At 37.1% G+C, this 72,089-nt stretch overlaps 1 protein-coding gene across 1 annotated transcript; it reads right to left on the reverse strand.

Moving 5' to 3' along the window:
• Nucleotides 1-10,026: 10,026 nt before the first annotated feature.
• Nucleotides 10,027-38,515, reverse strand: FBXO47 (F-box protein 47). The gene is made up of 10 exons (XM_006889473.1): nt 38,307-38,515; nt 37,785-37,955; nt 32,235-32,311; nt 27,741-27,818; nt 25,211-25,319; nt 19,051-19,227; nt 18,175-18,321; nt 16,574-16,716; nt 11,129-11,288; nt 10,027-10,139 (listed from the first exon to the last, which is right to left on the reverse strand). The coding sequence occupies exons 1-10, from the start codon at nt 38,485-38,487 to the stop codon at nt 10,027-10,029; spliced, it is 1,356 nt and encodes a 451-aa protein (XP_006889535.1). The 5' UTR covers nt 38,488-38,515.
• Between the last annotated feature and the right edge of the window lie 33,574 nt (nt 38,516-72,089).

Below are 72,089 nucleotides of genomic sequence, written 5' to 3' on the forward strand. Positions count from 1 at the left end.
GGAGATTTAGGGAAGTTGCAATTATAGTATGTGTGTTGGGTGACAGCTCGTGTGTTGTTGTTATGTGCCATCGAGTTGCCTGTGACTCATAGAGACCCTATGTGCAACAGCCCTAAACCCTGCTCTATCCTGTGCCAATCTCACTGTCTGTGACACACCTACCCCCATTACCCTAGTCATTGAATCAGTCCATCTCCTCGAGGGTCTTCCTCTCCTGAGCTGTTCTTCCACCCTCCCAAGCATGATGTCTCTGCAAGTACTGGTCCTGCCTTGCAACATGTCCAAAGTATGTCAGACGAAACTTCAGATAGCTGTTACAGGATTAAAAAAAAAGTTAGTTTCTTCCCCAGGGATACCAACTGGGACTCACATGAGATCTTTGTCCTTTCCCCCCCACATAAAGTGACCTTGGCTGCCGTTAGCTGCTCATGATGATCACCACATCAGGTTGAAACGTTGCCTGGTCCTTAATCATTGTGGATACACCGAGTACTCTGTTTTGGCTGCTATTTTGCTCGCCCTGCAACCTAGGGGGCGTTGTATAGTGTTCTGTTGTGCTCTGTAGGATGTTTACTGACTAATTGTCAAAGATCTCAGGCCTTTCTTCCTAGGCTGCCTTCATCTCAAAATGTCTCTGAAACCTGTGCACCATGAAAGACCCTGCAGGAACCACCAGTGTTAGTCTTAAACATGCAATGTTCAAGCCACCACAGTGTTACAAGTCTACAGACAGGTGGTGGAAAGTAACCTTTAGAACTTTCTCGTGGCCCATCGAATACCCACTGTTCCTATTCTGTAGCCAGAGTGGCCAAAGGAAAAAAAGAAGCAGAGCGACATTTAAGGGAATTCATTCCAAGATCTGGCTAGAGATCCTGTCTGCTCCTACATCCATACGATGCGATACAAAGCGGCGGAGCAAGGTTCCTGGGTAGAATTTGAACCTGTCCAATTCTCCTGGCTCTAAATCTAGTTGCTCCTCGGTTACCCACCCCGGGGCTTTGTGATTGGTTGATTGTAGGTGGATGAGGAGGGAGGAGGAGGCTGCTGCTGGAGCTGCGGCATCCCTTCGTCTCTGGCCTCCGGAGGGGGAGGGGAAAGAAGGAAGGGTGGGCAGTGAAGGCAGGAGGGAGCCATTTCTTTCTGACTGCAACCTTCGTGCGCACAGCTCACATTTCCCCGAAATCCAGAGGCCACACCGGGCAAGGGCTCCGCGATGCTGGATATTTTCATCCTGATGTTCTTTGCCATCATAGGCCTGGTCATTTTGTCCTACATTATCTATCTGCTCTAGTGGCCTGGAACCTGCGGCTTGGAGCCCACAGCACAGCCAGCCGCTCGCAGGGATGGAGCTACACGCTAGGATGGAGCCTCACGGCCGAGCAGCCCGCTTGCTGACGTCCCGGCGGATTTATGCTTCTGGTCATTATTCCGGGTACTGACTCAAAAAAGCAAAACTAAAAGAGACCTTGCTTTTTAATTTTTTTAAATTCTCTTCTCCCTCTCAAATGCACTGATAAGTATTTCTTAGGCCACTTGGAAAAGAATAACAATTAAAGAAATCTGGAACTTAATTTAAAATGTGACTTTTAAAAAAAAGTTAAAAATAAAGCCCTTAATTCAGGGGGTTTTTATTGAGGTGACTGGGCAATGTTGTGCATGGACCATTATTCAAAGTGGGTGCTCAAACGACATGTAGTCCTTTCCCTCCATAGTTAAAGGCAAAATACCTCTTTTCCAGGCCTGCAGAGTGGATTTGTATCTTGAGCTTACATTATTAATAACGCATTCTCACTGGAATAGGAGATAGCAAATGGGGATAGGTTTTGAAGTGTGGGAATCATCCATTCTCTTTTGTGGGGTTTGGCGGAAAGGGAGGACAAGTTTCTGATTCTTTTCCTGGGAGTGAGCCGCCCCTTGGAGCAGATACCTGTCATGCTATTCCCATCTGAGCCTTTTTTGTTTGTGGGTTTCCCCACAGCTCCTGGTCTCCAGTCCAACCGCGTATGGACAGCTGCCCAGAGGACTTCTTTCCAGAGCCTTGTGGATGTGATTAACCCCCGGCAAGCAAGGGCTGTATGAGTTCAGAGGCAGAAGCACAGGACCCGGATTTCAGGAGTTCATGGACAAGGCTGGCTCAAGCTGCATGCGTTTCAGGTGTAGACAGAGCACAGAAAGTTGCAATGTAGGCTCATTAAAGTTACCATGGAGAACTCACAAATTCATTTTGATAGCCTTTCCTTAGGTCTAAGTGCGACCACATGTGATGTTAAGATACAGTCTTTCATTGCTCATAGACAGGGATTCTTTGCAAATACCCGGAGCACACAACCTCTGTGTTCATCTGTGTAGTATTCATAGATGCACAGATTGCACAATGTGAGGTCGTGCGGTTTCCCTTGTCTCGTTCTTTAGCCAGAAGGAACTTGCCGTCTGAGTTTTTAAGATTTATCATATTTCTTCCCCTATCTCATTCTATGGTTGTTCGCTTTTTATTTAAAGAGAAAGAATATTGTATAGTACTCAGTCTTTATGCCCAACTGAAAGGTAAATTATTGAAATGTTATTTTATTATTTAGGAACACTCTCTGAAAATTATGTCAATATATTTCTGTAGTTGGTTGAAGAAACAATTTGAAGTCTCGAATAGCTTTTAGTCTTTCGAAATGTCTACATTTATTTTCCTCCTCTAGGATGAAACCCCCCCCCAAAAACAACAACAAACCAACAAAAAACAAAACCAAGGAGATGAAATAGTTGTGGTTTTGTTTTTGAAGAAAAAAAATAGTATTTATTTGCAATATAAACAAAGTCTTGTTGTTGTTTCAGGATATATGTATGTATGTATGAAATAGTTTTTATTATCAGTAGTTTTGTGTTCATAAAACATGTCTCAATTGACGTAGAAATCTTTCATTTTGAAATTCTGATCAAGAAAACATAGTTCTGGAAACTTTGCCTAGGTAACACATTATGTCAGCCTTATGCTTTAGGACTTCAGTTGATTCTGTCAAATGAAAGGGACTAGACGGTTCGAATCCACCAGATGCTCTGCCGAGGAAGGAGGAACAATCTCCTCCTGTACCAGTCAGATCTGATTTGACGGTACACGCACACACACAAATAATAAAATAAAAAAAATAATTTAAAAAAAAAAGAAAGGGACTAGAAAATTGTCACTATTCCTTTCCATTTTAACAAACAAGAATTCTAGAATGCATGTGTTTTTTTTTAAACTACATTTTTAAGCAGAATTCGGTTGGAATTGTCAGGTACCCCTTTCCCACTCACTTTCTCTTATTATTTTATAATAAAGTGCACTTTATAATAAAAACTCTAGCTCTTTTTTGGCACAACAGCCACATTATGATGATAAAATGACAACATATATGTTTGTGATAATTTTAGTGATTTGTTTAGTGAATATTAGTAAGTATAATACTATATGGTGGTATATGATGACTGAGAAGTAATCTGGTAGATATAAAGCAGGGAGCATGAATTTGAAAGCAGTCCATTCAGGATGAGCATCTGTAGCTCCTTGGTGTGACATTTCCCACTAAAATATTCCTGAGTCTTGGGATAACCTTCCATTGTCCAATTTAAGCAAAAATAACAGCTCTGTGCCCTTATCCAAATAATTTCAGCCAAACAAGTATTTTGATGTGGTTCTTGTTACTTAGTTGACAACTGAAATGGAATTGAACAGGCAGAGATTATAGCATGGCAGAGGATATGGCAAAGTTTTGTTGTTCATAGGGTCACTGTAAATTGTCATCAACTTGATGACACCTAACAACAAACATAATTATGATGGCGTAGAACATATGAGAAAGCTCTAAGTAACAAAGCTCAATTTGACATCTTCAAAAGAATAAATTATGTCTTGGAGAAAGTGCAACCGGGATGCTCCCTGGAAGCGAGAATGGTGAAGCTTTGTCTCACATACTTGGGGTATGTCGTTAGGAGGGGCAGTCCTTGGAAAAGGACCTGTTCGAAAAAGTAGAGGGTCAGCGAAAGAGAGGAGGACCCTCAGAGGGTGGACTGACATAAGGACTGTAACAATAGGCTCAAGCATATCAGAGATGGGAGGCAGCATAAAGCAAGGTTCAGATCTGTTGTTCATAGGATAACTATAAGTCATATTCCACCAGAGGGAACCTAACAGCAACAACATCAATGAAGCCAAGGCTCTTTAGCCTATTGCCGTGCAATGTTGAAATAACTAATAAAAGCAGTAATAAAAACTAAATAAAGCAGTGAACAAAATCAACCAATTTTAGTTATATATCAATTATATATACTGCTGGTTTTGAGTACAACATAAGCAGAAAGATACTTGTGGAATATCATGATTTTAAAAGTTAATTATATTTTGAAAGAAAATCTTTATGATTTTATAGCTATATCCATTCCTTAATAATGCATTTGATAATTTTTATGGTGTTGATAATTTGTTTTGAATTTAACATTTAAATTATATATTAGAATCCTAAAGCATATTTTTAAAGTTACATGTATAATATAAAAGTTTGTATACATTTTTTTTTTAATAAGAATCCTGATGGAGTAGTGGTTGAGCAGTCAGCTGCTAACTGAAAGATTGGTGGTTCAAACTCCCCAGCCACAGATAGCCACTCTGGGTTTGGTAAAAATTTACAGCCTTGGAAACCTTATTACTTTTCCCTATGGGGTTGCTATGAATTGGAATCCACCTGATGACATGCTGTTGGCTTGTTATATACATGTTACAAAATTTGTATCTTAGGGCTTTCAGGTCTCCTAAAATAGGAATAGTACTTGGTTTAAGAATATGTTTGAATGATTACAAATTGCTTAAAAATTAGTGTGACATGATGATAACAATGATTAGAGGAATGCTTGCCTTTTTAAAAAATACTTGCTTTTTTTGATGAAATATATATAGAAAAGTGGTATTTCAGAAGAAATAATTACAAAAAGCATCTGTTTTGGAAAGAGTAAGTATTACGAGTTAGAACCACTAGAGACTCGTTGTTTTGAGTATGTGGAATTAAACACAAACTTCTTGTGTTTAAAACCTGACCTAACATGGCTTACTGAATTTCAGAAAAGGTGTTTTCTTTCCAAAGACTTATATTTAGTATTGATAAGACTTTCAAAGCCCTTTAAATAGTATTTTAACTTTAAATTACTCAAAGTCAACAAAATTGTAATTCTCTAATAAAGTATGGATGTATAATTGAAGTAGAAAATAGTCTTTGCAAATGATACTTTGGCTTTATCAAACTCCAAATATTTAATAAATCTAGGATGGTCCCTTCTGAGTTAGTTTTGTTCCATCTACTTTAAATATTAACATGAAATTATATGTAAAGAAAGAGGCAGAGATCATTGACACAACTTCAGTTATAAAATCAAACAAGCAAAATCAAACAAGCAAAGGAAGATACATTTAGAAGTATTTAAGAACAATTTTTTTAGAAAAATACTAAAAAATCTTGTAGTCATGGGAAATTGCTGGTAGCTCACAATAATTTCAAATTAACTGGGTTTTTTTAATTGATCTTTTTATATTAACTGGATTCTTGAATTTATTTTAAAGTAAGAAAATAGTAGCATTTACAATTTAGCAATAATTGCTTGGGAATTTGACCTCCAAATGAAACAGCAGAATACAAATTAGTGTCCTACTTAAAGCTTACTGTTCAGTTTATGAATTATTGCTTGTAGATGGCTTCCAGTTTTATATAATATTAAACATATACTTAACTGTGTGGGTAACTGTAACCTGTTACATGAAAAAAAAATTCCTTTTTTTGACCATGCACAACTATAATTACAGCTTATATGTAAATAAGTTCTTCGATAAATAAAAGAGTTGTACATTCAGTGACTTTCATAACAAAAAACTCAGGACAAATTAAAACTTTTTTCTGATTTTAATTTTATTAGTATAAATAACAAATAAAATTAGAAAATATTCAATATTTAACCATTAAAGACATTTAGTTTACTATACATATATAAACCTTTTTAAATAATAAAGTATTTTTTTAGTTTTATGCAGCTTTAAGAAAGCAGTATTATTAGAATGTCTACAAATATTAACCTTTTTAAAAATTTGAGCCTCTCTTCCTCTCCCCACTCCCCTAAAATTTGTCTTTTAAGTGCTAAACAGTTTATTTAAAAAGATCTCCAGTCACTTGAGATATTTTCTGTAGTTATATTTTCTTTCTTGGTGAAAAAAAAAGTACTTAGTCCTTTAACATATTTCCCCTTAAGCCTGGAGGATATTGTCCATGGAGATCTTTCAGGTCATCTTTCTTAGCTTAGTGATGTTCAGTAAACCATAAGCATGTGTCCATGCCTTCATTTTTCACAGCCACTTGCTAGTGGAATTGCTAAAGAAGTCACATTGCCAGTAAAGTGTCCAATAACCAAACAGGCTTTGGTGGTAGCTTTGTTTTTCCTTCCACAATTATTTATCAACATAAAAATCTGCTATCATATATTGAATGCTGTTTACATAATGAGGTTAACTCTTGAATAATAATCAAATGAAAATATAAACATTTGTTTTTCATTGTCATCAGATGATTGCACTTTTGCTGGGCACCTCATAATTGCATTAGTCTAAGATGAACAAATTATTCTGGCAATAAAACCTTTGTTAATAACAGAAGAACTGGAAGCATGAAGTAAGTCATCATAAAACACAATAATGCCATCACAAAACAGATGCCTATTGCTCATGTTATTAGAACATCCTGGTTAAATAACAGCTAGGATTAAGTCCTAATCATAATAATTTACTGACTGTGTTATGAATATGATGAAGTTGGGGAGGGGAGAAGGGCATGGGAAGAATCATTTAAAGTATTAAAGGTATTCTATGGTTTTATAAGTACAACAGAGTACTCATCATAAGACATACAGTTTCTGAGTAGCATCATTAGTTTTTTAGGGCTATTAATATGTATTATATCCGTAGAAACCATAATGATTAATATAATGATGTACTGTTAAAGTTGCCTTTTAGTAGAAGTAGAAATCATCTTATAAACTGAAGTCAAAGAAAACTGAGAAATTAAAAAACAAAAATAAAAACAAATTATATGTTAGTTTACATATGTTATTATTACTGTTGTAGAGTTAGACATGTCCTGGTGTCTTCAGAGTATACATTTTATAAATGCTCATTTTTGTGTGTGTGGCAAAATGCCCATCTATTCCATCACTTTAACATCAATACTAATGCAAGTTAACCTCCCACTTTCAAATTTTATTTCACACTTTATTTCTGATGACAAATATACTTAGTGAAGTACTGAACTCCTGAATTGAGGAAGCGGCACATTTGATTTAAAATGTCATTCTTAGCTATTGAATAAAAACTTTGTTAGCTTACTTTTTGTTGGTAGCAAAATTATTTATCTACTGTTCTCAAAGAATGAATCAAATTCCTTATGCTTTAAATTTCCAGAGGGTCAAATAATAATCTCATTATTATTATGAATAATAATAAGTTAAAAGATTTATAGCAGCTATCTTATCAATTCAACTGTGTAATGAGAGTTAAGATCCAAATTTATAAAAAAATGTTAAAATTAAAGTATACTTCTTCAGAGCTCTGGTGGCCTAGTAGCAAGAAGCTGCACTGCAATCCCAGAGGTATGTGGTTCGAATCCACCAGATGCTCTTCTGGAGAAGGAGGGACAATCTCCTCCTGTACCAGTCAGATCCAATTTGACGGTATACACACGCAAAATAATAAAATTAAAGAAAGGAAGTATACTTCTTTTGTACATTTGCTGAAAATAACCGCTGAACACTTAGAAAAATTTAAATTATAGTTCAGGAGGCCTCACAATATCAAATTTCTTTCTCGAAGAGAATGATACTTGACATCTCTTTAGTAAACTATTAAAACATTCATATTTATATAAGAATATGTAATTTTTTCCCTCTATATACTCTCATCTGCATATTCTCAATTGAAATCTAAATCAACTAGGCTTTCTGAGGCATATTTGGGAGAAAAAAGAGAAAGTGAGAGAAAAAGATAAAGAAGGGTGACCAGGAAGAGAGAGCAGGAAGAAAATGGGAAGGAGGAGTGAGAAACAGGAGAACAAGGAAAGATCTGAGGAAGATATTATTTTGTACCTTGGTATCTGCCAACTTTTTCTTCTTTTTTAAAATTCCTTAATTTTTATTTTATTATTATTTTTTGCATGTACCATCAAATCAGATCTGACTGGTACAGGAGGAGATTGTCCCTCCTTCTCCAGCCAAGTATTTGGTGGATTTGAACCACATATCTCTGGGATTGCAGTAGAGCTTCTTGCCACTAGGTCACCAGAGCTCCCTGGTATCTGCCAACTTTTAAACTTTATAATTTAGTTGTGACGGCATAATTAAATTGACAAGAAAATAAGAACCAAGATAAAAGCAAGAACTTTGATTATGCATAAAAAATGCAAATGCTAAAACTATGGAAGAAAAAAAATTCTGCTACCAGTGAATAGAATTATAGTAGGACAATAACTTTTCTCTCTTTCAAACACTCTAGGACACTTTTGGGCCAGCTTTTCATCAATGAACAACAGTTAATTTTTTACCTTCCTAAAGTGAAAGTAATTGCATTTAGTACTGAAATATTGAAAATCACGTTAGCACAATTTATATTTTCTTCACAATTTTCACACTTCCTCAAATTAAATTTCTCACTTTCTTAACAAATCGAGGCCTTCTTGCCAAACGCTTAAGAATTTCCCATAATTTACACTCCATTTCTGTTGGTAATTTTCCTATCTTCAAATGTGTCTTCCTTTCACCAGCTCCAGAGATGAGTTAAAGCAAAAGCTTGAGAATAAAGTCAGCTTCTGAGAAGTTCAGTAGGAAAGGGTGTGTTTTAGCTGGAACAAGGCAATCAAAACCAAGAAAATATGAGATCAAGGAGGGCTCCAGAACAAGGTCAGTCCCTTGAAGCAGTGGCATTCTTTATTCTTCCTATTTAGTATCGGTAAAAATTCTGGGGGATGATGGTAGCCAGGCAGAAAGTTTTAGACCTTCTTAAGTCCATTTAATTTAGTTAATTTACGGTGCTTTCTCTCCTAGGTTGCTTGCCCTAAGCATTCATGCTTCCAGTTCCTTCAATAAGTCCTACTTTCCAGTTCCTTCAATAAGTCCTACTTTCAGCAAGAACACCTTTTAGAAGAATTGCAAATTATTTATGAAGAGTATTTGGACTACAGAATAGGTTTTTTTTTTTTATTCATTATATAAATTTGTGACACTTTAAAACTCAGGAAAGTATAAAAGAGTATTTTCTTATATTCAGATAATATATACCTCCCTCTATTTATTGACTTTGTATGATACATTCTGAAGGATAAGGATAATGTGTGTGTATATATATGTCTAAGTCTATATTGAAGTACAGATATAGACATGTATACACACACAATCCAGATATATATGTACACACATACACACACCCTTCCATTTTTGAGCTATTCATGAAAATATGAGCAAAATACAATGTTCTTTGTAATCATACATCAAGAAGGTAGCAAACAATATAGGAAAAAAGATTTATATGCTATATACTCCAAAGCACCATACTGCAAATCTTTACAAAACACTTTAGGCAATGTTTACAGAACCTATGCAAAGTTAACAGACACATACTATTTAGTGAATTTGAGTCTGGTGTAACTTTAAAATAGAATTTTCTCTTGCTCCAACAAGTCACACAAAACATGTTAGGTTGGTCACAGATGATTTGACAGCTAATATTCCATTTCAGTTCAGTGTTAGGTTTATCAAAAGAGAGACAACTTATTGCCAGAAAATGTCAACACATTCTTGAATATGTCTATTATTTTTACATTAATGATGGTATAGGTAGTTGCTTATAAAAGTCTATTTTTAGGTTACTTAGAGGGTAAAAGCCCCAAACATGCTATTTTTGGGGTATGAAAAAGTAGCATTCTTCTAATTGTTAGTTCAGTAAGGCATTCTTTTAAGACAAAGCTTTCTGAGCATTTAAGCTGAGAAAGTATTCATGGTCAGACAGAGGACTTCTTTATGGAAGCTAGCTTGTGCTTGCACGAGATGGAACAAATTAATAAAGTTTCTGTTGTCTTCATCACGTTCACCTATATGTGCCGGACACAGAAATAGACAGTAGAGAAAAGAAAGTGACAGTTATATTTTTACATATTTATCTACCTAGAGACTAATCAGTGACTTTTACTAGATTTTTCTAAGTCAGATGTAGATCACTGAAATAACAGAATATTACCAGAATTCCTAGAATACTGGATGAGAAAGCAGAATAGGCAGCTAGCTCTAATTTTATTACCCTGAGCATATTTAATCTTTTTTTAATGTAATAATTATGTTTATTATTTGTACAAACATATCATAATACATTTATGAGCATTAACTTGGGTGATTTTTTTTCAATATACTTTTACTTTTTTTCCCCTTTTTATTTTTCTTCTTCTTAAGTTTTATTTTTTTAATAATTTTAATGACATTTTTAAACTGTTTTCACCTATATAGATTTCTTCAAATACTATTACATATAAATCTGTGTATATATCAAATATGTATTATTTCTCCAAATAATAAAATCTAGTTTTGACTCTTTTTGCCCTTGAAAAAAAATAATTTTAATGAGCATTTACAGAGATTTTGGATTTCCATTCATTCATTGCTGCACTTCTCTCCCTAGATAATCTTTTAAAATCTTAGTTTTTAATCTATAAAACAAGAATAGTTACCATGCTGGATGCTTAATAAAACAGTAATGTCTGTAAAAGTATCCTGGAAGTGCACACATTTATGGCATTGTTATGATGATTAATTATGATAGTTATAAATGAGCAAGTTAGCTCTTCTATGCAAAACTGAAATTAAGTCTTCTCAAAGTAGACTCTTATATTTTACATTTTCCATGAAAATCAGGACAAGATATTTTTAAGTGACAAAACCTAGGAACTAAGTATATCATGAAAGGCAAAAAAGAGGTATCTGCTTCTTCTATTGTTAGTTTGGAAAGAAAAGTCTAATTAGCTGTCTTAAGTAGAGACTATAATGTATTTTCAACTCTCACCCGTGCACCATTTACATGAGTACTCACCAGACATAATTGACTGCATCATCTCCACTATAACACATGCAAATGCATGTGGCACACTCTGCAGGAAGTTATTTCTTTCCACTGGAGTGCTAAAGACTTTACAGACTTTTTGCATCATTTTAACTGCCCAATCCATACAGTATAGTTCCTTCTCACATACCTAATTTGGACATAAGAAGCATTATTGTAAACTTGCACGTAAATAAAGTGTTAAAACGTGAAAATAGTATTGACAGTGATAGTATGTCTTCACATAATTTATTGTTCTTATGTGTCACTGAGTCATGTGTGACTCATAGAGATCCTATGCACAACAGCTCAGAACACTGCCCTAGTGAAAACTGTAAGTGTGAAATTTCTTATATCTAATATTCCTTTGGGAGCTCTGGTGGCCTAGTGGCAAGAAGCTGCTCTGAAATCCTGAAGGCATGTGATGCATGTCTACCAGCTGCTTTGTGGGAGAAGCATGGGCAATTTCCTGCATGTGATTAACTGCCCCTGAAAACCTGGCAGAGGGTCAGCTATGGGTCGGTTCAGCTATGGGTTGGTTCTAACTCAATGGTACACAACAATAGGCAACAACAATATTCCTTTGTTTTCAAATAGTGTCATTTTAATGGGAATATGTGGGGTATAAATGTTAATTGAATTTATGGTGATCTTATTATTTATTAATATAAGAAATATTTAAAACCATTATTGAGCATAGGAAAAAGAAGACTTCTGCTTATTATTCTATAACTATATCTGTAGTATGTTAAGCACCTGCAAAGAGTGGGAGGTACAATGATGAACCATAAAAACATGGGCTTTATTCTCAAGGATTAAGTGAAAGTGATCCACAAATAGGCAATCTCAACAGGCAGGAGAACTCTATATTACCAACTTCTCTCTTCAATTTTAAAGGATATTTGAATCTCTGTTATTTAAAAGGTAAATACTTTTTATTTTTTCAAGGGCTTATATTGCAAATATTAAGCTAAATATGTGCCTTAATCCTATGGGACCCAATTCACATATTTAGGAAGGAAAAAAGCAAACTGTGATCCATGTACATACATCACATTATAGAGTTTTTTTAAAGATTTTTAAAATTTTGATTACTTTGTGTGTGTGTACTATCAAATTGGATCTGACTAGTGTAAGAGGAGATTGCCCCTCCTTCTCCAGCAGAGTATCTGGTGGATTTGAACTGCATACCTCTGGGATTATAGTGCAGCTTCTTGCCACTAAGCCACCAGAGCTCCCTACATTACATAATGTTTTAAAATTTCTACAACTTAGAATTCAAATGTCACAGTTATTCTAGATCCTTCTAGATATCCCACAGTGTCTGTGCTTTTCTTTATTTTTTAAATTAATTTTAATGAAAGCTTACAGAGACTTAGTGTTTCCATTCATTCACTGTTGTACTTTTCTCCCTGCCCAACCTCCCTTGCAATTCGCTCTTCTCTTTGAAAAGTCTGTCATTGTTATACAATCCCTCCCCCCAAGTCCACTCCACTTGCAGCCTTCATTCTGGGCTTCTGTCATGACAATAATACATAATCACATATCCCTTTTGAACAGTTCTCTCCCTCATCTGTTTAAATGCAGTATATATCTTCCCTCAACCTTGATGTTTTACAACAGTGGCACTATGCAGTATTAGTCCTTTTGTGACTGAGATATTTCACCACTCAACATAATATCCTCCAGGGTCACCCATTTTGAATAATATTTCATGAGTTCCTTGTTTTTCAATGCTGCATAGTATTCCATTGTGTGAATATACTAGAACTGCTTTATCCATTTGTTTGTTGATGGACACTTGGGTTGTTTCCAATTCTTTGCTATTGTGAACAAAGCCACAATAAACATGGGTGTGGCTTTTCTTTATTTTTTTAATTTCACTGAAGATAATTTATTCATGTGCACTGTGTTCTATACAGGCTTTAATTTACGTTGTGTTTCATACAATAATTAATATACATTGTACTTTATGTAATTATTATTGATCTATGCCTATTATTAGTATTATGATTAATATTTCGGGTCCCTATTGACTCTTTCCTAATCCTTCACTCCCCTATCCACCCACTACACTGCTCACCTAGTTCCCAGCTTTCCCTTTATTCTGCCCTCTTCCCTCTTTCCTCTCCCCTTAGTGTCTGCACTTCTCTTGAGTTGGGCAATCTCATCATCATTTAGCTTCTAGTTGATAACATTGGTTATTTCTCAAGCCTTAGAATATGTGGGTGGCTCAAAAATATGGAATGCTTTATGAGTTTGTGTGTCATCCTTGTTCCTTGTGGGTCATTCTAATCTCCTCTGTATTGTTCTAATTTTACTATACATGTTGCTGAAGCGAGCACAAAAGGTAAAGATTAAAGCAAAGATTGTATGTGCATGACTAAAACTGAAAAGTCAAAAGCTGATTTATTCACATTCTAAATGACCAATTAAGGGGAGCTCTGGTGGCCTAGTGGCAAGAAGCTGCGCTGCAATCCCAAAGGCATGCAGTTTGAATCCATCAGATGCTCTGCTGGAGAAGGAGGGGCAATCTCCTCCTGTGCCAGTTAGATCTGATTTGATGGAATACAACAAAATTTTTTTTAAAAAATGGTAAATGACCAATTGAAAACACACAGTCAAACAAATAATGTACAACATGAAAAGAAACTATATAGTAATATAACTAAGCATCAACCTGAAAAGAAAAGTCATTGAATACCCATTATGTGTAAAGCACTGTACCTGGAATAATGAAAGAAATTATGCAGTCCACAAAAACAACATGAAACCTATACCTAAAACAAGAAGCTGTTATATAAGCAGAGCAAGGGAATATACAATGGATTAAAATAAAGGAAGATGTGCATTAACACTTTATCCTTTCCTCAAGTGTATTCAGTCTATATGCTAAACAAATCATTCAAGAAGTTAGACTATGGGGAGCTCTGGTGGCCCAGTGGCAAGGAGCTGCAACTACAATCCCAGAGGCGCACAGTTCGAATCCACCAGATGCGCTGCCGAGGAAGGAGGGACAATCTCCTCCTGTACCAGTCAGATCTGATTTGACGGTACACGCACGCAAAAATAATAAAATAAAAATAAATATAAAAAAAAGAAGTTAGACTATATGAAGAAACATGTAGCATCAGAATAGGAGATTGGGGAAACAGAGGAATGCTCCCAGATGGGCGTTTTTGGATGGTGAGAGCCAATGAGAATGCTTGATTATGGAGGACTGTGGAATGATAGAGCTCATGGAGTTTGAAACTTGCCTTGGTTCTTAAATTTGGGTTTTTCTTTCATAGGGTTGCTATGAGTCGTCTATGACTCAATGGCACTTAACAACCACCACCCCTGGATTTAAAAGAACCTGAAATCTATTTTGAGAGATGCACACATACAGTAACTTAAGAACACTAACAGTGGGAGCTCTGGTGGCCTAGTGGCAAGGAGCTGCAACTATAATCCCAGAGGCAAACGGTTTGAATCCACCAGATGCTCTGCCAGGGAAGGAGGGACAATCTCCTCCTGTACCAGTCAGATCTGATTTGACGGTACACGCACACAAAAATAATAAAATAAAAATTAAAAAAAAGAACACTAACAGTAAATGAAGAGAAGACATATTTGTGGCAAATTAGAGAAAATCAGTGTTCAGAGTTGAGACGTTAAGTAGAGAAGGGTATCTAGAAAAGGCTTTTCCCTTTCTAGTCGCTTTTGCTCTATTTCATTTGCTATACTTCCACCAAAGTGACCTTCTCAAACAAAAATATATTTCATCTTTTTTTAACTTTTCAATATATCTCTCTTAACAAGATAGATTTAAGCTCTCTCCAAAAACTTGCTTATAAGACCTTTCTTTACCTAGTTTCTCCCTCCTTACCTACCCTCATCTCCCACAACTCTTCTGAATAATTTATCCCTCAGAAATAATACTGAGTTGCTTACAGACCTTTGAATAGATCAATTCTGTTCCATTTCTCAGGTTCTTGCACATGCTTTTCCTGCTGTCTTGAATAATTTGCCATCTGCCTAGTGATCTTGTTCATTTTTAGAAATCCATATTACTGGAATTTGATATGCTCTTTCTGTGCTCTTTCCCCACCCTAGTTATTTCTCCTTTCTGCTCTACCTTATTTTTTTAAAAAATATATAATTTTGTATTTATCTCCCTAAATTTCAACTGAGTTATACATACTTTGATAGCTCTTAAAAGAGTGTAAGCAACTTGTGGTCAGACACTGTGTACTATTAGTTCCCATAGTCCTAGAATCCTGGTAGGTGAAGGGGTTGTGCTGCCAACTCAAGTCAGGCAGTTTGAAACCACCAGATAAGGGAGAAAAACAGGCAAGCTCTTCCTTTGTGATTTCCAGCCTTTAAAAACCTGCAGAATGATCAGCTATGATCATCTGACTCACTGCAATGAGGAATTTTTTAAAAATAAGAATCCTACACAGTTCCACAGCCAATATTTATTTGAATATTTCAGGAAAGGGTCAATATTTCATCTCATTTCCTAAAAAGGGTGATCCAATAGACTGTGGAAATTATCAAACAATATCACAGGCAAGTAAAATCTTGTTGAAGACTATTTTTAAAATGACTAGTACATTGACAGACATTGCCAGAAATTCAAGTTGAGTTTAGAAGAGGCCATGGCACCAGGGATATCATTATTGATGTCAGATGGATCCTGGCTGAAAGTAGAGAATACCAGAATACCTATTTGTGTTTTATGCAGAAGTATTTGACTATGTGCATCATAACAAATTATGGCTAACACTGAGAAGAAAGGGAATTCCAGAACAGTGGTTTTTCAGAGCCATTAAATCACACAGGAGATGGCCATTGCCCAACTCTCTCATGTAGAACAGCTGATAGATTTGAACCATGTGCCTTTGGGTTGGCAGCATAACCCCTTACCTCTAAGCCACCAGGGCTCCCTTTGTGGCTTATAGTAAGCATTCAATACATTTGTGTTAAATGAATGAATATGAAATATATTTTTAACTTTTTATTTTAAAAAATTAATTATATGAAATAGAGACTAATATAATGAATACCTAGTGCCAATGCTCCTAGCCAATAGACAATTTAGCTTCAACAATAGCCAATCCTGTTGTAGCTCTGTCCTCCTTCATTTCTACATCCCTTCCACTTGATTATTTTAAAACAAATAGAAAGTAGTTTTTAAATGGAAATTTTTAAAAACTATAAAATCAGCATAGTTGTATAATTACAATCTAGACATATGGTACAGAGAGAATAATATAAAGAATGCTTCCAATGAATAAAACTTATTGTACACATTTTAATATTTTTAAGCAACATTAAAATTTAAACTTAATACTTAACTCTTTCAAAGATTTTGTTGCAAGGAGACTCCCTGGTAGTTGACTGTTATGTTAAATAACATACCAGAAAAAAAAGAAAAACCTTACTTTTTCTTACCAAAGCCAAAAAGACTATCAGCCTTGCCAGTTCAACGGTTCTTCCATTCACTGCTTTACTAGCCATGAAAGTGAAACAGATGTTGTTCCCACTCAGGATTAGGAGGCGTGCGTTATTCTCTAGAAGCCACTCCCGGGGAACCACTTTTATCAGAGGAAGAATAATTATTCAATGAGAACTTACACTATAGCTAGAGTAAAAATTATTAAATATATGCCATGCAATCTTATATTTCTACAGTTAATGCCAAGGGTAAGTTCAGAATAAAACATATCTATATATACATGAGGGATCTCTAGTGGCCTAATGGTAATAATTTGCACTGCCAATCCAAAGACAGGTGGTTCTAATCCACTAGCTCTTCTGTGGGAGAGAGAGATGGGTAATCTTTTCCAGTGTGATTTACTGTCTCTAAAAACCCACTGAAAGGCCAGGTATGGGTCTGTTCCAACTCGACCACATGTAACAACAATACACACACATAGAAATAAAAAAGTTTGGTGGCATGTACTATAGGGAGTTGTGCTGCTAACCCCAAAGTCAAACCTCTTTGGTAGTTCGAACCCATCAGATGGGCAATCTCCTCCCATGTGATTTATAGCTTTGGAAACTCAATGGAGAGTCTGTTATGGGTTGATTCTAACTCAATGACAGATATATATCTATATCTAGATCTATATATATATCTATATATAAATCTATATCTATATATATCCCAAAATATATAAATATATATTTTATATATAATACATCTGTTTTAACACACATATACATATATAAATACATACATATATACACACACATATATACATATACATACACACACACATATATATATATATATATATATATATCCCACTACCTTTCTGGTTTATGATGACTCTCTATTGGATATATAAATAAAACCCACTATCTATTCTGGTTCATGACTCTCTATTGGATTTCCAAAACTGTAAATCTTAACAGGAAGAAACCACTTCTTTTCCCCTCAAAGTGACTGGCAGGTTTGAACTGCTGACTTTCTAGTCAGCAGCCTATCATTTAACCTGCTACACTGTCAGGACTCCTTTGCTAGAAATATAGTCAAAGAACTTCTTCTGCCTACAGATCAGAAGGTAAGGAAACCTTAAACTTTATCATCTAAAGGATATTCTGGAAACAGGAAAATCATTGACACAGGAAAGAACTTTCTTACATAACCTTGGAAGCTGAGAATTTGCAAAAGCTTGTTAAGCTAATTAATATATGAAGCTGTCAAATAGTAGTAATATAGAATTATATAAATTTGGTAATTATAAAAATGTAAGTTGATTGTAAGGTCTCTAGGTCATGCAAATATGCCCAAAGACAGGCCTGTGACCTACTTTTGCAAGGAAAGAACTATGGAGCAATTCTACTCTGTATACATGTGACAAACAACAAGAATAAACTGATTACCTGCAATCTCTTCAAACATAAAGTCACATTTTTCAAATATCTTAGAGGATTTAGTAATTTCCAGTAGGCAATTAATTTGTGACCTGTAGCATTATCATTACAATTTTATAGCTCTATTTTAATTAAAAGCTTCTACCTTGCTATATTGGCAAGGATACTCTTACCTGATAGTTCATCTACAAGACTGATGATGTCATCTGCTGACCACTCGCTAGAGCCTGTTTCATAGAGTAACTTAAAGGCCTCAGCCAAACCTTTCAGACTGGATTCATCTGTTGGTCCTTCTATCATTTTCTGCCAAACCAACTGTCCTGAGTAATAATTGAAATAAAAAGTAGGCTATGACAGGATAGCTGACTTTGTGACAAAGACTTCAAGTACTATTTTAAAAAAAGAGAATTGGATTAAAAAATGGAATTCCATTACCTATATAGGTTAATTTTAACTTTTATAATAGAAAGCCAATTCTGAGTACATTTTAATGTCTCTAATTCATGCAATGAAGTACATACAGCCACAGAAGCAAAGTGAAATAAAGAAAAGGTAACTGTACCAAGCATAACAGCACTAGTTCAGAGAGTATCTAGTTCAAAGAGAATGCTGTTCTCATAACAGAGACTGGAATAAACAGTTGATATAATCTAATAAATGAACATTTACTGATAACCTTCCTGGGAACATAATACATTTGTGGTCCCCATCCCATTTTCTACCCCTCATCTGTAACAGATTATCTCTGTCTATTACATGGAATCAAGTTTTAATCCTAGGTTGGCTGCCTGGTGCTATTGGCTGCCTCAGAATAAAGCAAAATATTAATTATGTAAAATTTAGAACAACAGCAGAGATGGTAAGAATAAATTTGGTAATGGCCTACAGTTTAGCTTTGCAGTTTAAGTAATACACAAGTTAAGGTAGCACACATCTATGAAATCATGAAACACAGTTTGATCATTTGGGATGATAAAACTGAGCAAGTACAAAAAAAGATATATTAATTATTTATATATAACACACATCCCTTAAAAATAAGTACGCACCATCTTGAGGAGATATTGGCCCAAAGATGATATACAGTAATCTTGCCTGATTCACCATAGGCCATGGTTTTAATATGCGAGTTAACCAAAAAGCAGAATCACTTTGATGTAGCCAATGATCAAGCAGGACTCTCCTACAGAATAGCCTGATGCGTAATTCCAGTTTCCGGGCACTTCCTATGAAGACAGAGGTGTAAGTTCATCGGATCAAAAGGATTGATACACATTGAATAATAATCAGAGCAACTGATTTTAAGTACTGTGGTTTGTGATATTCAATGAGAAATAAGGAAAAAGAGTATACATTTTTATACTGTCTTAACTTCACTGTTTGGACTGTCTACTGAACCTTATTTTTCTGACTTCTATTTGATCTCTAAATAATAGGTTAAAAAAGACATGCTTATTTATCAGACTCTCCCAAGATATTGGATTTTAAAAGAAATCAATGCAGAAAAAGATGAAAGACATACATCAGCAATGTAACTTTTTTTCTCCCAAGTTTTTAATGTAATCTACACCAAAAATGTACAGAGAACATTATTAGTTTACCATTGAACAACTTATACATATTTTTGTGTGGATGTATATTTTTTCTGTTAGGTGCCATCTATTTGACTATCCTATGAACAACAGATTTGAACCCTGTCCTACTGGTGCCATCCTCATAATTTCTGACACACTTGAACTCTCCAGATTACCAGGGAGCAATGATGTCAGTTTGAAGACTAAAGTGCAATGGGTTCAGGCCATGATCTTTTCAGTCACTTAGTAAGCATCTGAAAGCTGGGTAACGAATAAGGATGACAGAAGAAGAGTTGATGCCTTTAAGCTGTAGTGTTGGAGGAGAGTACTGAATATTCCATGGACTGCCAAAAGAACAAACAGATATGTCCTGGAGAAGGTGCTGCCAGAAGGCAACTTGGTGCCAGGGATGACAAAGCTTTATTTCAATACTTTGGGTAGGAAAAGCTATTTCTTGGAGAAGGACATCATGCTTGGAAAGGTGGAAAGACAGCAAAAGAGAGGAAGACCATTGATAGAATGTTGTTGTTGTTAAGTGTCATTGAGTCAAGCACAACTCATAGTGACCCTATGAACAAAAGACCTGTTCTATAACTATTGTCATTTCTCTAAGTTCATAGTTTTCAGAGGCATGCTGTTTAGGAATTGGATGCCACTCCTGCTTCCAAGCCTGTCTTTATCTGAGAGCTCCACCAAACACCATCCATGGTAACCATTTTGGCATTTGACACACCAGTGGTACAGCATGCTACATCAGCAACCTTAAGTTACTTCAGTATAGCAAATTGACAGACTGGTGCTGTTCCACTTAGAAGAATTTTCATCTCAAACACAATTAACATGGCCCTCAGGCCCAACCACCTTTTAAATACAAGGCTTGCCCACCAGGTTCTGGCTGACTTTAAACGAGAGGCTTCCAGCCCACAACTCAGTTATCTAAACCCAGGATATCCAATCAGATCACATCCAATTGTGAATGAAAAAAACCCAACCAGTCCACACCTGACCCTCACCAAAATAAGAGAACCCACTTTGCAGAATCTAGCTGCTTCACACATGAGTCTCCAAACTGGAATCTTAATTAGGGACCGAGCCACCTTTTAAATACAAGGCCTGCCTTGTAGGTCCTGGTTGACTTAAATATTAATGTTGATGTTAATATTACAGGTTAAAAAAATTAACTAAGATCCTATGGCTTCCAAATATTTATTTAAAGACATTCTCATTTTCTCTATACCAAATGTTATCTGTGCACAAAAATAAAGTCAATGTCACTTTCAGTTTTCACATCAGAGATCAACCTCTTTTGAGACTTCCCTAATACAACTATTTGCTGGCAGACTGAAAGGTAAGAAGTTTATGTCCACCATGGTGCCTCAGAAGAAAGACCTGGTGATTTACTTCTTAAGAATCAGCCACTGAAACTTTTGCCTCTATTCTGACAAACATGGAGTAACCATGAATTAGAAATGGTTCAACAGCAACTGTTCAAAAATTTTAAAAAAATTCATCTGCAACATTACTTATTCCAAGATTAAGCTGTGAAGTAGTGGCTCACCATTATTATGTTTTATATAGAAAGTTACTTAATTTTTCTCTGGAAAAAAAATTGAATTCTCTGGAGTCTATTTAATAAACATTAATTGAACTTACCTTTTTAAAATTTTTTAAATTATTTTTTTGTGTGTACTGTCAAATTGGATCTGACTGGTACAGGAGATTATCCCTCCTTTTCTAGCAGAGCATCTGTTGCATTTGAAATGCGTGCCTCTGGAATTGCAGTGAAGCTTCTTGCCACTAGGCCACCAGAGTCCCCTCTAATTGAATTCTCTTATTGTTTTCATGCAATCATTCGTGTGTCCCTTTATCCAATTTGTACCCACTAGCCAGAGAAGTCTTGTAAAATGCAAATTTGGATCCATCTTGTTTTTCAGAAGTAGGGTAAAATCTCAACCATGGTGATCTTTCATTACTCACCACACCCTTCCTCTGTCTCTGCCACCCAGGTCTATGGAACCCTGGCTGAAACATTCAGCTGATAATAAAAAAAAAATAGGCCTTTTGAACCCACCAGAGAAAGATGCACCCATTTGCTTTTGTAAAGATTAGCTTAGGAAACCCTATGAGGCAGACAGTTCTAATCTGTCCTATTGGGTTGCTATAGGTTGGAATCAGCTTGACTGCAACAAGTTTGGTTGGTTTTTTGTCGAGTCTTGGAGTCTTTGTACTTACGTACTTATGTCTGGAACTTTGTACTTGAGCTTTTAAATGGCTGGATGATTCTTAGACTTCAGGGAGTAGTTTAAATGTCACTTCCTTAGAAAGATCTTACTTATAATCCTAGTTAAGTCAGTTCTTCAGTATGTTTTTATCTAAAGGGGACTTTACTTCCTCACCACACAACCTGTAATTATTTTGATTTTTTCCTCCAATTAGAATACAAGTTTCATGAAGAAAGATTCTAGATCTGTCTTAATTCACTTAGTAGATTTTAGGAAATCTTTGTTGAATGAACAAAATATGTTAAATTCTATTACGTCAAATATTATTTAGGAAAATGAAGATTACTAAACTCTCTTCATTGAATCAGTTATAAAGATGTATAAATCAAAGTTATTTTTTCAAAGAATGTACAGTTTTGTTAGATGGATAAGTATAAATAAAAATCTAATAATGATGTAAAGCCATATATAAGTATCCCCTGTTGTGTTAAACCATGGGACACAAAATTCTGTAAGGAAGATTAGTCATAGGTGAGATCAGACCAGGTTCTGAGGAGGCAGCCAAGCACACTGGATATTAAAAGATGAGAAGAGATGATATTTCAGGAAACAGAGATAGAAGGAAAAAAAGTACTAGGGTAAAAATGTGTATTGGGTGTTTGAGATACAGTGAATAGAGCAATATCATAGACTGTATCATACCAATAATGAAGTTGACAATGAGTTTGAAAAAGTAGGCAGGACCCAGAATGTGAAGGTCAGTATAAGTACTTCTTAAAAATTTTATCTTAGGGGAGCTCTGGTGGCCTAGTGGCAAGGAGCTGCAACTATAATCCCAGAGGTGAACGGTTCAAATCCACCAGATGCTCTTCCGGGGAAGGAGGGACAATCTCTTCCTGTACCAGTCAGATCTGATTTGACGGTACACGCACACAAAAATAATAATATAAAAAACAACAACAAAATTAAAAAAATTTTATCTTGAAGGCAACAAGGAGTTAGTAAAAGTTTTTATGAGTGAGAGACAATAAATTACTTTTGTTACTGTTTCACTGGACTTCTACAGCTGCATATTTAATCCATAATTTATTTTATAATGAAATATTTTAAGAAGACATAAAAGTTGATACACTAAAACAAATACTGTATATTTATAACTTACCTCTGTCAAAACTTTACTTCTTGCTTTACTTGTTTTACATTTTTAAAAATAAATAAAACATTATGATAGAATTAAAGCTCCTATGTATCTTTTCCCAACTTCATTCTCCTCCCAGAAGTAATTACCACACAAAATTTGGGGTTTTCACTCTCAATTATTTTATGGACATGTAATCATAAAGACTATAAAATATTGTTTTGTTTGTTTTTAACAGGTATATAATGTTATACTGAAAGTATCCTTCAACAACCTTTTATCCTCAACATTAACTTTTGAGAATTACCATGTTAATATATGTGACACTGATTTTTGGGGTTTTTTTGTGGGGAGAGGTAAGGATATCTGTGGCTTAGCTCTCAGCCTTGATGCTCCCCACTATGACATACAGTTTTAATTGTATGACTATGCCACAAATAATTTATCTGGTTTCCTGACAATAAGCATTGAGGCTGTTTGATGCTTTCATAATCACCGATAATTCTGCAATGATCATTCTTGTACACAGCTACTTGTGGACACTAGCTGTTTCTCAGAGTGAAAGTGATAAGTTATAGAGTGTCATAATTTTAAGAATTTAGGTATTTGGGGATTTCAGGTATAGAGATTATCCAAAAATTACTAAAACAGCACATCAACAGAGAACTACCAGAAGTGTAGGCTGGGTTTAGAAGGGGTCGTGGTACTAGGGATATTGTACCTAATGTTAGATGGATTTTGGCTGTAAGCAGGGAGTACCAGAGGAATGTCTGTGTTTCATTGATTATGTAAAGGTGTTTAACTCTATCGATCACAACAAACTGTGGCTAACTCTGAGAAGAATAGGAATCCCAGAACACTTGATCATGCTAATGCAAGACCTATACTTGGACCAGGAGGCAATCGTCAGAACAAAGCAGGGTTACACTGCATAGTTCAAAATTGGGAAGGGTGTACACCAGGGATGTATCCTATCTCCATACCTTTTCAATTTTTATGCAGAACAGATTATCCAGGAGGCTGGACTCTATGAGGAGAAATGTGGCATCAGGATTGGAGGAAGACTCATCAAGGAAATTAAAAGACGTATTACAATGGGAAAGTCTGCAGTTAGAGACCTCTCTAAAGTACTGAAGAGCAACGATGTCAGTCAGGAGACTAAGGTGAGCCTGATAAATGCCATGCTCTATTCAATCACTTGCATGCATCAGAGAGCTGGACAATGACTAGGGATGATAGAAGGAGAATTGATGCCTTTGAGCTATGGTGTTAAAGAAGAATATTGAGTTTATAATGGACTGCTAAGAGAACAAACAGGTTTGTCCTGAGAGGGTAAAGCCAGGATGCTTCTTGGAAGTGAAGATTCTAAAGCTTCATCTGACATACTGTGGACATGTTTCAAGGAGGGACCAGTCGTTGGAGAGGGCATCATGCTTGGGAGGGTGGAGGGACAGCGCAGGAGAGGAAGACCGTCGATGAGATGGATTGCAGTTGCAGGTGACTCGACGGCATATAATGATAACAATAACAGGTTTAAAGAAGACTATCATTAACATGAAGTCTAATAAAAAAAACCCAAAAAACAAAAAAGGGAGCTCTGGTGGCCTAGTGGCAAGAAGCTGTGCTGTAATACTAAATCCACCAGATGCGCTGCTGGAGAAGGAGGGGCAATTTCCTGTGCCAGTTGGATCTGATTTGATGGTACACAACAATAAAACAAAAACCCCCAAATAACAAAACAACATGAAGTCTAAAGGTTTAAAGATTACTATCATGAAGCTTCTTCTGACATACTCTGGGCATGTTGCAAGAAGGGACCGACAGTCCTTGGAGAGAGATATCATGCTTTGGAGAGTGAAGGGACAGCACAAGAAAGACCTTTGATGAGATGGATCGATTTTGTCACTGGTGTGGAGGGAGTAGATGTGTCAGAGACAGTAAGTTTGGCACAGGATAGAGCAGGGTTTAGGGCTGTTGTACATAGGGTCCCTAAGAGTCGCAAATGACTCAACAGCACATAACAACAACAACATCATGAACACCTTAGTACTCATCATCCAGTTTAAGTAGTAAAATAATACTAAAACAGTTGAAGGCCTCTGAACACTTTTCTTTCCTTGATTATCTTTTTGTTCCCATATCCAATTTCATTCTCTTACATTTCTGTATCCTTTTACTTAACGAGCATGCCATCATTTGTTTTAAAATACACTTTTAAACTTTTTTTCCTCCATATTTTAATCTCTGGGTGCTTCCGTGAATTGTAGTTCTTTACCTGGTTTGCTGCAGACAACACTCTGCATCTTACGGGAGAGATTGGTCAGCTCACATAAGAAGTTAAAAACACGATGGCACTCGAGTTCATCCCAACCTGCTGTTAAGGTCTAAGGATAAGAATAAAATAAACATTACAGTTGTTCACACCATCAAATTGAAATATAAGTCATTATGGAGGGATAGCACAAGAAAAGCATCCAGGGAAGACCCTGGATGAAATTCATTGACTCAGTGACTGGGGTAATGAGGGAGGTGTGTTGGAGACAACAGAATTGGCTCAAGATAGAGCAGGTTTAGAGCCATTGTACACATGGTTGTTATGAGTTGCAAGCGACTTGATGGCACTATAACAACAACATGGCTTTATGAGTGTAACTTCACACATGATCAAGATCACATGCAATTTTCATCCACCATGGAACTCTTTAATAAGAAACAAGGAGTATCTTTAAATAAATAAGAAGTAGAAATGCCCCCAAATCCAGTTTACTTTTAGTTGGAAATGGAGTCTATTTTCAGAGCACTTCTAACTAGTACTGAATCCTGAACTCTAACAGTTTTTTAAAAAACCCCAAATCTAAGTATGGTCAAAGCCTAGAATACAGCTTTAGACATCTGGCTCACAACCTTACTCTGGCTTAATATATTTTTTGAAAAAAAATCTTATTGGGATTGTAATGAAAGTTTACAGAAAGGCTGGGTTGATTCATTCATTGTTGCCCATTTTCCTCCCTCTCTGTCCCTTCCTGCGCTCCCAGTCCACTTTGAAATGAACCTCTTGTTCCAGATTGTTGTCTCTGGCTTAATTTTAAAGAACCAGTGACTACAGTAGAACTCCTTTAACTCCTTCTAGCTATCATTTATGATATTGTTTATAAATTATAATGATATAATTTTAATATGGCAATTTTTAGTACTTACTTAGGACATTTGGATGTGAACAAGCCAATATATTTTTTAAGCCAATACATTTTTACCAGATAAAAATTTAATAATTTTTGATCAAACTTAAATGGCAGTCAATGACACTTAGGAAAAGGAGACTAAAATGGTAAACCACTATCAGATTTTAAAAGTTAGTAGTCACATAAATTCTCCTTAAAATAGTTAAATTTTTTAAAAAATAGTTAAATTTGATGCTATCAGTTTAAAAATTAATCTTATTCTCTTTACAAGGGTACATAAGAAACTGGTAACAGTAGTTACTTCTGGTGAAAGGAAAGAACTCAGTGGACAAGGGAGAGGTCTGGGAGGGAGGTTAACTTCTCACTTTATATTGTTGTTGTTGTTGTGTACCACAGAGTTGGAACTGACCCATAGCTGACCCTCTGGCAGGTTTTCAGAGGCAGTTAAATACACAGGAGAACACTGCCCATCCTTCTGCGGAGCAGCTGATGGTCTCAAACCATATGCCTTCAAGATTGCAGCACAGCTTCTTGCCAATAGGCCACCAGATCTCCCTTAACTTTATACTTTTTTAACACTTTTTAACATAATTTTGAATTTTGAACAAATAAAAGTACATTTGTCACCTGTCCCCCCCAAAAAAAAACCCACAAAAAATAATACCAAAATATCATTTGGAATAATAGGATAATGGAGGGCCAAGGCTCTTCAAATCTGGACCTATAGGAGATAACAGTTGACAGGCTGGGCTAGAGTCAAACCATCCCTTTTGCAGGGCTTGATTAGGCAGATACAAAACACTCTGGTGCTGAAAAAATCACAAAAAGGCTGGTCATTGGAGGACGGGCAACTACAGACTCACAGAATCCACAATCTTTGAGAATCTAAGGGCAAATATTCCCTACCCCACAAACTATAATTTTCCTCTTATTTATAAACAACTTTAAAAATATGTCCTTAAGTATAGTGCCTATATATACATAGAATTTTTAACTATGACAGTGTGGTATGTAGTTAAAAGTGTTGATGCTGGTGTTTTACTTCTTACTTTATTGACTGTTGTTGCTGTTGTTAAGTACCATTGAGTTATAAATTACTCATAGCAACCCTATGAACGAAAGACCTGAACACTTGTATAACTGTCATCGTTTCTCCAAGTTCACAGAGTTTCTGGAGGCAAGTTATTTCAGAAGTGGATGCCACTCCTGCTTCCAAGCTCTAACCATTACTGCATTTGATGCATCAGTGTCACAGTGTTTAGCATCCAAGCAACCAGGAGTTATCTCTGTAATCTTGGGTAAATTACTTTACCTGCAATTTGTAAAAAAAAAAAAAGATAACAACTACCTACATCATAAAGGTGTCATCAATGTTAAATTAATTACTACACATAAACTGCTTAGAATGTGTCTAGGACATTTTGCTAGTGAGAAATCCAAAAGGAAAATTCAGGGTAGCAAATACAATGATAGATTTTTATATTTAAATATTTTTTAAAAATGGATTTTATCTCATTAAGATTATTATTGCTTGTATTAGCCTACAGAAAGACAATTTTATGTTCTCTGCTTATTAACAGTTAAAAAAGCATTCCTCTTCTTCTTGCATTAAAAAAAATGTACCTGTAAAAACATGCCGTAACACGGTAATCCTAAACACTGTAAAGGAACTGCACAGCCATTGAACTTAAAACACGAAACCTGTAAAGAGAATAACTGTCAATTCTTCTTTCTCAGAGGAATTGTACAATGATTTGACATTCAAATGTAATGGTAATAAGTAAGATTTTCTTCTCCCAGTATGTATTGTGATTAGCTTTATGTTACATTAGACTGGATAACAAAAGAAATAGAAAACAAAATTCCTGTCCTCAAGGAGTTAAAAACTTATTTAGGAAGTTAGTATACATGTGAAATCATTATAATAATTGAATTAGCACATATAGAAATGCTAAAATGACTGAATAGAAATTATGGCATTGTATGCAAACAAAAAAGATAAATTTGGAAATAATCATGAAAGATTATGAAGAATATGAGACAACAAATGTCTTAAAGTATAAGGAAGATTCAGATAAAATTAACAGAAAATATTATTTAAGGAAACAATAACTTAATATAGAGATAGAAAGAAAGTTTACAGAACTGACTCATAGCTGATTCCACCAGAGGATTTTTAGAAGCAGTAAACTGCATGAGAGGAGACTGCTCATCTTTCTCCAATAGAGTAGGTAACATTACCAGGGAGCTCTAAATGCTATAAAGGTACGTCTTGTCTTGTTGAAAGTAAGCAGCTGCTGAAATATTTTTAAGCATGAAAGTTACCCTGAGGAAAGTGATGCTTTAAAAATAACCATCTTGATTTAGAGTCTGAAATGACTCGAGAAAGGAAGAAATGGATGGCAGAAAAACCAGCTGGGAGCCTACCACAAAACGATAGAACTGAACTTAATGCAAATATAGATATGGAAAAAAGTTAGTGCACAGAAATAGTTTGCATATTATCAAGTGCAGAACTGAACCATCAGAGTTGGATGTCTGGGTTTGTACAGTGAAATTTATAGTGAGATTATTGGTATACTTTTCAAAATTTAGTACCATAAAAGATTTGGTAATTTTATTTATTAAAATATTTTTATACATTTAAACAAAAAGTTTTCAACATTAACTTTCTACATTTTAATAAAAGATTAAACACTACCTTAAAACTTCTAAAAAAACCCCAAAAAACAACCCACAGCATCAAACTTCTACAGGATTCTCATGTGGGGTAAAAATACCTTTATATCGGGGGAGAAGAAAGAACTGGGGAGGAGGGTAGAGAAAACAGTGCAACAATGAATGAATGAATGAGAACCCAAAATCTCTGTAAATGTTCATTAAAACTAATAAAATTTAATAATAATTAAAAAAACCCTTTATATCTTGAAAAATCTAGTACATTTGAATGAATACTTATTTGCATAAAATGTGTTTAATTATAAGACTACTATACTGTATTTAAGGAGCACTGTGGCACAGCACAGAGTGTAAGGAGTACAGTGGTGCAGTAAGGCGCTCTGGTGGCAGAGCATGTTACATGTTGGGGTGCTATCTGAAGCACTGTAGGTTTTAATCCCCCAAGTGCACTGTGGGAAAAATATGAGAAGGCCCCTCCCATTAAGATTCACAGCCTCAAAACCCTGATGGAGGAATCCACTCAATGGCAGTGGGTTTTCTGATTTATATCAAAGTCTTTGAGTTGCAATACTAAGAGATAATATGGAAAAATCTTGAATGTTCCAGGAACCATCAAAAGAAGAGAGAAGGAATACACAGAGTCACTGTGTCAAAAAGAATTGGTTGGTACTGAAAAATTTCAGGAAATACCATATGAGCAAGAGCCAATGGTAATCAAGCTGCATTGAAGGCACTGGCAAAATAATAACGCCCCAGGAATTGATGCAATACTAATCAACATGTTTCAACTAACAGATGCAACCCAGGATATACTCATTTGTTTATGCCAGGATATTTGAAGGACAGCTGCCTGGCCAACTGACTGGAAGAGATCCATATTTGTTCCCATTCCCAAGAAAGATGATCCAACAGAATGTGGAAATTATCAAACAATATCATTAATACCACATGCAAGCAAAATATTACTGAAAATAATTCAAAGCTTTCTAGAACAGTACACAGGAAACTGTCAGAATTTCAAGCTGGGTTAAGAAGAGGCTGTGTACCAAGAATTCCTTGCTGGTATCAGATGGATCCTGGCTGAAAGCAAAGATTACTAGAACAATGTCAGTGTTTTATCAACTATGCAAAGACATGTGACTGTGTGGATCATGACAAATTATGGCCACCATGGAGAACTGGTATCCCAGAACTACTGTCTGAACAGAGCAAGGGAACACTGTATGGTGTAAGACAAGGGAAGGTGTGTGCCAGTTTTGTATCCTTTCTCCACATTTATTCAATCTGTATGCTGAGAAAATCATTCGAGAAGCTAGACTTCATGAAAAATATGGACTCGGAATTGGCAGAAGACTCATCAACAAACTGCATTATGCACATGATACAACCTTGCTTTCTGAAAGTGAGGAGGATCTGAAATGCTGCTGCACACAAAGACTACAAACTTCAATATGGCTTGTATCTCAACATCAAGAAGACAAAAATTCTCACAGTTGGAATGATAAGCAACATCATGATAGGTGGAGAAAAATTGACATTATTAATGATTTTATCTAACTTGCATCCACAATCAACATCCTTGATCAGGAGATCAGGGAGCATACTGCATTGGATAGTTTGTTGTAAGGGACCTCTTCAAATTACTGAGGGACAATGATGTCAGTTTGAAGACTTAGGTGTCCCTGACTCAGGCCATGGTCTTTTCAATCACTTGCTCAATCTGAGACCAGGACAATGAATAAGGATGACAGAAGAGTTGATGCCTTTGAGCTATGGTATCAGAGAAGAGTATTAAATATTCTAAGGACTGTCAAAAGAATAGTTGTGTTGGAGAAGGTACAGCCAGAATGCTCCTTGGAAGCAAGGATGACAAAGTTTTGTCTCACATATTTTGGGTATGTTGTTAGAAGAGGCTATTCCTCGGAGGGGGAAATCATATTTGGAAGGGTGATGGGTCATAGAAAGACAAGAAGACCCTCTGGATTGACACAGTGAGTGCAGCAATGGGCTCAAGTGTGTCAGAGATGATGATTGTGGCACAGAATGAGACAGGGTTCAGATCTGTTATTCACAAGGTTGCTATGAGTCATACTTGACTCAACGGCATTTAACCACACTCACCAACTGCTATCAAGTGAACTCCAGCTTATATTGATCCTCCATGGGTTTTCAAGACTGTAAATCTTAACAGGAAGAGACTGCCCATCTTTCTCCCAGGGAACAGTTCGTGGAGTCATTCAAACTACTGACTTTTTGGTTTGCAGAGCAACATGAAACACATACACACTAGCTATCAGAGGACTTATATATTCTCTAAATATGAGGAAAAGATATTGTTGTTATGTGCCGGCGAGTTGCTTGCAACTCATAGCGACCCTAAGTACAACAGCTCTAAACTCTGCTCTGTCCTGTGCCAATCTCATTGCCTCCGACACTGCTTGAACCAAGAGGCAGTTGTCAGAACAGAGCAAGGAAACACTGCATGGTTCAAAATTGGGAAGGGCATACGCCAGGGATGTGTCCTGTCTCCATACCTTTTCAAACTGTATGCAGAACAGAACATCCGGGAGGCTGGGCTCTATGAGAAGTTTGGCATCAGGATTGGTGGAAGATCCATAAACAATCTGCATTATGCAGATGACACAACCCTGCTTGCTGAAACTGAGGAGGACCTGAAGCGCTTGCTGCTGAGGGTCAGGGACTGCAGCCTTCAATATGGATTGAGGCTCAATGTCAAGAAGACAAAGATTCTCATCACTGGACCAATTGGCAGCATCAGGATGGATGGTGAAGAGATTGAGATTGTTCACAGCTTTAGTTTGCTTGGCTCCACAATCAACACTCTTGGCACCAGCAGCCAGGAAATTAAAAGACGTATTGCCATGGGAAAGTCTGCTGTTAGGGACCTCTCCAAAGTATTCAAGAGCGACAGTGTGTCTCTGGAGACAAAAGTGCGTCTGGTACAGGCCATGGTCTTTGCAATCACTTGTTATACATCAGAGAGCTGGACAATGACCAAGGAGAATAGAAGGAGAATTTATGCTTTTGAGCTTTGGTGTTGGAGAAGAGTGCTGAAGGTGCCATGGACTGCTAAGAGAACAAACAGATTCATCCTAGAGAGGGTTAAACCAGGCTGCTCCTTGGAGGCAAGGATTCTGAGTCTTCGTCTAACATACTTTGGTCATGTTGTAAGGAGAGACCGGTCCTTGGAGAAGGACATCATGCTTGGGAGGGTGGAGGGCAGGCGCAGGACGAGAAGGCCCTCTGGGAGATGGATTGATTCGGTGACTGGGGCAATTGGGATGAGTGTGTCGAAAATATATTGCCATTAGTTAATTATTTAATACTAATTAATAAGATTATATTAATTAAAATCGATTTAAAATTAATCTAATATCTTAATAACTACTAGAAATCAAGTTTGAAATATGATCTTACTTCTGCAAGTGTCTTGTGAATGTATTTTAGTCTTTCCTTTGTGGGTAGCAGTAATGTGCATCTTTTAAACAGGAGACCTGAAAAAGTAAAGACATACGTGAAAAAAAAAATGACAATGCAATACATTTAATATTTAAACACAGCCAAACTTTTCCTAAGAGTCAAGTATGGGAATATTATAGTGGGCACTAGCTAATTGGTTGGTATATATTAGTTTTGGGGAGCTCTGGTGGTCTAGTGGCAAGAAGCTGCAATCCTGAACACATGAAGTTCGAGGCCACCAGCTTCTCGCAGAAGGATGGGCAATCGCCTCCTGTGCAATTAACTGCCTCTGAAAACCTGCAGAGGGTCAGCTATGGGTCAGTTCCGACTCAATGGTATACAACAATAACATAATAATTTAAATTGTGGCAGAAGTGTTATAATAAAATTACCATTTCAAACATTATTCCATGTATAATTCAGTGATATTAATTATGCTCCTCATATTGTACAACCATCACCATTATCTATTTCCAGTATTTTCTGTCATCTTTAACAAAACCTCAGTATCTTCTATTACTTGTTAACAAGCCATTTCCTTCTGCCACCTGCTCCTGGTAACCACTAATAGACTCTATGCATTTGCCTAGTGTAGTTATTTTCGGTAAGGGGGAATGTACAGTATTTGTTCTTATGTGTCTTCCATTTCACTCAGTATTTTATGGATTTTATAATGTATATGTATTTTACAATGTAGATCTTTTTGGTCTGTTTTTCTTTTTAAAAAATTTTTCTTTCATATTAGTTTGCTTACAAAGTCCATATACATTGTGCTTCACACTATCCTTCATTCATACTGTATTGCATAAAATCATTCCCATTCATTATGCTTCATAAAATTAATTGCCACTGCACCTTGTCTTCCATTACTCTGTCTTTCCAGATCCCTGTCAGATCTTTCCCATTTCCTTTACCTTCCCTCCCTCCACCCACCAAACTGTGCAACCTATGATCGATCAGTATAATATTTTAAGGCTCATTCATGTGATAGCATATACTAGAACGTCATTTTTCTTTATGGCTGAATAATAGCTGATGTAGTTTGTATAAAGGAAAGTTTATAAGGAAGAATGCAAAGTTCTTGTAAAATATGAAGTATATTAAGTGATGCTAATGTCCATCTAAGAGGCATTGGCACAGAACTTTGTAAAAAATGTAAAACTGATACAATAGGGCAGATGTAAAAAATACGTAAATTTTAAAAGATAATAAAACATAAAAATATACTAGGAAAACTTGATTTTTTTTTATTCAAAGAAAACAAATTCTAATATCCCTTGAAATTAACCTCATATCCATAAAGAAAATGTTTTTTTGTTTTTGTTTTGTTTTGTTTTGAAATTTTTGTGTGTGTGTACTGTCAAATCAGATCTGACTGGTACAGGAGAAGATTGTCCCTCCTTCCCCGGCAGAGCATCTGGTGGATTCGAACCGTGCACTTCTGGGATTGTAGTTGCAGCTCCTTGCCACTAGGCCACCAGAGCTCCCCCAAAGAAAATGTTTTAATAGTTATTAATATAAAATATGACAAGAATGAGGAAGATTTTGTATTCCTTTTTACCAAATAAAAAAATATGAGGTCATAAATACTTAAATTTTCATAAGTTTGAAGCAATTTTTATTTATAGAAAGTACCCAATGTAGATTAAATATCTATCTCTTCCTTCAAAAACAACCTTTTATGGAGCTTTCATGTTAAGAATGTATAAGACTATTTAAGTATTAAATTTTTTTTAAAAAAATTCTCTATTTCTCAGTGAAATATGTAACTTGAACTACAGTGACAGGAAGTGTATGATTACTTTTCTCTGACTCTAAGTGGTCTATTTTCCTAAAATGGTAATACATTGCTAGCATTCCTATTAGATGTCCTTAAATTTAAAGTAAGATATAGTTTAAGAAACATCTGAACATTATTACTTCAGTTTTTATCTTTTCTGCATTTTACATAATATATTACTTTACATAATTCTGTAGAATCTGTAGGAATCAAATTAGTTTTAGAAGTTGCTATGTTTGGGTAACATATGACCAGAACTGAGTTTTAAACATAAATCCTCTTTATTTTTGTTCATAAAAAGACATGTTCAGTGTTTGGTTTTTAGGCAGTCAAGTTCTTTTCCTTTCATACTTTGTTATCCATTCCCACATCATACCATAGCTGAGGAGTGTAAAGCTATAATTGTTGTATTGGTTACCTTTCTGATGTAAAACTCCTATTTTGAAGAGTTGCAATTACTATACAAACCAGTACTGAATGCCTTCTTTTTCTTTTTTTAACACAGGTGCTTTGATATACCCTTTAGAGATCAACTTCTTTGATTTCTTCTCCACAAAAATAGAGTCAGATGTAATGTTCTCTCCACACTGGCCATCTGCTCTGCTTTATATGAAGAAGCAAATTATAATTTATAATCTTCAGAGTGCAAGATTCTGAAAATGTTATTTTATTGTCTGAAAACAAAGCCAGATCAGACAGGAATGGCAATATGATAGAATGATATGTACATCAAATATTTATGTGAAGAGTCAGTGACAAACCTGATGTCCATAAAAAATGAAAAGCAAGGTTTAAGGCATTGCATTAATAAAACCATAGAAGGACGAGTTTAAAAAACAAAACAAAACAAACCTTAGCCACCCAAGCAGATATATGCATACCCATATTTATTGCGACTTTGTTCACAATAGCAAAGAGCTGGAAACAACCCAAGTGCCCAGCAACAAATGAATGGAGAAGCTCTGGTATATTCACACAATGGAATACTATGCAGCATTGAAAAACAAGAGACTCAAAGTAGGTGACTCTGGAGGACATGCTGAGTGAAATATCTCAGTCACAAAAGGACAAATATTGCATAGGACCACTGTTGTAAAAAGAGACTGACATTGGGGTTGAGGGAAGACAGAGAAGGAGGGATGAATGATGTATATTGCATTGAAACAGACGAGGGCAAGAACTGTTTAAAAGGGATACATGATTGGGTATTATTGTCATGACAGGAGTCCAGAATGAAGGCTGCAGAGTGGAGTGGACTTGGGGGGAGGGATTGCATAACAATGAAACACTTTTTCTTTTACTTTTCAAGGAGAAGAGTGAATTGGGGGGGAGGGGTAGGCAGGGAGAAAAGTACAACAATGAATTACTGTAAACCCTAAGTCTCTGCAAACTTTCATTAAAATCAGAGCCAACTCATAGTTGACCCTCCAGAAGGTTTTCAGGGGCTGTAAATCACACAAGAGGAGATTGCTTATGTTTCTCCCTCAGAGATGCTGGTGGATTCAAACTGGCTGCTTTTAGGTTAGCAGTGCAACTCTCTATTGATTATGCCTTGAGGTAATTCTGACTTGACAGGACATATAACAACCACATTTGTAATTTTAACTTAATTATCTACATAGATGTCTTAATGTTTCATTTTGTTCAAGCAATAAAATCTTGCTCACACACACTCCAAGGTATCAATAAAAAACAAAGTATGTACTCCCAAGCCACTTCTTGTGCAATTAACAGTGTTTGCAAAAACATAGCACAAATTGGCATATCTATCAAGGCTTTACTAAGCCTGTATCAGAAATATTTAAGCCAATAATGTAGTCAATCAGATAACACACTTTTCAGTCTATCTTATCAAATACACTTGTCAGTTATAGATTGATGGATATAAAATATATAATTTTATGGGCAAAAGACTGCTAGACTAAACTTGGACTTGCATTGTGTGATATTCTTTGCCTCCCCTATTCTCGTGGTTACTGTGATGCTAAATACTGTGACAGTGGTGTGTTAAATGTGATAATGGTTACTCATGGTGGACAGTGTTCAGTGGAGCTCTCAGATTAAAACAGGCTTGGAAGCAGGAGTGGCATCCAGTTCCGAAATAGCGTACCTCTGGAAACTCTATGAACTTAGAGAAATGATGAAAGCTATACAAGCGTTCAGGTCTTTCATTCATAGGGTCACTATGAGTTGTCTACAACTCAACAGCACCTAACAACAACAGCAACCTCTACTCTGCAACTTATTTCTCTAATAAACTCTGCAACTGTTGAGTAATGTCTGTGAGTTAAGTTGCAACAAACATTGGACCAAATGATTGGTAGAAATAGGTGCAGGAACATGTAGGGTGGCATGCCTGGGATGTAGTTATATATATGATACTATGGATATTATTGTTGGGGACAGTTCCCCTTTATGAAGCGAGTAGAAGTCACACTTGGCCACCCCTACATTGCATCTTATACAGCTACTGAGCCAGAATCAACAACCCTCCAGTGGATTTTCAGAGGCAGTAAATCAAACAGCTGGTAGATTTAAACCACATGCCTTCTGGATTGCAGTGCAGCTTCTTACCACTAGGCCACCAGAACTTGCTGTTCATCAATGGGAAAATGCCTAAAAAAACAGTGGAGTCACACAATGGAGTACTATGCATCACTTAAAAATGATCAAGAATTTGTGAAATACAGAACAACATGGATGAATCTAGAACAAATTATGCTAAATGATGGAAGTCAGTCACAAAAAAAAAATTACAGTATATGACTATTAACAAAAGCTCTGGAAAGGTTTACATACAGATAGAATCAATTCTGGAGATTTAACAGAAATGAGAAGAGAGGGAAAGAGAAAGAAAAACTAATAAGTAGTTAAATTGGGTGAAGAAAAATATAAGGGGTTGATTGGACATTATAATACATTAATCAGTGGTAATGGTAATGTTAGAAAACAAAATGTCTATGAATGATGGTATGAAAAATTGATACATTGTAAACTTTCACTCAAATAAAAACTAAATTAAAAAAACTAATGACAGTGTTGACACAATGTGATGAATGTAGCCAATGTCACTGAACAAAAGTAAAGGAACTTATTACACTTACCTCTATAAGTAAATATACCCATATATGTATGATATACATAGAAATATACATGTATACACACATATATAAACACATAAATATATAAAAAATTGTCTTAAAGATTGTCTTAGGCATCCTTGCTAAATGGTATTATTCACTTAGATTAATTTATTATTTTAATTATTGACATCACTTTCATGTTTGGTTTTATTAATATGCTTTGGTTAAGTATAAGGTGGTAGAATACCATTTCCACACTCTTAGGAAGAATGAAACCAATGAATGGGGGTGAAAAAAAATTAACGAATACAAACTAAAGGGATAAAGATAATAATATGGAACTTGTTTTAATAAGGTCAATTTAATTATAGCATAATAATTTATTGATAAATACACTGAGAGATTTTTAGAAAGGAAACCATCCATATTTTCTGATAAGAGAACTGATCTTCCACAATCATGTGTTTAATTTTTTTTCTATTTTTAGGACTAGATTATGTTTGAAAAAGAAAAAAAGATAGAGAAATAAACTCACAAGATCCAGAGAAAGTGAAACAAGTAAAATGCATCAGTATTCTAAACTGGTATGATAAAATTCCCTGAACTAAGCATAGCTCTTTACTTGTTACAATTCTTATAAATTACCTAGTGATCTATAGTGTTCCAATATAGCAAAGTCTTGTCTCCCGTCAGACAGCTCAATTTTATGAAAGTCTTGTAGTAAAAGTCGTTTGTTTCCTGATGAGCTTGAGATATAATTAATAATGTGTCGGCTGACTGTTTTGGACACCATACTTAGCATGCTGATATCTTTTACTACAAGAAGAGGGGGAAAAAAGGTTTATAGTCAAGAATATGACAACAGGATATTAACTTATAAACTAACTAATTAATAATAATCATAACTGGAAAAAATCTTAAAAGAATTTAAAGCCAGTTTCCAATATACTACAAACATACTGGTTTAACAATGAAGTTATCATGTCATTATAACTAGAAGTATGCTTCTAAGAGTTTGAGTATCATATTTTCTCATTATAGTCTTAGCTAATAAAGTTGAAACATAAAAATAAACTTAATGTGAACTCCAGTAACATTTAGCAAGACTAGAGATGATACATATTACTGTAAGTTCTATAGCCCACTCATATAGCCCCCAAATCTCACCTGTTAAATATCTTAATATTATTTGAAATATTTCCAATGGTAAGGCTTTAAAATTTCCAAAGGTTGATAAGGGTTGAGAATCAGAGTCAAAGCCTTTGGAAAGATAGCTAAACCGACGATAACTTCGTCTATATTTCTGTTTGGGAATCAAAGTGAAGTTGGTATTTGTTCTGGATGTCATTTTTTTTTCCTTATCTCATCAGCTTTTCCTGCTTAGAAAAACAAAGCACAAATAACAAAGAAGAAAGTATATTAAAGTAATAAAGAATTAGTCTTTAATGAAAAATTGTTACTTAGATAGCTCTTTCTCCATATATACTAAAGTTTTAATATGATGTCCAACATTTGAGATTTTCCAAAAATAAATTCTATTTATTCATCTTAGCATATCAGACGAATATTTCAAAATTATTCATCAGAAACTTATCACTTAACTCTAAATAGAAGAATAAAAGTTTTAGATGAAAATGAGATATACACATGTGTGTATTTGGATGAAATATATTCTAAGAAAATAAATAGTAAAATAGAAAAAATAGTAAGAGATTTAACACAAAAATCATTATGACATTGAGTGAAAGGTGATTAGACATTACATTTAATGAGTTACACGAATCAATTTTAATAATGTTACAAAATTGTACATAGGGTCACTATGAGTAGCAGGCAACTTGACAGCACATAACAACAACAATAACAACAAAATGATTGAATGAAAAAAACAAAAAGAACAAACTGTAGTGAATGTTGGAATAAAAAGTTACCTGGTAACATTTAAACAATAATTTTTAAAAATAAGTGATAGAATATATGATCTATTGTTAGTAAGTTATTTTTACAATCTTTATAAGAAAATAAGGTATTGCGGTAGTTTTAAACTTTATATTCTTTCTTCTAAAGTTGAGTGCTCGCTTTGGTAGCACATATACTAAAATTGGAATGACACAGAGAAGATTAGCATGTTCCCTGTGCAAGGATGACATGCAAATCTGTGAAGTGTTGCATATTTAAAAACAAAAATAATTAAAATTGGGTAGACATGATCTTTTCTTGGAAACAGTAAAAACAAAGAAATTAAAATAATGACTAAGTTTAGAGCTATATAATTAGTAACTAAAACAACTAGGCTGCATTGCTATTACATTATATGCTCTACACAAATAAGCAGTGAAAGTAAGTCATGACAAATTAGTAAGCAAAACATAAGTAAAGGAAATAAGAACAGCTTTCCCTGCAATTCTACTTTTTATAGTTAATGTTGTTGTTAGGTGCCCTCAAGTTGACCAAGACTCATTACTCATGAACAACAGATCTGACTGAACCTTGCCCCATCCTGTGCCATCTTCATGATCTCTGATATAGTTACTGATAAATCTTAGAACGTGTACAACTTGATTTAAAAATGTGCAATTTGATTTCAAACATGAAAATCTCCTAAAGGAATTTATTAAAAATCACTGATTACTTACACAAAACAATAACTCTTTTTAAAAAAAATCACTCTATTATGTGTCCTATACAGTGACTTTATACCACTTTATTTTTCCAATTAAAACAGTATTCTTTTGTGTTTTCTATCTCTTTGTTTCTGAAGTAACATCTAAGATAGTTCTCAAAGAGTTAGAAATATAACTGACCAAAAAGTATTTTTTTCTTTGCAAAAATCACTTTGTTACTTACTCATTTTTTATTTATTTTTTGGGGGGGGAATTCCATTCATTCATTGTTGCACCCTTCTCCCCGCCCACCCCACCTCACACCACACCCTCCCCCCCTCCCCGTTTCGTTTGCTCCTCTCCTTGAAAAGCAAAAGAAAAACTCCCTCATTGCCTCATTGGTACACAATCCCCCCCCACACCTTGCCAAACCCCACCCCTAACCCCAAATATAATCCACTCTGCAACCCTCATTGCGTACTCCTATAATAAACGTTACATATCAACCTGTACCAATTAAAGAATAGTTATATATTTGAAATAATTACACTGAAATTTAGTGCTTAGAGAAAAGCATCATCTGAAACGTCAGCATTCAATGAGCATTAAAGTTAGTAGATATTTTTTGAAAAATTAGCAAAAGTGGAGCTAGATGAAAATGAAATTAACTTACAACCTTTGGATTTATACCCTTCCAGGACTTAAGATGTTGATTTTTAACAAGGGGAGATATGACGTGATTCATAGTATTTTACAATCAGCTTTATTTCAGTTAATACCACATTGCAATTTCCTTTTGTTAATAAATATAAAAATATATACACACAATTACACACACACACACACCTTAATGGCTGTGTATAATTTCACCATGTGAGAATTTTACTAGGATTTCAATTTTTCACGCTTGACATCTTAAAGCATTTTTATTATAGTAAAATATAAATCTGTCCCCAATCTGTTTCTAAAATAGATTTAAGCGTCTTTAGACACTCAGCTGATACCTGGTTCCCTGGGCACTTCAGACTCAGCAACTAAGTTTCTTTAGTAATAAACCATTAAGAAGACTAAAATGGGCCTCAAAATCTTTTAAATGGATGGTTCCTCTCAAAAGTCTTCTTTTCCTTACTCAGATCTGAACATTTTGGGTTAAACAGAAGGCTTTCCTGGAAATCTGAAAATCCAAATCCAAAGTAACCCCAATTAGAGGAAGAGAATCACAAACCAAAAAGAATGATGTTTCAAAGTCCCTGCCTCTTCTCCAGTGATCGCTGGCTACGTTAAGAGCCTTCTAGAAAGGATTTTTTTCCTCTTTTTCAGAAGAAAAAAAAAAGTCAAATAGCAATTAATTGGGATTTTGTATTAAAAACCCTTTGAAGACTCCCACTCCATCTGCTCGGCTTTTGACCCCAAACATCTCCAAAGTGGTAAATTAAGGAGACCATACAAAAGAAACTGGCCAATATTCGAATCAAACTATAATACATATGTTTACTCCTTCAGGCCATGTAAAGTTAAATTCATCACCTCAAGAAAATAATGGGGGAGAAAATCTTTTTACCACAAGTTTTGACAGTTTTCCGGCTAAAGATTCACAGGAAAATGAAATTTAGTCCTTTTGTTCCACCATCCTCAAATTTCTTAATGTTTAAATTTTTTTTTTTCCCCCCTCAAGGTTTTCCCGCCAGGAAGAGGGACGCTCGGTTCGGTGCGCGTAGGAGCCCAGCCCACCACGCTAGCGCCCCCGTGGTCTCTGGAATATTTTAGAACCCTCCCAGGAGCCCCAGCGGGAAGGAGGCCCCGCCCTTCATGAATAGCAAGTAACACCAACTCCCGGGCTGCTCCCTCCTTCCTCATGAATAATTTAGAACCCTCCCTGAAGCCCCCGGGGGGGGGGAAGCCCCGCCCCCTGATAAATAAGAAGCAGCCCGACCTACCACGTGCCCTTTCCCTCATAAATTAGATAGTTCCAGAAGCCTCTGCGGTAAAGAGACTCCGCCCCCTCATGAATAGCAAACAGTCTTAGCTCTCATAGTGCCGCCCTCTTTCTTATGAATAATTAAAGTGGATTCTTTGACCCCTGAACCTAAGGCCAAAATGACTGGAAGGGGCTACAGCCGTTAGAGGCTGGGGGAGGGGGGTTTCTAACTAAGAACCCAAACCAAAGGCATCTCACGTATGCTTCAAACCACTTCCTTTCCTTTCATGTAGTTTTGAGCCAACTTAGAATTCCCTCGATCCCAAACCCAGTTAGGTAAGTTATTTGAACTTTCATTAAAACTCCCGTGGGGGCGGGAAGTGTTGGGAGGATTGGCAAGCATTCATTTTTAAAACATATCTGAGTGCCTAGATTCAAAGGAAGATGAGTGCCATCAGCTTCTCAAGATGGAGTCAAAGGCAAAACTTTACAGTTTGGCCCTCCTTAGAAGATTGCTTTCGTTAATGTGTCCTTTCATTAAAACAAAACCCAACCCAAACCCAAAGCTAGTGAATTGGTTGCAACTAGAACCTTGTGAGAGCAGTGCTATGGGGAAAATTAAGATACCTGCAACAATGGGATGCACTTTAGAGGGTCCCTTTGAGGAAGTGATACTTAATTTGAGAAGTGCTAAGAGATAAGTAATAAAGCCAGCCTGGGAAAGGGCTAAGGGAAAGGGTACTGCATTCCTGAGGGTGAAAAAAATTTGGACTCTTGCTGCCTGCTTGCCTTATGAGAAAGCGTTGTTTAGGTGCGGACGTGTTGACCCTAATACCTAACATCCAGGTTGAATAAAATTTTGAAACCTTGCCCTAGCCTCTGCCATTCGCAAAAATCTTCACCATACTCAAGTCCATTTTTGCAGTCACTGTGACAGTCTATCTCATTGAAAGTCTTCTTTAAAAAAAAAATGTTCGTTTACCAGCTCTCAACCTTTCCCAGAACGGTTTCTCTTTTCCAAAGATTGGCCCCTCCTGACAGCATCCCCAAAATAGATGAAGTTTCACCATCCTTACTTCTAAGGACCACCACGACGAATTTGTGTGCTATATTGGCAGTTCATTATATATTTAATACTCTTTGTCAATGCCACAATTCAAAGGCATCATTCTCCTTCTGTCTTCCTTAATCGTCCAAATTTCAGATTCGATAATTAGTTGTTGTTATGTGCTATCGAGTCTCCTGTGACTCATAGCCACCCTATGTACAATAGCCCTAAACCTTGCTCTATCCTGTGCCAATCTTGTCATTGAAACACCTAAACCCATGACCCTAGTCACTGAATCATAGGAAGCAAGTGAAAATAACCTCAACTTGAGTTAGGTGCGTGCATCTTAACTCTTTATACTAACATTCTTCCTCTTTAGCACTTTAAAGATATCCTTGACAGCAGATTTGCCCAATGTTACGTTGTTTGTTTTGTTGTGTTTTTTTTTTTAGGAATGAAAAAAAATTCTATTAGTTTGAATACAAAATTCATATACATGTGTGTCACACTTTCCTTCATTCACATTGTTTCAGACAATCATTCCCATACATTGTGTTTTGTAAACTAAATCCCCATTGAATTATGCCCATCATTACCCTGTCTTTTCAGGTCCCAGCCCGATCTTTCCCATTTCCCTTATTCCCCTTCCTTCCTCCCTCCCACCAGATTGTGTAACACTATGATTTCCCCTCTACCCATCCTCACCCCTCTGTCTCCACCCTGTTCCCCCTTGGATTCCCATACACATTTTACTAGTTATCTCTCTATTTTTACAATAATGGCCTTATGCAGTATATGCCCTTACAAGACTGAGTTAGTTCACTCAAAATAATGCTCTCCAGTCTCTCTCAAGTTATGTAGTCATTTTAAAAATTGTTGTTCCCCCTGTAGTTTGTCAACAGGAGAGAACAGTGGCTCTCTGTTACTAGAATGGCAAAAATTGCAAAATGTCTTCATGCATTGCCAGTTAGGGTCTAAATAGAGGAATATTTCCAGTTTAGAAAACAGCTGTGGTATGTATATCTCAACTTAAAAACTAACACATATAATTTACTAATGGAGAAGAATAGAGTTTTTTCAAGAAAAGTGACTTTTTAAAAGGTTATCCACACCTTTTACTTTTTTATTAAAAACATTGGGAGAAATTTTGCCAAAAGGAAAAAGATGAACTCCTAAACCTTGCTATTATAATATTGTAGTGATTTCAGTATTTTGATTTTTTGTTTGCACATTTCCCCCCAAAGGATTGTGGTCTTAAGGTACCTGTAATTTTTATTACATTAATTTTTTCATCTATTATTATCCATTTATACGTAAGTTTTGATGTTTATTTGAATTGTTGTGTATTATAATTGAAACCATTTCCTTATTCCTAAATGCTTAAGTTGTTTTTGATTTGTTAGAATAAATTCCTGGAGGTGAGATCATTAAATGAATAACATGATTCATTTTAGGGTTCTTAAGATGTTTACCGTGCTGCTTTTTCAAAGAATTGTAATATTTTAGTGTCATAATTTGCATATACAAGTTTCACTGAAAATTTGGTGCAATGGGTAGGAGAACTGATGTATTTTTGCTCATTGGTAAGAGAAAGTTCAAGATTGCTTTGGGGTTTTTTTTGTTTGTTTGTTTCTAGCAAGCCTGAACAATTTTCTGTATTTTAATTCATAATATTTGCTTTTATGTAACTTCTGTGTACTTTATTCATTGATAAAAATAAGTATCTTAGTGGTTTATTTATACATTTCTTTATGCAGTAAATAGTTCATAGAACTATTTTTCTTAGCCTGTAGTCTTTTTTATTTTGGTTTTATTTTTCCTTTTGCTAATTATATTTGCAAACAAAATTTTTAATTCCTTTTATAGTTGTCAGATTTGAGTTTGAATAAAGTATATTGAAACCTAAAAAAAAAAATATTGCTGTTGAGTTCTGCGTAGTGTTCCATTGTGTGAATGTATCACAATTTCTCAATCCATTTGATTAGTAACACATCTTTTGATTTCTTGATTGCTGCTACCATGTATGTTGATTATGGATTCAAGTGAAATTAAATTGTTGAGGACTTCAATTTTTTTCCTCCATTTATCATGGTATTTTCTATTGGCTCAGTGGTTAGGATATTTGCTTTCTTGATGTTAAGATGTAATCCATACTGAAGGCTGTGATCTTTGATCTTCAGTAAGTGCTTCTAGTCTTCAATTTCAGACAAGAGTGTGTTTTCTTCCTCCAAATAACTGGGCTATTTATTCTTCATAGTCCAGCTTCTCAGATTATTTGCTCAGCATACAGGTTGAATAATGTTGCTATTATTTGCCATAAATAGTACGAGAAGAGGTGGTCCATCATTCTTCCACATGGCAGCTGGTGGATTTGAACCTTGAACCGTATGCTATGCCTTAGATCGCAGCATAGCTTATTACCATTAGGCCTACAAGAGCTCTATACTCCCAATAGGTATGGAGAAAGGATACAATCCCGAGGTATACCTTTCTTTATTTTAAACCATACAGTGTTCCCTTGTTCTTTTTGAATGACTACTTCTTATATACAGGTTTCACATGACCAAAATTAAGCATTCTGGAACCCCCACCCCAATTCTTTGCCTTTCTGTCTCTAATTTATTTTTATCTACACAGTCAAGTACCTTTGCATAGTCAGTAAAGCACAAATAAATATATTTTTAGTAATTTCTGCATTCAACCAAGGTCCATCTGCAGTGATATCCCTTGTTGCACAGCTTCTTCTGAATGTCAAGTATGTTCTTTTTTTTTTTTTTTTAAGGTTTTTGTTGTTGTTCCCTTTTTAATTTTCTCGTTTCAGGTCTTTGTGCTTTTCATGATAATACTTTGCTTTGCCTCTTTTGAAATCTGTTTTGTTCTCTATCATTTCTTCACTCTGTTTTGGCTTCTCTACATTGAAGTACAAGTTTCAGGGTCTCTTCTGCCATCCATTTTGGTCTTCTCTTTCCTATCTTTTTAATGACTTTTTGCTTTTTCTTTATGGATGATGTCCTTGGTGTCATCCCACAACTCGTCTGGGGTTTGGTTGTTAGCACTAACCAAATCTTTTCTTGGGATGGTTTTTAAACTCAAGTGGGACAAACTCAAGGTCATATTTTGGTTCTCAGTGACTTGTTTCAGTTTTCTTCCATTTCAGTTTGAACTTGCATATGAGTAGTTGATGGTCTGTCCCAGGTCTTTTTCAACTGCTAATATTCAGCTTCTCCATTGTCTCTTTCCACAGACGTAGTTTGATTTCTGTTTATTCTGTCTGGTAATGTCCACATGTATTGTTGCCATTTGTGGTTTGTTTGGTTTTGTTTTTTAAGGTTTAAAGTCAGTCTGTGTACATTAAAGTGTACATTCGTAAGTGTTCAGTTTGTCAGTGTGTCTTTTTATTTTTTTATTAATTTTAATGAACATTTACAGAGATTTTGGATTTCCATTCATTTATTGTTGCACTTTTTTTATTTGTGTTTTTTTAAAAAAGATATTTGCAGTTAATCAATACCACTAGGCCACCAGAGCTCCCTAAGAATTCCATTTCTTTCTTTCTTTTTTAAGAATTCCATTTCTTAAGTTTTTTTTTTTTTTTTTTTTTTTTTTTCTTAAGTTTAAAACGCATTTGAGAGAGCCAAGTGGCATTGTTAAGGAGAAGTTGCATTTATAAATCTGGAGATCAGAGTAAGAACTCTGGACTAGAGATAAAAATGGTAGCATTTGCAGCATTGGAGGACTAGTGACATCCAGAGATTGGAAAGAGGAGGACAGGTTCTCAAAGGAGGTTGCAGAGAAACATCCAGTGAAGGAAATGGACAAAACCAAGGGGAGGACAGAGTTCTAGAAGCCTGAAATAGGGTGCTTTAAAAATGGGAAATGGCCTCTTGGACAGAGTGCTGCTGAGTTCAGCAAGGCGGCTGTTGAATTTGACAATCATGTTTAAATAGGATTTCTGTAATTCTACCTTGTAATTTCCCATCTCATGAGCCTGTGGTGACTTTGCTTTGTGACCACATCAAATATCTCTCCTTATATTTCTTCAGTGTTCCACATGGTTAGTGACTGCAGCAATGGGTGTAAGCTTAGCAGAGATTGTGAATATGGCCCAGGCTTGGCCAGGGTATGTTGTGTACAAAGGCACTACAAGCTGGAACCAACTTAATGGCACCTAACAACACTTAAATAAACAGTTGATTTCTCCCTCATTTCTTTACTCATCCAAGTATTATTTGACCCACGGCTATTTTCTGCCAGATTATGTTAACCTTTGGTAAAAATAAGCACAAACTCCTTACCACCACCACTCCCAAATCCACCTAGTCTTTCTACCCAAAAGTAACAATTGATAACATTTTAAAACATTTCTTCCCAGATGAGATCTGTTTTGGTCATTAAATGTGTTGTAGTTGTTGTTATTGTTAGGTGCCATTGAGTCAAGTATGACTCACACTGACTCTGAACAACAGATCCGAACTGTGGCCTATCCTGTGTTAACCTCACAATATCTGACACACACGAGCACATTACTGTACTCACTGTGTCAATCTACCTGGTTGAGGGTCTTCTGCTTTGCCATTCCTCCACCTTTCCAAGCACAATGTCTTTCTTCAAGGAATAGCCTCTCCTAGCTACGTGCTCAAAGTGTGTAAGACAAAGCTTCACCATCCTTGCTTCCAAGCAGCACTCTGGCTGCTTGTTCTGCAAGACATCTGTTTGTTCGTTTTTCTGTCCATGGAATATTCAGTACTCTCCTCCAACACCACAGTTCAAAGACATCAAGTTTTCTTCTGTCATCCTTATTCATTGTCTAGCTCTCAGTAGCATAGAAAGTAATTGAAAAGACTTTGGTCTAAATCAGGCACACTTTGGTCCTAGAACCAACATCATTGCTCCTTAGTTATTTGGAGAGGTCCCTGACTGAAGACTTTCCCAGTGCAATACTTCTCCTGATCTTCCTGACTTCTGGCATCAAGTATATTGAGTGTGGATCCACGCAGATGAAATAATTGACAGATCTGATCTTTTCTCCATTTATTATGATGTTGCCTAGTGGTTCAGTGGTGAGGATTTTTGCTTCCTGATGTTAAGATGTAATCCATATTGAAGACAGCAGTGTTGCCTCTAGTAGCAACATGCCCAAAGTATGTGAGACGAAGCTTTCTCCTCTTAGCCTCCAAGGAGCATTCTGACTGCACCTTCTCCCAGACATATCTGTTTGTTCCTTAGGAGTTGTTGTTAGGTGCCATCAAGTTGACTATGACTCATAGCAACCCTATGAATAGCAGATAGGAATTGGAAATGATTAATCTGCAATGTAATGGTATGCTAAGACACAAATATCAAGCGTATAATCTAACAGGATTCTATAAATGCCTTCCAAGCAATGAATATGCTCAATTAAAATCATATGCTCATGAACTTCCGTATTTGGCAATACCTATGTGTGTGAAAATACTTTTCAAATATGAAATATGCAGATATGTACAATCTCAGTATAGATCAGCATTAACAAATGAACAGAAGGTTTTGATGACAGTGAACACTGACTTTGAGCTGTAATAAGCTAAGTGTTATTCTTCCCCCCCAAAATTCCATTTTTCTTATTAGTACACTTATATTTTAAAATATTGAGTTAATATCTGGTATCAAGAATATATCACTTAGAATTAATGATAGTGGTATAAAATGATACAAAGCCCCAACTGATATTAGCTTAAATAAGTTAGAAGTTTGTTTTTATCATATAAAACAAAATCCAGAGATAAACTATCAGGAGCTGCTCCATGATCATCCAGAACCCAGGTTCCTTCTGTCTAGTTGCTTCTTATTCTACCCCATGGTCTAAGGTGCCTACTTAAGCTGTCACATTCACAGTAGGAAGATGTAAGCAGGAAAAGAGACATGCTTCATGGCAGTTTTATTGACATGAAGTTGGTCAGAACCTACTTGTTACATCTTCAGTTCTAACTGAGAAATTCAGTCTTTATTTCTGAATTCTTGTGCCCCAATAAAATAGGATTCTAGTCCTATGTAAGTCGGAAAGAATAGATACCAGGGTATAGCAGCATCTATGCACATTTTTCAGTTTTGGTACGTCTTGTGTCTCATTTCCTCATTTTTTAATCAGCAGTTTTCTAATGTCTACATTAATCCAAGACTACTATAGCCTTCGATATGGACTGCATCTCAACATCAAAAAAACAAAGATCCTTGCAACTGGGCCAATGGACAACATCATGAGAGATGGAGAAAGGATTGAAACTGTCAGTGATTTTATCTTACTTAGATCCACAAACAACACCCTTGGTACCAGCAGTCAGAAGATAAGACATACTACTTTGGGTAAGTCCACTGTTAGGGACCTCTTAGAAATACTGAAGAGCAATGATGTCAGTGTGAAGACTAAGGTGCATCTCTCCAGGCCATGGTCTTTTCTGTTACTTGTTACGCATCTGAGAGCAGGACAATGAATAAAGATGCCAGAAGAATAATGCCTTGAATTGTGATGGTGGAGAATACTGAATATACCATGGACTGCCAAAAGAATGAACAATTATGTCTTGGAAAAGGTGCAGCTGGAGTGCTCCTTGGAGACAAGGATGACTCTCATAGTTTAGACGCGTTGCTAGGAGAGGCTATTCTTTGAGAAGGGATATCATGTTTGGACAGGTAGAGAGCAAAAGAGAGGAAGACCCCCAACGAGATGCATCGACATAGTGACTGTTGCAATGGTCTCAAGTGTGTCAGAAATGGTGAGGATGGAACCGGATAGGAGAGGATTAAAATCTGTTGTGCATAGGGTCTCTATGAGTCATACTTGACTGCACTTAAAAACAATAAAACAAATTAACCTTGAAACAACCTAAACTAATTTCCTGTTTGCTTCTTGATAGAGATGATGCATAATTTGCTCATGCTGTTTATATAATTGAAAATATTTACATCTGGCTTCTTCTTAATTAACTTTTTTAGACAAAATAATTTCTAGGTTGACTTTCATAGGTTCTACTCTTTCTGAGATATTTCTCATTTTCTATGCATATTACTTTATTCTTTATTTTGTAACCTTTTCATCCTACCAAGTAATAATTATTAATTATTTCACCCTATATTTCTTTAAATACTAATAAAAAGGCTCAACAATTGATGCTTTTCAAAAACTACTTTGGTATCCTTGATTTGATAGAAAAAAAAGGTTATTTTCTTTTTACTTTTTATTTTTAAAGACCAGTCAGCTGAAGCTGAGTCATTAGATTTGCTAGCAAAAGTAATAAAGCATTCAAGAGATTTGCATAGGGCAGTTAAAAAAAAGTACTAAAATGATATGTATCATTTTCTATATAAAATGAGAGCTCATTCAAGGACAAGCTTTGGTAGGAGTATCATAGTTTTCAGGATTGGAAAGAAAGTCTTCATTTTTCAAGGACATCAAGACCCAAACAGAGTATCATTCCTTGGAATTTCAACCCCTGTATTCTGAAATGACGACGTCTTAGTAGTGCAAGGGCTAAGTGTTTGACTGCTAAAAGAAAAGTCAGCAGTTCAAACTCACCAGTTGATTCAAGAAAGACAGCTGTAACAGTCTGCTTCTGAATAGGTTTATAGACTGGGAAACCCAGTGTGACAATTCTTCCGTGTCCTATAGGGTTGCTCTGGGTCATAATCAAGAGCAGCAGAATCCTGACATGAAATCTGAGTTATTACATTTGGGCCATATCAGATTTTGCCTAGAAAATGAAAAGTCAACTGTAAAATAATATGTACCGTATTCTATTAAAAAGAAAAAAAATACATGGATAAGTATTTAAAATACTAAAAGGATTGACATTGCTATATCCACAGTATTATATTTTCACAGCTAGATTAAAGAAGATTGACGTTCTTTCTGTACATTTCTGAGTTTTCCAGGCTCCATTTGAGTTAACATCATTTGTCTAATCAGAAAACAGTGATATTAAAAATATAGGCTATTGTTTGTTACTGTAACACAAATGGAAGAGATGAGGAAGGATTGGAAAGTAGTTTGGGATTATTTTTTTTAAAGTTTCATCATCAACTAAAAGATAGCATTTAATAAATACTCAAATATCTAAGCCAGTTTATAGCTGTGTCTGGGAATCACTAGGCATAACAAGAAATAGTCCATCAATATATGAGCATCACCTCTTTCCCACAAACTCTTTTACTGGCCTTTATAAGACGTCTTCTCTCATGATTAGTTTTCAGAAAAGAATAAAATTCTGATTTTCTTTATTACCGATTGCATTGCATCATCCTCCCAGCAGTTACACTGTGAACACTAAGATAATGTGAATTCAGGTACAAAGGACTGGCTAGTGTCTCCTGTCCTCCCATGTAGACTCAACCCTGTCTGCCAATAAATTCAGTTTCATATTTTATATTTCATAATTATTTAGACTGCACTGCAGTATTATGGTAGTAATTTGGAAAAGGGCTCTTGTTGTTGTTAGGTGCTATTGAGTTGACTGCAACTCATTGCAACCCTTCAAACAACAGATTGAAACCTGTTCTGTGCCATCTTCACAGTCTCTACCACACTCAAGCCCATGGTTGCAGTCACTGTATCAATCCAGCACTCCTCTCTTTCACTGACCCGTTATTTTTCTCAGCATCTTGACCCATCCTGACAACATGCCCAATATGTGAGACAAAATCTCACCATCTTTTTCTCTGAGAACACGGTGGTTGTACTTCCTCTAAGACAGATTTATTGGTTCTTTTGGAATTCTGTGACGTACTCAATACCCTGCATCAACATCATAATTCAAAGGCATGGGTTATATTTGGTCTTCCTTATACATCCATACACAGCTATTGAAAATTGCTTGGCTCAGGTGTCCCTTAGTCTTTAAATCAGCATCTTTGCTCTTTAGCACTTTAAAGAATTCTCTGATAGAAAATTCACCTAGAAGCCACCAGCTGCTCTGCGGGAGAAGTATGGGCCATCTCCTCCCTTGCAATTAACTGCTTCTGAAAACCCGCTGGAGGGTCAGCTCTATGATACACAACAACAATAGCAGCAGCAGCAACATATTTTTAAATTTCTTTTCTCCTAGGACCACGGGTATTGATTGTGGAGTCAAGTAAAACTAAATCTATGACAACTTAAATCTTTTCTCCATCTACTATGATGTTATGGGCCCAGTGGTGAGAATTTTTGTTTTCTTGATGTTGAGGTGTAATCCATACCGAAGACTGTGTTGTTGTTGTTGTTAAGGGCCATCGAGTCACAGGCGACTCATAGCGACCCTATGAAGGAGAGTCCTCAACCCTTGTGTGTCTTTCATCCTCTCTCCAGGTTCATAGGGTTTCCAGAGGCAAGCTATTATGGAAGTGTATGCCACTCCTCCTTCCAAGCTTGTTTTAATCAGGGAGCTCCAGCCCACACTGTCCGCATTGGGTAACCAACCATTAATGCATTTGACACAGCAGTGTCACAGTGTTCAGCCTCATAACAAGCACAAGTTACCACTGTACAGCAAGTGGACACACCAGGGCTATACGACCTAGAGGGATGTTTGAGCAAAAACAATGAAAGACAAGCCTGAGGGCCACAGATAAAAAGTCACCCACCTTTGGCTTGATAGCTGGGCCAGCTGATCTCTCTCTGTATGTTGATGTTATTGTTGTTAAGTGCTGTCAAGTCGCAGGCGACTCACAGCAACCCTATGAAGAAGAGTCCTCAACACCTGGGTGTCTTTTATCCTCTCTCCAGGTTCATAGGGTTTCCGGAAACAAGCTATTACAGAGGTGGATGCCACTCTGCAGTAAGTGCTGCAAATTGTCTTCACTTTTAGCAAGCAAGGTTGTATCATCTGAATAACTCAGGTTGTTGATGAGTCTTCCTCCAGTCCTGAAGTCACATTTTTCTTCATTTAGTGCAGGTTCTTGGATTATCATCCTACCATACACATTGAATAGGTATGGAGAAAGGATACAATCCTGATGCACACCTTTCCTGATTTTAATCCATGTAGTGTTCCCTTGTTCTGTTTGAATGACTCCTTCTTGATCTAGAGAAAGGTTTCACATGAGCACAATTAAGTGTTCTGGAATCCCCTTCTTCTCCATTTCCCCCATAATTTATTATGATCTCCACAATCAAATACCTTTGCGTAGTCAATTAGACACAAGTAAACATCTTTTTTATATTGTCTGCTTTCAGTCAAAATCTCTCTGCCATCAGCAAGGATATGCTTTGTTCCATGGCCTCTTCTGATTCCAGCTTGAATTTCTAGCAGTTGCCTGTCAATGTAGAATTAGGGTTAGGGTTAGTATGCCAAATAACAGGTGAGTGATGGGGGAGTGGGTGGTTCTTAGTTGTTTTAAAAATTAAGATCAGTAGGAAAACAATCTGGAACAAAGAGTGCATTGCAGGATGGGCTGGGGAAGCAGTGGGATGAAAATCTGCAACAGTGAATTAAAAAAAAAAATAAGATCAATACTTAGCCTTTAATTTGAAATAATTTTCCAATAGGGACAAAAATAAAATTTAACATATATAAAACAGTAAAACTTAAAAAAAATCTATTCTAGTGGTGTGTATATGTGTGTTTAAAAGTGGACAGGCCTTTTCACTCATAACCTTGCTTTCTCATAGCACAAAAATAAAACCTTAAAAATATTTAAACTTTTAAAAAATTGTTAAAATAAATTATTTTTATTTTATCATAGATGTGTCATTGAAAACAACTAGAATAAATTCCATGTGAACACGATTGGCAGAACCATCATTGTAAAATACTGTTGTTGTTGGTAGTTGCCACCAAGTCACGTATAGCCAACCTGAACCTTGCGCTATCCTCTGCCATCCTCATCATCTTGGCACACTGCAAAATCTTAAAAAATACATCCCTATGGGAAAAATGGCTTTTAGAAAAGAAATTTTGAGATAGTCAGATATATAATAAAGTTCAGACTTGACTCATCCGGAAAGTTTTCCTAAATATTCACTGAAAGTTGCAAGTCCCAACAAGCTATAATTTTCATTGTGTAAAATTCTTAAATAAAATGTTTTCTCCAGTTATCTCAAGCAGAAAAGAGTGCTGTAATTTTTCAGCAGATGGCACCAGAGAGCTACATTAGATTTCATAATTTTTTTCTCAAATGAGGCATGGAACATCTTCATGCTGAGAAATGTAAAGCACTTTTAGCTTCACAGAGGACCTGCCATTTGCAAATGAGGAAACTGAGCCCTAGAAGGGTTAGTTACATAGCATTCCTGGGGCAAAACTCTTCATTAAATTCCCTGAGACATGTTGGGACTATGCAAATTTCATTTATGATTGTGGACACTGGATGCAAAACAAACTTAATTGAAGTAAAAAAATATATTTTGCATATTACTCTATGATAGAGTGGCCTTTGGTGTATTTTCAGGACTCTTCCATTTGTTATCATAACCTTTAAACCAAAAAAAACTGTGGCAAGCTTTCTGAGGGGAGTGCATAGACTAGACAATAAGGAAGCAGAGCTGGATTTGAGTCTTTATTCCTCTCATTTCTCTGTCTCACCTTGAATAAATTATCCCAGCCTAGATTTCACTTGTGAAATGAAGCACTAATCTGTTCCTCACAGAGTTGTTGTGAGTTTTAAATGAGATCATATTTGTAATGTGTTTGGCTCAAATTTATCTGACACTTAATAAATGCACATCCCTTCTTTACGCACTCTGGGGAGAGGCTGAATTGCCTCCTTTTTTATAGAGCTGTCAGATGATATAAAGGACATTCAGTTAAATTTCAATCTCATATAAATAATGTACCCTTTAAAAAATAATTATGTTCCAAATATTGCATAGGACATTTGTTATTATTTGCTGTTGAGTTGATCTGACTTTTGGTTACCCTGTATGTCTAGGTGGCCCATTATGACAGAATGAGACCATTCCAGAAGATTCCCAAGCTAAAATCTTTAGACAGAGCAGATTTTCAGGTCTTTTCTCCTGTGGATTGAGGCTGGTAAGTTCAAGCTACTGACATTTTGTTTAGCATTGGAGAGTTTAACCATGACACCGGTAGGGCAGAGCATATGACCATATTAAAAACATACTGAAAATGAGATAAGGAAAACAATAATTACTGTTTATCTAAAATTGAAATGTGACTCAGAAACTCATGTTGTTGTTGTTGTTGTTATGTGCCGTCAAGTCGCCTGCGACTCATAGCGACCCTATGTACAACAGCCCTAAACTCCGCTCTGTCCTGTGCCAATCGCACTGTCTCTGACACTCCCATCCCAATTATCCCAGTCACTGAATCAATCTACCCATAGAGGGCCTTCCTCTCCTACGCCGTCCCTCCACCCTCCCAAGCATGATGTCCCTCTCTAAGGACTGGTCTCTCCTCATAACATGTCCAAAGTAAGTTAGACGGAGCCTCAGAATCCTTGCCTCATACTCTTTGCAATTGTATTGAAACTGACCCATAACTGACCCTCCAGCAGGTTTTCAGAAGCTGAAATCCACTTGGTTTTTTTTTTTTATTTTTTTTTGTTTTTTTGTTTTGTTTTTTAAATCCACTTGTGGGGTGGCAGTGCACCTCTACCCACTTTGTTAACAGAGCTCCCTAAAATGTGACTGGGTGTCTTGTATTTGATAAACCTGACAATCTTCATTTTTAAAAAGCTCTTGCCTTATTTATGAAATGAAGACATACTAAGGCAAATTGTGTGTTTTATAAATGGTGGTAAAATTTAAAATACTAACATTTAATAAATGCACTGGGCAAGTCTGCACTTAGGGACCTCTCCAAATTATTGAGGAGTAAGGATGTCAGTTTGAGGACTATGGTGCATCTGCTTCAGGCCATGATCTTTCTGATCACTTGCTATGGATCTGAGAGCTGAACAATGAATAGGTATAACTGAAGAATTGATGCCTTTGAGCTGCAGTGTTGGAGAAGAGCTCTGAACATCCCCTGGATGGCCAAAAGTACAAACATATCTTGGAGAGGGTGCAGCTGGAGTGCTCTTTGGAGGCAAGGATTATGAGACTTCACCTCACATACTTTAGCCATGTCGCTAGGAGGGGCTCTTCCTTGGAGAGGGTCATGATGCTGGGAAGGGTGGGGGATCGGTGAAGGAGATAGATTGACCCTGTGACTGATGTGTTGGGCTCTAGTGTATCAGGGAGTGTGACTATGTCACAAGATAGGACAGGGTTCAGATCTGTTGTTCATAGGGTCGCTAAGAGTCGTACTTGACTCGCTGGCACCTAACGACAACAACATTTAATAAGTAGGATTCTAAACAAAAAAAAATGATGTACTATAGCTGTGCCAGCCACATGATAATTATAGGATTAATCATAAATATAAATTCACAGAGCACTGCAAGAAATGTATTTGCACTGAAGACATTGATAAAAACACAGCCCAGTGAATTGATGGGATACCATGTGATGTATTTCAACAGATACAGCGCTGGACATCCTCACTAGTGTAGGCCAATAATTTGGAAGACAGTTTCCTAGACTACTAACTGGAAGAGATCCATGTTTGTTCCCATTAAAAAAAAAGATGATTCAACAGAATATGGAAATTATAAGACAATATCATTACTATCACATGCAGGCAAAATCTTGCTGAGGATTATTTAAAAATTATTGGAACAGTACATCGACATGACTGCCAGGAGTTCAAGTTGGATTCAGAAGAGGCCATGGAATGAGGGATGTCATTGCTGATGCCAATTAGATCTTGGCTAAAAGCAGAGAATACCAGAAAGCTGTTTATTACAGCAGACTATGGATACCATAGATATTGTAGCTGATGTTAGATGGATCTTGGGTGAAAGCAGGGAATACCAGAGGAATGTCTATCTGTGTTTCATTGACTATGCAAAGGCATTTGACTGTGTAGATCATAACAAACTATGGCTGACTCTGAGAAGAATGGGAATCCCAGAACACTTGATCATTCTAATGTGAAACTTATACTTGGACCAGGAGGCAGTCCTCAGAACAGAGCAAGGGAACACTGCATGGTTCAAAATTGGGAAGGGCGTACGCCAGGGATGCATCCTATCTCCATACCTTTTCAACCTATATGCAGAGCAGATTATCTGAGAGGCTGGGCTCTATGAGGAGAAATGTGGGGTCAAGACTGGTGGACGGTTTATCAACAATCTGCGTTATGCGGATGACACAACCCTGCTTGCTAAAACTGAGGAGGACCTGAAGCGCCTGCTGCAGAGTGTCAAGGACTGCAGCCTACAATATGGATTGAGGCTCAATGTCAAGAAGACAAAGATTCTCACCACTAGACCAGTTGGCAGCATCAGGATGGATGGTGAAGGATTGAGATTGTACACAGCTTTAGTTTGCTTGGCTCCATAGTCAACAGTCTTGGCACCAGCAGCCAGGAAATTAAAAGGCGCATTGCAATGGGAAAGACTGCTGTTAGGGACCTCTCCAAAGTACTGAAGAGCAATGGTGTCTCTTTGGAGACTAAGGTGCGTCTGATACAGGCCATGGTCTTCACAATCACCTGTTATGCATCAGAGAGTTGGACAATGACCAAGGAGGATAGAAGGAGAATTGATGCCTTTGAGCTGTGGTGCTGGAGAAGACTATTGAGAATACCATGGACTGCTAGGACAAACAAACATTCATCCTGGAAAGGGTTAAACCAGGTGGCTCCTTGGAGGCAAGGATTCTGAGGCTCCGTCTAACATACTTTGGACATGTTGTGAGGAGAGACCGGTCCTTGGAGAGGGACAGCATGCTTGGGAGGGTGGAGGGACAGCACGGGAGAGGAAGGCCCTCTATGAGGTGGATTGATTCAGTGACTGGGATAATTGGGATGGGAGTTTCAGAGACAGTGCAGTTGGCACAGGACAGAGCAGAGTTTAGGGCTGTTGTACATAGGGTCACTATGAGTCGCAGGTGACTCGACGGCACATAACAACAACAACAACATGGATACCATTGTGATAAAAACGGGAATCCCAGAACACTTAATTGTGCTCATGCACAGCCCCTGTATATAGATTAAGAAGCAGTTGTCCAAACAGAATAAGAGAACACAACATGGTTTAAAGAAAGGCCCAGTGGCCAAGTGGCAAGAAGTTGCACTGTAATCATGAAAGCATGCAATTTGAGGCCACCAACTTCTCTGCAGAAGAAGGATGGCTAATCTCCTCCTGGACAACTAACTGCCTTCTGACTCGAAGGTACACAATATGGTTTAAAATCAGGCAAGCTGTACCTCAGGATTGTGTCCTTTTACCATACTTTTTCAATCTGCATGCTGAACAAATTGGAGAAGCTAGACTATATGAAGAAGGATGTGGCATCAGCATTAGAGAAAGACTTATCAACAAACATTTATACAGATAACTTGCCTGTAGAAAGTGAAGAAGACTTGAAGCACTTACTGAAGATCAAAGTCTACAGCTTTCAATATCAAGAAAACAGAAGATCTCTCTACTTGACCAATAGGCAACATCATGATAGATGGAGATAAAATTGAAAATTTTTTTTTGTTAAGCATTAATATTTAAAAAAATTATTATTAATTTCAATGAAAATTTACAGAGACTTTGGATTTCCGTTCATTCATTGTTACACTTCCCCCCTCCCAACCCTCCCCTCAAAATTGGAATTTTTTTAAAATATTTATTTTATTTCATTATTTTTTGTGTGTACCATCAAATCAGATCTGACTGGAACAGGAGGAGATTGTTCCTCCTTCTCCAGCAGAGCATCTGGTGAATTTGAACCGTACATCTCTGAGATTGCAGTTTCAGCTTCTTGCCACTAGGCCACCAGAGCTCGCCAAAATTGGAATTTTTAACAATTTCATTTTACTTGATCCATAACCAATACCCATGGTATTAGCAGTCAAGAAATCAAAGGATATCCACCAGATGCTCTGCCGGGGAAGGAGGGGCAATCTCCTCCTGTACCAGTCAGTCAGATCTGATTTGACAGTACACGCACACAAAAGTAATAACATAAAAATAAAAAGAAATCAAAGAATATATTGCATTCAGAAAATCTGCTGTCAAGGACCTCTCCAAAGTGCTAAAGAGTTAGGATGTCAGTTTAGACTAAGATGGACTTACTCCAAGCCATTTTCTGTTGCTTCCTGTGGATCTGAAAGTTAGAAGACCAAAGAGGAACTGGTACCTGAGTTGTGGTGTTGGAAATGAGTACTAAATATCCCATGGACTTCCAAAAGAACTAACAATTCTTGGAGGCCGTTCAGCGATGATGAAACTTCATCCCACGTACTTAGGCATGTTGGAATGAGGAGCTGGACCTTGTAAAACGACATCCTGCTGGGAATGTGGGAGATTAGAGAGAGAAATGACTGTAAACAGTGGACTTGAACATGGCAGAGTTTGTGAGGATGGCACAAGAGAGGGCAAGGTTCTGATGATCTTGTTCAGAGGATGGTGATGAGTGGTTATGGGCTTCATGGCACCTCACAACAACACAACTAGGACATGTGGTTAAAGCCATGCAATCAATGTCTTCATTTAACCTGGTTTGTGTGTCTTTGTGACTGTATGGTAATCTCATTTGGAGAGAAGAGCAAAGATCAACATGTGGGATCCTTTGTGCCTGAAAACTCAGCAAGGTGAGCTACTGCCCCCTCCTCCCTTGATATGTCCTCCTCTTTTTCTGCTCTTATAACTGAGAAATGGTACTTTATTCTAGAAAAATGCTTTTCCAAAAAGAAAAATGCTTTCCTTCTTAAATATGACAGGCTATTTTTATGTGGTGATATTTTATGTACCATTCCTTTGTTAGTAGTATTGTAGAAAAGACAGAGGGAGCTAATGTGCTAAATGTAGCCAAAGGACACAGTGGCCCAATTTGTTCCTGGTGAAGAACTGGAGGAGCCTCCGCACAAGCTCACTACGCCCTGGAGAGGGACATTTCCCGCTACTCACCATTTACAGAAAGGAGAATTACAGTTTCTTCTCGGCGAATGTTGTTTGCTCATCACATCACAAGTACTTTTTCAGACCTTTATGGTCCTCATACAGCACCAAAAAAAAGTGTCAGGGGGAAAAAAAGTAGATGAGGCAAGTTCAGGGAGTGGATGGCTTCAGTGTTTAACATAATGCCAGATTAGCTAAAATGCCAAAACCTAAAAATATATAGGTTTGCTTGTTTTTTTTTTTAAGAAAAGCATTTGTTAAACATTCCACTTTTAAAAAATAATATTTATTATATCTGTATCTGTCCATTCAAGAATGAATTATGATGCAATGCCCCTTATATAGGCCCCACCTTCAGCTTAAGAACATCAACATGATTGCTGAAGTCTCCTGGGGCTCTCCTCCTTCATTATAGTTTTACCACTTATGTCTGAATTTCTAATATTTTTATGTATATATAAATGTTTACTTCTTGGCAAGAGCAGCCAGGAAATTAAAAGACATACTGCAAGGGGAAAGTCTGCTGTTAGAGACATCTCCAAAGTACTGAAGAGAAACGATGTCAGTCTGGAGACTAAGGTGTGCCTGATACCTTTGCAATCACTTGCTATGTGTCTGAGAGCTGGACAATGACTAGGGATGATAAAAGGAAAATTGATGCATTTGAGCTCTGGTGTTAAAAAAGAGTATTGAATATAACATGGACTACTAGGAGAACAAACAGGTTCAACCTGGAGAGGGTTAAACCAGGCTGCTCTTTGGACATGTTGCAAGGAGGGACCAGTTCTTAGAGAGGGACATCATGCTTGGGAGGGTGGAGGGACAGTGCAAGAGGGGAAGACCCTCTATGAGGTGGATTGATTCAGTGACTGGGGTAATGGAGGTAGGTGTGTCAGAGACAGTGAGATTGGCATAGGATAGAGCAGGGTTTAGGGCAGCTGTACATAGGGTTGTTATGAGTCGCAGGTAATTTGACAGCACACAACAACAAATGTTCACATGCTTAATATAGATATTTATATGTTTAAAATTTTAACCCAAGCATAGTGTGCTGACAAAATTATGCATTAAAAAATATATGTCAGAGTAGAATTGTGCTCTATAATATGGTTTTCAAAATGATTGATTTTTCTAAGTAGGTCATCAGGCCTTTCTGCTGAGGTACCGTTGGGTGAACTTGAACTACCATCTTGCAAATGGTGCGCTATTTGTAGCACCCAAGGTCTTCTTACCTCCCATAGAGTATTCCGTATCAGTTGATTTTTAATTTTTTGTCTTTTGGAAACTTAAAAAAAATCCATTGTTGTTGTTATATCCCATCGAGTCACCTGTGACCCATAGCAACCCTATGTACAACAGCTCTGAAGCCTGCCCTGTCCTGAGCCAGTCTCACTGACTCTGACACACCTACCCCCATCGCCCCAGTTACTCCATCTCATTGGAGTCTTCCTCTCCTGCACTGTCCCTCCACCCTTTCGAGCATGATGTCCTTCTGCAAGGACTGGTCTCACATGTCCGAAGTATCCATTATACAGTATAAATTCTGCTATGACTTGCTTCTGTATCTAATATTAGGAATCTTCCATATTGATATACATAGGGTTTATATACATTCCCGTGTACGAATGTACCACCATCTATTCTACCGTGGAGGGAATGTATGTTTTATTTTCTTTGTTGTTGTTACTATAAATAGCAATATTATAAATATTCTATGTTATGTCTCCTAGTGTAAATGTGTATGCATTTACATGGAATTTGTATCTACAGAAGATCAAAGACTACAGCCCTCAATATGGATTAATCTTAACATCAAGAAAACAAAACTAAAAAAAAAAACAAACAAACAAAATTCTTCTCCACTGGACCTATAGGCAACATCATGATAAAGAAAAGATTGAAATTATAAAGGTGTCATTTTACTTGGATCCAACATCTGCAATTCATGGAACCAGCAGTCAAGAAATAAAAGATATTATGCACACTCATGTTTATTGCAGTATTACTCATAATATCAAAGAGATGGAAGCAGTCCAACTGTCTTCAGATGAATCGATAGAAAAATTGTGGTACATTCATACAATGGACTATTATGCAGCATTGAAAAAAATGAACTTGTAAAACACTACACAATTTGGATGAGTCTGGAAGACATGATACTGAGTGAAACATCTCAGTTCACAAAAGAATAAATACTGCACACTGGGGAACAATAGAACAGAACAGGAATGGAACAATTTAGGAAAAGACTGGAAGGAAAGTATGATTAGGCGTTATATGCATGATAACAATCTGGAGCAAGAAGTGCCTTGCAAAGTGAATTGTGGGAGGAAGGGAAGGGAGAGAGAGGGAAGAATATGTCGAATAATGAATGAATGAAAGACCAACTTTTCTGTAAATGTTCATTAAAACCACAATTTTAAAAAAAGAAACAAAAGATGTATTGCATTTGGGAAATCTGTCAGACATCTGTCCTAAGTGCTAGAGAGAAGACTAAGGGGTATCTGACCCATGGTATTTTCAACTGTTCACTATGTTTCTGAAATGTGGATAATGAATAAAAATGGCAGGAGAATTGATTAAAGTGTGGGATTGATGGTACCAAATAGTCCATGACCCGCCAAAGAAGAAATAAGTCTGTCTTAGAGGAAATGCAACCAGAATGCTCCTTAGAGGTGAGGATGGTGAAACTTCATCTCACATACGTTCAGCATGTTGTCAGGAGGGACCAGTCCTTGGAAAAAGATCATGCTTTGACACAAGGATGGAAGGTCAGAGGAAGAGAAGAAGACCCTCAAAAAGATGAACTGACATAGTGACTGTAACGATAGGCTCGAGTACATCAGCGTTGGTGAGGAAAGTGCATGAGGATAGGGCAAAGTTCAGATATGTTGTTCACAGGGTTGTATGCATCCTTGTCGACTTGATGGCACCTGTCACCACCAACAACGTTTATCTAAGAATGGAATTTCTGACTCTTAAGATATGAGCACTTTCCTCTTTACTAACTGATGCCAAATGTCAAATAATTCTACCAATTTTTATTGCAATGCGTGAGAGTTCCTGCCATTCAATATATGCAATGCCTAAGCATTGCTCTGCAGACTTTGTTTTCTGATAATTTGGTAAGTGTAAATGCATCTCATTACGATTTTAATTTTTATTCCTTTGATTACTAATTAGAGTGAACAACTCATCAATTGTGTTTATTAACCCTTGTGGCAAAAACCAGTTCAGCACTCACCTGCTGAATAACAGCCTGGTGTCTCAAAATCAGTAATGGCTCTGTGGTTTAGATTGATGGCCAGCTCCTGTTATCATCACAGCCTAGGTAAGATTCTGGGGAGGTCTCCTCTGCCACAAGAGGTCACTAAGGATTTGAGTTGAGTTGATAGCATCCAATGTTGTTAGATGCTCTCTAGTTAAATACTTTCTAACTCGTAGTGCCTCTGTGTACGATAGAAGAACTTTGTGTGCCAACAGTTGTTGCTATGTTGAGCCCATTTTTGCAGCCACTGTGTAAAGCCATCTTGTTGGAGACCATCCTCATTCCCCCCTCCCCCCTCCCCCAACTCTCTTCTTTACCAAGTATGATGCCCTTCTAGGGGAAATGCTCGCTTCTGTAACATGTCCAAAGCAGCTTTGCTTCCAGAGAGCATTTTGGCTGTACAACATATTTGGATTTCCTTTTCTTTTTTTTAAGGTCTTGGTCATGTCTTTCCATTTTCCCATTATATTGTCACTTTTGTTAATTGATAGTTCATTCTATATTCTAGCTACTGTTTCAGTCTCTTTATTGTATCTTTTGAGCAACAGATATTCTTTTTTTAATTTTTTTAATTTTTTGTGTGTGTGCCGTCAAATCAGATCTGACAGGTACAGGAGGAGATTGCCCCTCCTTTTCCGGCAGAGCATCTGATGGATTCAAACCACATATCTCTGGGACTGCAGTGCAGCTTCTTGCCACTAGGCCACCAGAGTTCCCCGCAACAGATATTCTTAATGGCAACCTTAAAGGATGTAATTTTAAAAACTAAGGTGTGCCTGATCCAAGCCATGGTATTTTCCATTACTTCCAATGCTTCTGAAAGTTGGATAATGAATAAGGAAGATAAAAGATGAATTGATGCCTTTGATCAGTTCTTTCAAATTGTTGCAGAAATTTTAAACTTCAGCACTGACTATAATTTTGGGCTGGATAAATTAACGATGCTGTGTGGGGAAGGGTGTTTTATGCATTATGTGATCTTTAATAGCATCCCTGGCCTCTTTCCATTAAATACCAGTAGCATTCTCTCTCTTCTTCTCAAGCTCCAAATATAGTTCAGTATCGTGAGGGGCAAAATTGGCTCCTTTTGGGATACACAGGCTAGTGTTTTTTTGGCATCTTGTTTCTGAGATCTTCCTCTACTCTTCTAAAAGCTTTATAGTCTTGCCTTTCACATTTCGGTTTCTGATCCACCTGGAACTTATGGTTTCTGGGGAGAAGTGAAAATTCAATTTTATTTTTTTCTGTTTGGATGCACAGTGTCCTAGTGCTATTTATTGACAAGCCCATCCTGCCCCCACTCATCTGCCAGGCTCCCTCTGTTACATAGCCAGTGGGCCTGTATGCAGGTGTCTGTTTCTGGGTTCTTTAGTCTTCACATTGCTTGTTCTACAGTATCACTGCTTAAGTTGTTGTTGCCTTTTAAAAGGATGAGGTTTTGTAGAGACACCCTACCCTCTTTCTCCTGCTTCAACAATGTCTTGAACTTTCCTGGCCCCTTTTCCCCCCCCCTGAAGGTGGATGATTTTAATCTGCAGCCCTCAGGCCAGGTTCAAATTGTTTTCCTGTCAAACATTCTTCTAGGTGGTATAGCACTGGTCTGTACATTGCTGTACAGAGGTAACTCGTAGTTGTTGCGATGCTGAACACTGTGACACTAATGTGCCAAACGTGGTAATGGTTACCCTTGGTGGACAGTGTTAACCCTTCCTGGCCCTTTGCACTTTCAGTTATATTTTGGAAGAAGCTTGTCAAATTCTGTCCAGGTTTTGAGTGAAATTGCATTGACTATAAAGCTCACTTTGGGAAGAATTGACATTTTTTTAAAGGTGGGAGCCTTGCTTTTTATGGTATTGTAAAACCTACTGATGTTGGGTCAATTCCCACTTCTTACCAACTTCCATTTGGTTTCAGAGGCTGTAAATCTTTGCTGGAAGAAATGTGAATGCCTTTCTCCCACTTAGTGACTGGTGGAATCTAGCCCGCTGCCTTTCTGTCAGCAATCTGATACATTACACAGTATGATACCAGGGCTCTTTATGATACAGAATAGTCCCTTTTATTTTATCTTGTCTATATTTCCTCTTATATTTACTGATTTTTCTTCTCCTTTCCAGCTGCCCCCCCCCCCCCGTTCCTGATAATCATCAAAGACTACTCTTGGTACCAGCAGTCAAGTGATCAAGAGACTTCTTGCATTGGGTAAGTCTACTGTGAGTAACCTTTTCAAAATACTAAAGAGCAGCAATGTCCGTTTGAGGAATAAAGTGTGCCTAATTCAGGCCATGGTCTTTTCAGCTACTCACTATGCATTTGAAAGCTGGACAATGAAAAAGAATGATGGAAAAATTGATGGCTCTGAATTGTGGTGTTAGAGAAGAGTACTGAATATCCCAAGAACTGCCAAAAGAACAACCAGAAATGTCTTGGGGAAAGTGCAGCTGGCAGTGCTCCCTGGAGGCAAAGATGGCAAAAGTCATCTCTCATACTTTGGACATGTGGCTGAGAGGCTATTCCTTGGAGAGGGACCTCCTGCTTGGCAAGGTGGAGGGTCAGTAAGGGAAGGGAAGATTTCCAATGAGATGAATTGACACTGTGACTGCAGCAATGGGCTCAAGTATATTAGAGGTGATGAGGATGGCACAGGATAGAGTAGGGTTCATAGAGTTGTTATGAGTGGTACCAACAACAACAACAGTCAGAACTGACTTGATGGCAGTGAGTTTGAATTTGAGTATCTCACTTGCTGTTGAGTTGTGGTGCTGGAGAAGAGTACTGAACATATCATGGGCTGCCAAGAGAACAAACAGGTCTGTCCTGAAGAGGGTAACACTGGATTGTTCCTAGGAGGGGAGCATTTTGAGGCTCTGTCTACGTACTTTGAACATTTTGCCACGGGGGACCAGTCATTGGAGATGAACAAGTAGACAACACAGACAAGGAAGACCCTGGAGAAATTGAATTGAACACTGTGACACTAATGTGCCAAACGTGGTAATGGTTACCCTTGGTGGACAGTGTTAACCCTTCCTGGCCCTTTGCACTTTCAGTTATATTTTGGAAGAAGCTTGTCAAATTCTGTCCAGGTTTTGAGTGAAATTGCATTGAATATAAAGCTCACTTTGGGACTGTGGGAATGGAGTCAGGTGTGTCAGAGATGATAAGGTTGGCTCAGGATAGGGCAAGATTCAGAGCCCTTGTTCATAGAGTCGCAATGAGTCATAGTTGCTCGATGGCACATAACAACAACATTGTCATCCAGTTTCCTCTATGTTATGTAGTATTTCTTGAATTTTTTATTTTATTCTTTATGATTGTCTGGTATTCCCCTGTGTATATGTATGATAGGTTGTTTATCCATTTCTCTGTTGATGGGCGCTTGGATTGTTCTATCTCTTTGCAATTGTAAATAATGCTGTGATGAAATGAGTGTGTATAAATCAGTCGGTTTTTGTTTTTGTTTTGTTTTTTTTTTAACATCTGTGCCAGACCAGTTTGGGGAGGAGAAATTACTTGGAAGAGCATGTTCTTAATGATTCACATGAGTCATAGCTCTGAACATCATGTGGCTAGGTAGCAGCAAGGACCCAATCTCATAAGCTTTTAATTTGCAATTGTATCCTTCTCTCAGTGATGGTATTTTGCCCACCACTGTAGCCCCACCTACCACGCTGCTTAGAATCTCAGAAGAGAAAACTGTAGCCGTGAGTGGATGGAGGCACCTCCATAGGCACCAGCAGTGACGGGTCCCCATTTCTGAAATAGTTGTTTGTCTGCTGTTGTCCTGTTTATGTCTTAACAAAGGAGTCTTTATACAGTAAGTTCATATTCTGAATGTCTATCTCCTGGAACCATTTAAAAGAAGATATTTCAGTTGCTCCCAGCAGGAGGGTCAGCAGTGTGGTTGGGTCCTTTATACTGCCTGAAATGAAATCTGGAGTATTTATTTTCTGGTATTTTTTACATTTCTCTAGAACAATTTCAGACTTATAAGTATGTATCGAACAGTTTTACATCTCAAGTTATTCTTATCCTGTCCTTTATCTCTCTCTCACTCTCTCTCTCTCACACATACACACACATGGAATTTTAACGTGTGAAATTGGTATCTTTGGATGATGAAAGGTTATGTAATGTTAGAGGGAGATTCCAAGGGCAGCTGAGGTTTGCAGTGGAGGTTTTGGGGTTTTTAGTCTGTTTCTTTTCTTGTTTGTATCTGTCATTTTCTCTGATGGTTTTAACTTCTATTTTAAAGTACTTGTAAGTAGCTGTGTTGTTTATTTTCCTCATTAACATTTCTGGTAAACAGAACAGTTTAATGTTTATCAAAGGAACATTTTTTTTAAGGACAAATGATCACACTGGATGGCCTCCATTCTCAATATGTCTACTTTTGGAGCACGTAATAGAAACATTTGGAACATCTGATTCTTCACACTTCTCCAGATACTCTGTTTTATTTTCTATGACTACACAGATTAGAATAAGAAAAGAGTAAGAAAACCTGGCAAAGAAGAGAGGGGAGGAGTTCAACACTCTTCTTCCATTCCTTAGCTTGGAAGGCCCTTTCTTTTTCTCACTGAGAAGTAAGATTTCTCTCCAGAAAATTTTCAAATCATATTGGGAGAAACTGTCTTCCCTCCCTCATGAAAGCAAACAAAGATGTGTCCTTCTGTTCTCACACTCCCACAGTGACCACCTCATTGTCTTCTGACACTTTTTCCATTTTCCCTCCTACCTTGCTGGCCTCTCTTTCACTTTGTTCCAAAGTCTCTCTTCCTCCACCTTCTCCTTACATATCAGTGCTTCTCAAGGTTGTGTGGGAGAACTTTATTCCTTCTCCCTCTTAAGTACTCACCCTTCCCTCCTACCAGTGGCTCCAGCTACTACAGTATGTTGGCTAATCATAAAGATACACCTTTAGGCGAGCTCTGGTGGCCTAGTGGCAAGAAGCTGCACTGCAATCCCAGAGGTGCATGGTTCAAATCCACCAGATGCTCTGCTGAAAAAGGTGAACAATTTCCTCCTGTACCAGTCAGATCTGATTTGACAGTACACACACGCAAACAAGAAAATAAAATAAAATTAAAAAAAAAAAAAAGATACACCTTTAGGTCCACTTCTCTCCATCAGCTCCCAACCTCAATATCCAACTACCTACAGGGCAGGACACTTAACACTGGATGTCCCATTGATTCCTTAAAACGTGTCCTAAACAGGATAGGACAGGGTTCAGAGCCATTGTTCTGGGTCACTCATAGGGTTGCTATGAGGTGTCTTCAACCCAATGGCACCTAACAACATCAACAAACCAACTTTTCTACCCCACTCTTAACCACTTGATATACACTTCTTTTTTCTGTTTCTGTTCAAAGGAGAAACCTGGAAATCATCTTAGAATTTCCTGGCTTTTTAAGTCCTTCTTCCTCTAGGACTGGCCAAGTCTTTTACTTGTATCCACAGTCAACATTCATGGTAGCCACAGATAAGAAATCAAAAGACATGTTGCATTGGGAAAATCTGTTGTCAACGATCTTGTTTTAAAGTGCTGAAGAGCAGTGATATCAATTTAAAGACTTAGACGTGATGTGCCTAATCCAAGCCATGGTATTTTTAATGGCTTCACGTACATCTGAAAATTAGACACTGAATAAGGATATCAGAAGAATTGTTGCCTTTGGATTATGGCGTTGGAGAAGAGTACGGAATATCCCATGACATGCCAAAAGAAGAAGCAAATCTTTCATGGAGAAAGTACAATCTGAGTGCTCCTTAGAAGGATGGTGAAACTTCATCTCCCATACTCTGCACATGTTGTCAGGAAGGGCCAGTGTTTGGAAAAAGACATCATGCTGAGAAAGGTGGAGAGTCAGGGAAAGAGAGGAGGCCCCTTCAAATTGGAGCGACCTAGTAACTATGACAATGGCCTTGAGCATATGCGAGATGGAGAGGATGGATCAGGATAGAGCAAGGTTCGGCTGTGCTGTGCTTAGGGCCACTGTGAGGTGTAGGTGTCCCGATGGCACGTATGAACAACGTGCACACCTCACTGCCATCACATTAGAACCAACTCATAGACTCTCCAGTCGGTTTCTAGGATGATAAATCACACAGAAGGAGATTGCCCATTTGTATTTCATGGAATGGCTGTTGGATTCAAACTGTTGGAGAGTTGTGCTCCCCAAGAATTTATATGTAAATTCTCTGTTCCACTGCTGATGCAGCTGCCTTCAGTGCACACCCTCTACCTTTCTTGCCTGGGAGCATCTACATTTGCATCTTAACTAGTGTCTCTGTTTTCCTTAACATCTTCCTCTAATCAGTTCTTCACACTGCTTCCAGGGGTCCTCCAGAATGATTTTTCTAGAATACAAATTTCATTATAACTTTCTTTGCTAAAAAAACAAGACTCATTCACTGGTGCTCTTTTCTTTTTTTTTTTAAATACATTTTCCTTTTTTTAATTATTATTATTTGTGTGTACTGTCAAATCAGATCTGACTGGTACAGGAGGAGATTGTTCTTCCTTTTCCAGCAGAGCATCTGGTGGATTTGAACCACGCACCTCAGGGATTGCAGTCCAGCTTCTTGCCACTAGGCCACCAGAGCTCGCCTCACTGGTGCTCTTAAGGACACAATTGGATTTCTTCAAAATTGTTTGCCATGCTCCTCCTGCACTCTGTACGGATGTTGATGCTTTTCTCATAACCACCCTGTACCCCAGCAGTGAATTGCTTACCATCCACTACCACCGGGCCAATTCTGACTCATAGAGATCCTGTGAGACAGACTAGGACGTCCCCATGGGATCCCTAAGACAATAAATCTTCACAGCTACAGACTGCTAGGTCTTGTTCCCATGCACCAGCTGGTGGGTTAGAATGGCCACTCTTTGAATTAGCAACTGAGCTCTTTAACCACTGCACCACTGGGGCTTCTTGATCCCCCAAATCCTATGCCTTTGCATTCTGATCTACTTTTACTGCAGATGCCTTTCCTCTTTTCATCTGCTTCTTGGCTGGCTCATTTTATTTAGTCCTTTAGGATCTCTGCTCACACCTCATTTCCTCTTGAAAGTCTCCCTTGACTCCTATTCCCTTCCCGTCCTCCCTCTGAATTAGGTGCCTTCTCAGCATTTGTATGTCTTGGAGCCCATTTGTCAAGGCCATGGAAAATGGAGCTCAGTGCTCTGGGTTGTAAGCCTCTTGAGGACAGTGGTGTTTGGCAAGCAACAGAGTGCAACACTAAGTGCCTATTGATTAACTCTTTGAAACCATAGTTTGTTTATTAGCTGTATGAACCTAAGCCACTACCTTGTGTTTTGTGTTATGTCATTGTGTGCCATTGAATCGCCTGGGACTCATAGCGACCCTACGGACAGTAGCTCTGAAACCTGTCCTCACCTAAGCCAATGTCATCGTCTCTGGCAGACTTAATCCCATTGCTCCAGTCACTGAGTCAATCTATCTCTTCCTGGGTCTTCAATCTCCTCGAGTCTTCCAAGTATGATGTCCCTTTCCAAGCACTGATCCCTTCTGGCCACATGCCCAAAATATGTGAGATAGAGCCTCAAAATCCTTGCCTCCAGGGAGCAGTCTGTTTCACCCTCTCTAGGTTTGGTTGTTCTCCTGGCAATTCACAGTATGCTCAACATTCTTTTCCAGTATCACAACTCAAAGGCATTGATCCTTCTTCTATCATCCTTAGTTATTGTCCAGCTCTCTGATGCATACCAAATAATTGTGAGGACCATGGCCTTGATCAGGTGCTCCTTGGTCTCCAGAATGACATCATTGTTCTTCAGCACTCTAGAGAGATCCCCGACAGCAAACTTTCCCAGTGCAATTTGTCTTTTGATTTCCTGACTACTGGTGCCAACAGCATTGACTGTGGAACCAAGCTGAAGTAATCAACAATCTCAGTCTCTTCTCTGTTCATAATGAAGCTTTCAATTGGCCCAGTATAAGAATCTTTGTTTTTTGATATTGAGCTTCAATCCATATTGAAGACTATAGTCCTTGATCTTCTGCAGCAAACGCATCATGTCTTTTTCAGTTTCAGCAAGCAAAGTTGTGTCACCTGGATAATACAGGTTGTTGTCTTTGTGTTTTAGTAGAGATATTAATGTTGTTGTTGTTGTTGTGTACTTTAGAGTCAGAATTGACCCATAGCTGACTTTTCAGTGGGTTTTCAGAGGCAGTTAATCACATGGGAGATTGACCATCCTCCCCGGAGCAGTTGGTGGCCTCAAACCACGTGCCTTCAAGATTACAGCACAGCTTCTTGCCACTAGGTCTCCAGAACTCCCTAATTAATAATAAGCCATCATAAGAATTAAATGAATGAGATCAAGCCTAGAAAAATGCTTTGAAGGGAGCTCTGGTGGCCTAGTGGCAAGAAGCTGCACTGCAATCCCAAATGAATGTGTTTCAAATCCATCAGATTCTCTGCTGGAGAAGGAGGGGCATTCTTCTCCTGTGCCAGTTGGACTTGATGGTACACAACAAGGAAAAATAAAAATAAAAAGATAAATGCTTTGTAGATTGAATTTTCAACTGTTTGTCAAATGTCGTTAGGTATTCTTGAGTTAATTTTGACTCATAGTAGACCCCATGTGACGGAGAAAAACTATCCCAGAAGGTGGGTTTTAGTTTTTCTGAAATTTTACTTATTTTCTTAACCTGGTAGCCAATAAAGTTTGATCTTTTCTTCTCTTTTTATTTAAGTAAAAAGTTCAGGACAATATCTGTAATTGTCTTACTTTGCTCACATGTCTTCAAGCTCCATCTGTACTATGGTAGGTATCTAGACTTCATTTCTGACAATCCATTCACCTGTTGATGAACATTCAGGTTGTTTCCACTTTCGTCTATTTTGAATAGTGCCACGTGAAGGTCAGTATTCAAGTTCTTTTTGAATTTTTGTTTGGAAACTCTAAATTCTGAGATGCTTGACTCTTACCAAAATGATCAGCCCAGGTCTGAGCCCTGACTCTGTCTTGTTGTTAGTAAGTGCCACTGCTTGATTCACGGTGATCTTATGAGCAACAGAGCTGAACCCTCCTCCACTATCCTCTTAGACAGATGTAAGGACATAATCTCGAACCCTTAGGCTGACTTAAATACTTAACAAAAGGAATCTTAGTGATTGAACTGAAGAAATGGAAAGAATGTTTTTAAGGGAGGACATTGATGTGAAACCC

The sequence above is a fragment of the Elephantulus edwardii genome, unplaced genomic scaffold (genome assembly GCF_000299155.1).
Source record: "Elephantulus edwardii isolate Elephantulus edwardi_28Jun2011 unplaced genomic scaffold, EleEdw1.0 scaffold00077, whole genome shotgun sequence".
Taxonomy (NCBI): domain Eukaryota; kingdom Metazoa; phylum Chordata; class Mammalia; order Macroscelidea; family Macroscelididae; genus Elephantulus; species Elephantulus edwardii.

Excerpts from the sequence above, each read along its gene's own strand:
- FBXO47 (XM_006889473.1), bottom strand. The coding sequence starts at position 38,487 with ATGACATCCAGAACAAATACCAACTTCACTTTGATTCCCAAACAGAAA. Across the intron at positions 16,717-18,174 it reads TCTTGTAGATGAACTATCAG|TGGTTCCCCGGGAGTGGCTT; the intron begins GTAAGAGTATCC and ends CTCTGATAAAAG. Across the intron at positions 10,140-11,128 it reads GATGCAGTCAATTATGTCTG|GTGAACGTGATGAAGACAAC; the intron begins GTGAGTACTCAT and ends CGGCACATATAG.